We start from the raw sequence: 72,089 nt of genomic DNA on the forward strand, positions 1-72,089 counted from the left end.
TGAATTTGAAGAGCAATACTACTTACAAATAAAAGGAACTGCTATGGGGAAACGCTTTGCTCCGGCCTATGCTGACATCTATATGGCCCATTGGGAAGCCACAGTATTCCCAAAATGTACACACAAACCTACACACTACTTCAGGTACCTTGACGACATCTGGGGAACCTGGACGCACGGCCCACAGGCCTTTCAAGAATTCATTAACACCCTCAACACACACCACAGGTCCATTAAACTCAAATACACCAAGCATGAAAACCACATAGACTTCCTAGACACCACCACATACAAGGGTTCCTCCTTCAACAACACAGGCAAACTGGACATCAAGGTATATTTCAAAGACACGGACACACACGGCTTACTGCACAAAGACAGCTTCCACCCAAAACATACTTTCAAAGGACTGGTAAAATCACAACTCCTACGCTTCCACAAAATCTGCACACAACAACAAGACTTTGAGGAAGCCAAACACATACTCTTCCAAGCTCTACGCCTGAGAGGATACACACGAAGTTTCCTCAAAAATGTGGCACAAACATTTCTAAACAGAAAAACACCTGATGACAGCAAAATAATACCCCTCATCACAACATATTCTCAACTCAGCGTAATAACCAACCAAAAACTAAAGTCTACATTCACCACGATATTAGAAAACACAAACCTCCTGAGGGAACACAAAATCATATCTGCATATAGAAAACACAAAAACCTACAGGATTACTTAGTCCAAAGCAAACTAAAACCGATACAAAACAGATCAAATACACCAAAAGCCAAACACTTCAAACAAAAAACTACCATCCAAAACAACAAAACCAAAGAAATCTTCCAGTTGCAAAGGGCGCTCTCAGAAAACACCAGTAACGCTGTCTATGGCATCCAGTGCAAAACGTGTGGGGTGACCTATGTGGGGGAAACAGGTAACTCCATCCGAACCCGACTGGCACAACACAGGTACAACATCCGGAACCAGCGGGAAAGGAGGACTCACCTGGTGGCACACTTCCTACAGCACGGGCTGGAAGCACTGGAGGCCACAGGACTGGAGAGCAACCCCAACTGGACAGAGATGGAAAGAAAGAAAAAGGAAGCAGAGTGGATCAAAAGACTTCATACTACCTTTCCACAAGGCCTGAACATCAGAAAATAAACTGGGAGGGTTTCAGTCGTTGGAAGGAGAGTGCAACACTCCTTGTCCCAGATGGTCCCTTCTTAGGGAAAATCTGGGAGAAAGAGCTTTGTTCCCCTATCCTAACTAGCCAGATCCTACAGGGACTGGAACTCTTCACAGTCACTGTTCCAGCACTCAGGCAACAAACAAAAGAAGACCTAAAACCAATTGAAACTTGCACAGCCCACACACCAGTCGTACCAGGAAGGAAAACAAAAGACCCTAATGGCCTATTGAGAGGTTAACGGCCCATACATAATCCCCAGCAGGAAAGCAGAAACCCATTCACCCACTGAAACTGCACCTACTCACACAGAAACAAAAGAAATACAGACAATAGTATTCAAACCACCCCCCTGGGAGGAACTACACTCACCGCCCCTTTGAAAACAAGATAAGAACAGGCCAACAGGGACAGAGTGCCCCATAACAACGCCTGAAGAAGACCCAGGCAGGTCGAAACGTCGCGACACAGAGAAAAGCAAGATTGCCATTCCACGGAGCCACAGACTCTACAGAGGTAAAATTGCCTAACAGTGGAAACCTAACGGTGCCAACGAAGCTTTAGGCATTTTACTGGTAAGTATGGATCGTTATGGTATGCGTCAACCCAGAGTTGACAACGCACGCTACCGTACGGTCACCCTCCACACCGCCGCCACTTCCTACACACCAAACCACACCACATCAAACATATCAAATAGACAGGATACCTTCCAACTAGGAACCAGGATCATCTACAAAATGATCCAAACAGTCCACCACCTAAAAAACACAGCAGTTTCCGGAGGGGAGAACCAGGCACCCCGCCAGCCTACGACGGAAGACAGAGGAACTCAAGCACCTCATAAGACCGGCCAACCCAACCAAACTGACATGTTTAAAGCTAGTAAGCAATGCCAAAAACTGGCTCCACACCACATTGCAGATCCTCGAAGAGCACTACGAGGAAACTCTCACACATCTGTCCAGACGACTGGAGGACCTGGAGCTTCCCCGCTGGGAACAAGCTTTCGCGGTTGCCTCTAACTGGGCAAAGAAAAATTATGGGAGGAAAATACAGAAGGACACGTTGGACCATACACAAGCTATGGTTACTGCTACACTTAGCAACAAGGAATCCACTATCCCCACGTCTCCAAACAGATTCCAAATACTCGACACACTAACCAGGGAAGAGGTAAATGGCTCAGAAGAGACATACGTAACCCAGGCAGAATCCCATCCAGAAACAGTGAAGAGACACTGGGAAAGCAGACATCCAACCCAGAAATCTGGCCCCATGAGAGCCAGATCATATACTCCGGAAATAGATGACTTTCCTCCGATCCCCATGCCACAAAGGATCCGAAGAAAGCAGAGAAGACCAGAGGGAACCATGAGAAACACCCCAACTGGAATCTGTATCCCAAACAACACCACCAGGGTACACCTCTCCCAGGACTCTAGCTCTGACCCTAACCTCAGCCCTAACACTAACGCTTATACTGACCTTAACACCAACCCCGACCCCAACCCTAACCCTAACCTTATCCCCAACCCTAATCCTAACCCTGATCCTAACCCCGACCCTGATCCTAACCCTAACCCAAATACTAACCCTGACTTTAACCCTGATCCTAACCCCAACCCAAATACTAACCCTGACATTAACCCTGATCCTAACCCTAACCCGGACATTAACCCTGATCCTAACCCTAACCCTGACTCAGACCCCGACCTTTACCCCCCCACACCACCACCAGCCCAACCAAGATACCGACCACACCGACATGACAAGACCACAAGAAAGCTAACGGACTGGAAGCTGGAAACCCACAAACGCTGGCTCTTCATAGGGGACTCTAATTTATCAAGAATACCCCCCTATGAAAATCCAGATCTACAGATAGAAAGCTACCCAGGAGCATCATTTTACAACGCAGCAAACCTCCTACAACACACCCCCCGGAACTCAGGAGTGGAGAAAATCATTCTATCCTTTGGAATCAATAACAAGGCACAAAAAGCAAAGGAAACAGCTATCAAACAACTACAACAGATGATACGGGAAGCTAAGGGATCCTTCCCATCTGCAGAAATATACATCCCACTGATTAATTACTCCAGAGACCTGGAACCAGAATTCAGGAAAAATCTGGACACAATAAACAATCACATACAGCAAAACATGCCATACCTCCCCAAACTGGAAGAAACCCTTTTCAAGACAGAAAGAGATGGAATTCACTGGACCACCGCAACAGCTCAAAAAATGCTAGACCACTGGTCACAACATTTAAACTGGTAAGCCCCAAAGCCACAGAACAAGAGGGGGACAAGAACAACAAAAATATTGTAAATCTAAGCAACAACTTCCACCCCACAACTGAACAAATCAACCTCCTCAATAAGGGCTTATCATTTGTCCCCACAGTAGGGACAAAGAAAGGTCAGAAAACCAGACTGAAAAGCGAAATCCGACAATACCACCGTCGCCTTAAACTGACCGCCTTCTTTGAGGATAAAGACACAGACACAGAAAGGGTTCCCTTCCTGCCTAAATCCAGCTGGGAACCAGGGGAAAACCAACTGCCACCAGAAATCCAGGAAATCATTCAAGAGGACAACAGAATTCTACAAAAACTCCGACCATACAGGGACTCACACAACATAACAAAGGAGGAAACCATAGCCTTAAAACATTTAAAGGAAAACAAACATATAGTCATAAAACCAGCAGACAAAGGGAGTGCAATAGTTATCATGGATAGAGAACAATACATTGCAGAAGCACACAGACAATTAAATAATCAGGAACACTATACTACTTTGGAAGAACCGCTGTACAAACAAACAGCACTAGAAATAGGGCAAATCCTACAAACTCTGGTTGAACTAAAACACCTCACAAAAAAACAGGCATTCTACCTAAGAGGAGAGGAATCACCACGACCGAGGATTTTCTACCTCCTCCCAAAAATTCATAAAGCCCCAGAAACATGGCCACTCCCCTACGAAATTCCACCTGGGAGGCCCATAGTGTCCGACTGCAACAGTGAATCCTACAGAATAGCAGAATATCTAGACCATTTCCTCAACCCCATTTCTAAACACCACCCAAGTTACATCAAAGACACCTATGACTTTGTAGCCAAAGTCAAAAATGCTACAATACAACAGGAAGCCTTCCTGTTCACCATTGACATTGACAGTTTATACACCAACATTGAAACTACAGAGGGACTGAAAGCAGTCCGGGAGTGGTTTCTCAAATACCCTGACCGCAACAGACCAGAAACACAAATTCTGAAGCTATTGGAAATTAGTCTCAACAAAAATGATTTTGAATTTGAAGAGCAATACTACTTACAAATAAAAGGAACTGCTATGGGGCAACGCTTTGCTCCGGCCTATGCTGACATCTATATGGCCCATTGGGAAGCCACAGTATTCCCAAAATGTACACACAAACCTACACACTACTTCAGGTACCTTGACGACATCTGGGGAACCTGGACGCACGGCCCACAGGCCTTTCAAGAATTCATTAACACCCTCAACACACACCACAGGTCCATTAAACTCAAATACACCAAGCATGAAAACCACATAGACTTCCTAGACACCACCACATACAAGGGTTCCTCCTTCAACAACACAGGCAAACTGGACATCAAGGTATATTTCAAAGACACGGACACACACGGCTTACTGCACAAAGACAGCTTCCACCCAAAACATACTTTCAAAGGACTGGTAAAATCACAACTCCTACGCTTCCACAAAATCTGCACACAACAACAAGACTTTGAGGAAGCCAAACACATACTCTTCCAAGCTCTACGCCTGAGAGGATACACACGAAGTTTCCTCAAAAATGTGGCACAAACATTTCTAAACAGAAAAACACCTGATGACAGCAAAATAATACCCCTCATCACAACATATTCTCAACTCAGCGTAATAACCAACCAAAAACTAAAGTCTACATTCACCACGATATTAGAAAACACAAACCTCCTGAGGGAACACAAAATCATATCTGCATATAGAAAAAACAAAAACCTACAGGATTACTTAGTCCAAAGCAAACTAAAACCGATACAAAACAGATCAAATACACCAAAAGCCAAACACTTCAAACAAAAAACTACCATCCAAAACAACAAAACCAAAGAAATCTTCCAGTTGCAAAGGGCGCTCTCAGAAAACACCAGTAACGCTGTCTATGGCATCCAGTGCAAAACGTGTGGGGTGACCTATGTGGGGGAAACAGGTAACTCCATCCGAACCCGACTGGCACAACACAGGTACAACATCCGGAACCAGCGGGAAAGGAGGACTCACCTGGTGGCACACTTCCTACAGCACGGGCTGGAAGCACTGGAGGCCACAGGACTGGAGAGCAACCCCAACTGGACAGAGATGGAAAGAAAGAAAAAGGAAGCAGAGTGGATCAAAAGACTTCATACTACCTTTCCACAAGGCCTGAACATCAGAAAATAAACTGGGAGGGTTTCAGTCGTTGGAAGGAGAGTGCAACACTCCTTGTCCCAGATGGTCCCTTCTTAGGGAAAATCTGGGAGAAAGAGCTTTGTTCCCCTATCCTAACTAGCCAGATCCTACAGGGACTGGAACTCTTCACAGTCACTGTTCCAGCACTCAGGCAACAAACAAAAGAAGACCTAAAACCAATTGAAACTTGCACAGCCCACACACCAGTCGTACCAGGAAGGAAAACAAAAGACCCTAATGGCCTATTGAGAGGTTAACGGCCCATACATAATCCCCAGCAGGAAAGCAGAAACCCATTCACCCACTGAAACTGCACCTACTCACACAGAAACAAAAGAAATACAGACAATAGTATTCAAACCACCCCCCTGGGAGGAACTACACTCACCGCCCCTTTGAAAACAAGATAAGAACAGGCCAACAGGGACAGAGTGCCCCATAACAACGCCTGAAGAAGACCCAGGCAGGTCGAAACGTCGCGACACAGAGAAAAGCAAGATTGCCATTCCACGGAGCCACAGACTCTACAGAGGTAAAATTGCCTAACAGTGGAAACCTAACGGTGCCAACGAAGCTTTAGGCATTTTACTGGTAAGTATGGATCGTTATGGTATGCGTCAACCCAGAGTTGACAACGCACGCTACCGTACGGTCACCCTCCACACCGCCGCCACTTCCTACACACCAAACCACACCACATCAAACATATCAAATAGACAGGATACCTTCCAACTAGGAACCAGGATCATCTACAAAATGATCCAAACAGTCCACCACCTAAAAAACACAGCAGTTTCCGGAGGGGAGAACCAGGCACCCCGCCAGCCTACGACGGAAGACAGAGGAACTCAAGCACCTCATAAGACCGGCCAACCCAACCAAACTCACATGTTTAAAGCTAGTAAGCAATGCCAAAAACTGGCTCCACACCACATTGCAGATCCTCGAAGAGCACTACGAGGAAACTCTCACACATCTGTCCAGACGACTGGAGGACCTGGAGCTTCCCCGCTGGGAACAAGCTTTCGCGGTTGCCTCTAACTGGGCAAAGAAAAATTATGGGAGGAAAATACAGAAGGACACGTTGGACCATACACAAGCTATGGTTACTGCTACACTTAGCAACAAGGAATCCACTATCCCCACGTCTCCAAACAGATTCCAAATACTCGACACACTAACCAGGGAAGAGGTAAATGGCTCAGAAGAGACATACGTAACCCAGGCAGAATCCCATCCAGAAACAGTGAAGAGACACTGGGAAAGCAGACATCCAACCCAGAAATCTGGCCCCATGAGAGCCAGATCATATACTCCGGAAATAGATGACTTTCCTCCGATCCCCATGCCACAAAGGATCCGAAGAAAGCAGAGAAGACCAGAGGGAACCATGAGAAACACCCCAACTGGAATCTGTATCCCAAACAACACCACCAGGGTACACCTCTCCCAGGACTCTAGCTCTGACCCTAACCTCAGCCCTAACACTAACGCTTATACTGACCTTAACACCAACCCCGACCCCAACCCTAACCCTAACCTTATCCCCAACCCTAATCCTAACCCTGATCCTAACCCCGACCCTGATCCTAACCCTAACCCAAATACTAACCCTGACTTTAACCCTGATCCTAACCCCAACCCAAATACTAACCCTGACATTAACCCTGATCCTAACCCTAACCCGGACATTAACCCTGATCCTAACCCTAACCCTGACTCAGACCCCGACCTTTACCCCCCCACACCACCACCAGCCCAACCAAGATACCGACCACACCGACATGACAAGACCACAAGAAAGCTAACGGACTGGAAGCTGGAAACCCACAAACGCTGGCTCTTCATAGGGGACTCTAATTTATCAAGAATACCCCCCTATGAAAATCCAGATCTACAGATAGAAAGCTACCCAGGAGCATCATTTTACAACGCAGCAAACCTCCTACAACACACCCCCCGGAACTCAGGAGTGGAGAAAATCATTCTATCCTTTGGAATCAATAACAAGGCACAAAAAGCAAAGGAAACAGCTATCAAACAACTACAACAGATGATACGGGAAGCTAAGGGATCCTTCCCATCTGCAGAAATATACATCCCACTGATTAATTACTCCAGAGACCTGGAACCAGAATTCAGGAAAAATCTGGACACAATAAACAATCACATACAGCAAAACATGCCATACCTCCCCAAACTGGAAGAAACCCTTTTCAAGACAGAAAGAGATGGAATTCACTGGACCACCGCAACAGCTCAAAAAATGCTAGACCACTGGTCACAACATTTAAACTGGTAAGCCCCAAAGCCACAGAACAAGAGGGGGACAAGAACAACAAAAATATTGTAAATCTAAGCAACAACTTCCACCCCACAACTGAACAAATCAACCTCCTCAATAAGGGCTTATCATTTGTCCCCACAGTAGGGACAAAGAAAGGTCAGAAAACCAGACTGAAAAGCGAAATCCGACAATACCACCGTCGCCTTAAACTGACCGCCTTCTTTGAGGATAAAGACACAGACACAGAAAGGGTTCCCTTCCTGCCTAAATCCAGCTGGGAACCAGGGGAAAACCAACTGCCACCAGAAATCCAGGAAATCATTCAAGAGGACAACAGAATTCTACAAAAACTCCGACCATACAGGGACTCACACAACATAACAAAGGAGGAAACCATAGCCTTAAAACATTTAAAGGAAAACAAACATATAGTCATAAAACCAGCAGACAAAGGGAGTGCAATAGTTATCATGGATAGAGAACAATACATTGCAGAAGCACACAGACAATTAAATAATCAGGAACACTATACTACTTTGGAAGAACCGCTGTACAAACAAACAGCACTAGAAATAGGGCAAATCCTACAAACTCTGGTTGAACTAAAACACCTCACAAAAAAACAGGCATTCTACCTAAGAGGAGAGGAATCACCACGACCGAGGATTTTCTACCTCCTCCCAAAAATTCATAAAGCCCCAGAAACATGGCCACTCCCCTACGAAATTCCACCTGGGAGGCCCATAGTGTCCGACTGCAACAGTGAATCCTACAGAATAGCAGAATATCTAGACCATTTCCTCAACCCCATTTCTAAACACCACCCAAGTTACATCAAAGACACCTATGACTTTGTAGCCAAAGTCAAAAATGCTACAATACAACAGGAAGCCTTCCTGTTCACCATTGACATTGACAGTTTATACACCAACATTGAAACTACAGAGGGACTGAAAGCAGTCCGGGAGTGGTTTCTCAAATACCCTGACCGCAACAGACCAGAAACACAAATTCTGAAGCTATTGGAAATTAGTCTCAACAAAAATGATTTTGAATTTGAAGAGCAATACTACTTACAAATAAAAGGAACTGCTATGGGGCAACGCTTTGCTCCGGCCTATGCTGACATCTATATGGCCCATTGGGAAGCCACAGTATTCCCAAAATGTACACACAAACCTACACACTACTTCAGGTACCTTGACGACATCTGGGGAACCTGGACGCACGGCCCACAGGCCTTTCAAGAATTCATTAACACCCTCAACACACACCACAGGTCCATTAAACTCAAATACACCAAGCATGAAAACCACATAGACTTCCTAGACACCACCACATACAAGGGTTCCTCCTTCAACAACACAGGCAAACTGGACATCAAGGTATATTTCAAAGACACGGACACACACGGCTTACTGCACAAAGACAGCTTCCACCCAAAACATACTTTCAAAGGACTGGTAAAATCACAACTCCTACGCTTCCACAAAATCTGCACACAACAACAAGACTTTGAGGAAGCCAAACACATACTCTTCCAAGCTCTACGCCTGAGAGGATACACACGAAGTTTCCTCAAAAATGTGGCACAAACATTTCTAAACAGAAAAACACCTGATGACAGCAAAATAATACCCCTCATCACAACATATTCTCAACTCAGCGTAATAACCAACCAAAAACTAAAGTCTACATTCACCACGATATTAGAAAACACAAACCTCCTGAGGGAACACAAAATCATATCTGCATATAGAAAAAACAAAAACCTACAGGATTACTTAGTCCAAAGCAAACTAAAACCGATACAAAACAGATCAAATACACCAAAAGCCAAACACTTCAAACAAAAAACTACCATCCAAAACAACAAAACCAAAGAAATCTTCCAGTTGCAAAGGGCGCTCTCAGAAAACACCAGTAACGCTGTCTATGGCATCCAGTGCAAAACGTGTGGGGTGACCTATGTGGGGGAAACAGGTAACTCCATCCGAACCCGACTGGCACAACACAGGTACAACATCCGGAACCAGCGGGAAAGGAGGACTCACCTGGTGGCACACTTCCTACAGCACGGGCTGGAAGCACTGGAGGCCACAGGACTGGAGAGCAACCCCAACTGGACAGAGATGGAAAGAAAGAAAAAGGAAGCAGAGTGGATCAAAAGACTTCATACTACCTTTCCACAAGGCCTGAACATCAGAAAATAAACTGGGAGGGTTTCAGTCGTTGGAAGGAGAGTGCAACACTCCTTGTCCCAGATGGTCCCTTCTTAGGGAAAATCTGGGAGAAAGAGCTTTGTTCCCCTATCCTAACTAGCCAGATCCTACAGGGACTGGAACTCTTCACAGTCACTGTTCCAGCACTCAGGCAACAAACAAAAGAAGACCTAAAACCAATTGAAACTTGCACAGCCCACACACCAGTCGTACCAGGAAGGAAAACAAAAGACCCTAATGGCCTATTGAGAGGTTAACGGCCCATACATAATCCCCAGCAGGAAAGCAGAAACCCATTCACCCACTGAAACTGCACCTACTCACACAGAAACAAAAGAAATACAGACAATAGTATTCAAACCACCCCCCTGGGAGGAACTACACTCACCGCCCCTTTGAAAACAAGATAAGAACAGGCCAACAGGGACAGAGTGCCCCATAACAACGCCTGAAGAAGACCCAGGCAGGTCGAAACGTCGCGACACAGAGAAAAGCAAGATTGCCATTCCACGGAGCCACAGACTCTACAGAGGTAAAATTGCCTAACAGTGGAAACCTAACGGTGCCAACGAAGCTTTAGGCATTTTACTGGTAAGTATGGATCGTTATGGTATGCGTCAACCCAGAGTTGACAACGCACGCTACCGTACGGTCACCCTCCACACCGCCGCCACTTCCTACACACCAAACCACACCACATCAAACATATCAAATAGACAGGATACCTTCCAACTAGGAACCAGGATCATCTACAAAATGATCCAAACAGTCCACCACCTAAAAAACACAGCAGTTTCCGGAGGGGAGAACCAGGCACCCGCCAGCCTACGACGGAAGACAGAGGAACTCAAGCACCTCATAAGACCGGCCAACCCAACCAAACTCACATGTTTAAAGCTAGTAAGCAATGCCAAAAACTGGCTCCACACCACATTGCAGATCCTCGAAGAGCACTACGAGGAAACTCTCACACATCTGTCCAGACGACTGGAGGACCTGGAGCTTCCCCGCTGGGAACAAGCTTTCGCGGCTGCCTCTAACTGGGCAAAGAAAAATTATGGGAGGAAAATACAGAAGGACACGTTGGACCATACACAAGCTATGGTTACTGCTACACTTAGCAACAAGGAATCCACTATCCCCACGTCTCCAAACAGATTCCAAATACTCGACACACTAACCAGGGAAGAGGTAAATGGCTCAGAAGAGACATACGTAACCCAGGCAGAATCCCATCCAGAAACAGTGAAGAGACACTGGGAAAGCAGACATCCAACCCAGAAATCTGGCCCCATGAGAGCCAGATCATATACTCCGGAAATAGATGACTTTCCTCCGATCCCCATGCCACAAAGGATCCGAAGAAAGCAGAGAAGACCAGAGGGAACCATGAGAAACACCCCAACTGGAATCTGTATCCCAAACAACACCACCAGGGTACACCTCTCCCAGGACTCTAGCTCTGACCCTAACCTCAGCCCTAACACTAACGCTTATACTGACCTTAACACCAACCCCGACCCCAACCCTAACCCTAACCTTATCCCCAACCCTAATCCTAACCCTGATCCTAACCCCGACCCTGATCCTAACCCTAACCCAAATACTAACCCTGACTTTAACCCTGATCCTAACCCCAACCCAAATACTAACCCTGACATTAACCCTGATCCTAACCCTAACCCGGACATTAACCCTGATCCTAACCCTAACCCTGACTCAGACCCCGACCTTTACCCCCCCACACCACCACCAGCCCAACCAAGATACCGACCACACCGACATGACAAGACCACAAGAAAGCTAACGGACTGGAAGCTGGAAACCCACAAACGCTGGCTCTTCATAGGGGACTCTAATTTATCAAGAATACCCCCCTATGAAAATCCAGATCTACAGATAGAAAGCTACCCAGGAGCATCATTTTACAACGCAGCAAACCTCCTACAACACACCCCCCGGAACTCAGGAGTGGAGAAAATCATTCTATCCTTTGGAATCAATAACAAGGCACAAAAAGCAAAGGAAACAGCTATCAAACAACTACAACAGATGCTACGGGAAGCTAAGGGATCCTTCCCATCTGCAGAAATATACATCCCACTGATTAATTACTCCAGAGACCTGGAACCAGAATTCAGGAAAAATCTGGACACAATAAACAATCACATACAGCAAAACATGCCATACCTCCCCAAACTGGAAGAAACCCTTTTCAAGACAGAAAGAGATGGAATTCACTGGACCACCGCAACAGCTCAAAAAATGCTAGACCACTGGTCACAACATTTAAACTGGTAAGCCCCAAAGCCACAGAACAAGAGGGGGACAAGAACAACAAAAATATTGTAAATCTAAGCAACAACTTCCACCCCACAACTGAACAAATCAACCTCCTCAATAAGGGCTTATCATTTGTCCCCACAGTAGGGACAAAGAAAGGTCAGAAAACCAGACTGAAAAGCGAAATCCGACAATACCACCGTCGCCTTAAACTGACCGCCTTCTTTGAGGATAAAGACACAGACACAGAAAGGGTTCCCTTCCTGCCTAAATCCAGCTGGGAACCAGGGGAAAACCAACTGCCACCAGAAATCCAGGAAATCATTCAAGAGGACAACAGAATTCTACAAAAACTCCGACCATACAGGGACTCACACAACATAACAAAGGAGGAAACCATAGCCTTAAAACATTTAAAGGAAAACAAACATATAGTCATAAAACCAGCAGACAAAGGGAGTGCAATAGTTATCATGGATAGAGAACAATACATTGCAGAAGCACACAGACAATTAAATAATCAGGAACACTATACTACTTTGGAAGAACCGCTGTACAAACAAACAGCACTAGAAATAGGGCAAATCCTACAAACTCTGGTTGAACTAAAACACCTCACAAAAAAACAGGCATTCTACCTAAGAGGAGAGGAATCACCACGACCGAGGATTTTCTACCTCCTCCCAAAAATTCATAAAGCCCCAGAAACATGGCCACTCCCCTACGAAATTCCACCTGGGAGGCCCATAGTGTCCGACTGCAACAGTGAATCCTACAGAATAGCAGAATATCTAGACCATTTCCTCAACCCCATTTCTAAACACCACCCAAGTTACATCAAAGACACCTATGACTTTGTAGCCAAAGTCAAAAATGCTACAATACAACAGGAAGCCTTCCTGTTCACCATTGACATTGACAGTTTATACACCAACATTGAAACTACAGAGGGACTGAAAGCAGTCCGGGAGTGGTTTCTCAAATACCCTGACCGCAACAGACCAGAAACACAAATTCTGAAGCTATTGGAAATTAGTCTCAACAAAAATGATTTTGAATTTGAAGAGCAATACTACTTACAAATAAAAGGAACTGCTATGGGGAAACGCTTTGCTCCGGCATATGCTGACATCTATATGGCCCATTGGGAAGCCACAGTATTCCCAAAATGTACACACAAACCTACACACTACTTCAGGTACCTTGACGACATCTGGGGAACCTGGACGCACGGCCCACAGGCCTTTCAAGAATTCATTAACACCCTCAACACACACCACAGGTCCATTAAACTCAAATACACCAAGCATGAAAACCACATAGACTTCCTAGACACCACCACATACAAGGGTTCCTCCTTCAACAACACAGGCAAACTGGACATCAAGGTATATTTCAAAGACACGGACACACACGGCTTACTGCACAAAGACAGCTTCCACCCAAAACATACTTTCAAAGGACTGGTAAAATCACAACTCCTACGCTTCCACAAAATCTGCACACAACAACAAGACTTTGAGGAAGCCAAACACATACTCTTCCAAGCTCTACGCCTGAGAGGATACACACGAAGTTTCCTCAAAAATGTGGCACAAACATTTCTAAACAGAAAAACACCTGATGACAGCAAAATAATACCCCTCATCACAACATATTCTCAACTCAGCGTAATAACCAACCAAAAACTAAAGTCTACATTCACCACGATATTAGAAAACACAAACCTCCTGAGGGAACACAAAATCATATCTGCATATAGAAAAAACAAAAACCTACAGGATTACTTAGTCCAAAGCAAACTAAAACCGATACAAAACAGATCAAATACACCAAAAGCCAAACACTTCAAACAAAAAACTACCATCCAAAACAACAAAACCAAAGAAATCTTCCAGTTGCAAAGGGCGCTCTCAGAAAACACCAGTAACGCTGTCTATGGCATCCAGTGCAAAACGTGTGGGGTGACCTATGTGGGGGAAACAGGTAACTCCATCCGAACCCGACTGGCACAACACAGGTACAACATCCGGAACCAGCGGGAAAGGAGGACTCACCTGGTGGCACACTTCCTACAGCACGGGCTGGAAGCACTGGAGGCCACAGGACTGGAGAGCAACCCCAACTGGACAGAGATGGAAAGAAAGAAAAAGGAAGCAGAGTGGATCAAAAGACTTCATACTACCTTTCCACAAGGCCTGAACATCAGAAAATAAACTGGGAGGGTTTCAGTCGTTGGAAGGAGAGTGCAACACTCCTTGTCCCAGATGGTCCCTTCTTAGGGAAAATCTGGGAGAAAGAGCTTTGTTCCCCTATCCTAACTAGCCAGATCCTACAGGGACTGGAACTCTTCACAGTCACTGTTCCAGCACTCAGGCAACAAACAAAAGAAGACCTAAAACCAATTGAAACTTGCACAGCCCACACACCAGTCGTACCAGGAAGGAAAACAAAAGACCCTAATGGCCTATTGAGAGGTTAACGGCCCATACATAATCCCCAGCAGGAAAGCAGAAACCCATTCACCCACTGAAACTGCACCTACTCACACAGAAACAAAAGAAATACAGACAATAGTATTCAAACCACCCCCCTGGGAGGAACTACACTCACCGCCCCTTTGAAAACAAGATAAGAACAGGCCAACAGGGACAGAGTGCCCCATAACAACGCCTGAAGAAGACCCAGGCAGGTCGAAACGTCGCGACACAGAGAAAAGCAAGATTGCCATTCCACGGAGCCACAGACTCTACAGAGGTAAAATTGCCTAACAGTGGAAACCTAACGGTGCCAACGAAGCTTTAGGCATTTTACTGGTAAGTATGGATCGTTATGGTATGCGTCAACCCAGAGTTGACAACGCACGCTACCGTACGGTCACCCTCCACACCGCCGCCACTTCCTACACACCAAACCACACCACATCAAACATATCAAATAGACAGGATACCTTCCAACTAGGAACCAGGATCATCTACAAAATGATCCAAACAGTCCACCACCTAAAAAACACAGCAGTTTCCGGAGGGGAGAACCAGGCACCCGCCAGCCTACGACGGAAGACAGAGGAACTCAAGCACCTCATAAGACCGGCCAACCCAACCAAACTCACATGTTTAAAGCTAGTAAGCAATGCCAAAAACTGGCTCCACACCACATTGCAGATCCTCGAAGAGCACTACGAGGAAACTCTCACACATCTGTCCAGACGACTGGAGGACCTGGAGCTTCCCCGCTGGGAACAAGCTTTCGCGGTTGCCTCTAACTGGGCAAAGAAAAATTATGGGAGGAAAATACAGAAGGACACGTTGGACCATACACAAGCTATGGTTACTGCTACACTTAGCAACAAGGAATCCACTATCCCCACGTCTCCAAACAGATTCCAAATACTCGACACACTAACCAGGGAAGAGGTAAATGGCTCAGAAGAGACATACGTAACCCAGGCAGAATCCCATCCAGAAACAGTGAAGAGACACTGGGAAAGCAGACATCCAACCCAGAAATCTGGCCCCATGAGAGCCAGATCATATACTCCGGAAATAGATGACTTTCCTCCGATCCCCATGCCACAAAGGATCCGAAGAAAGCAGAGAAGACCAGAGGGAACCATGAGAAACACCCCAACTGGAATCTGTATCCCAAACAACACCACCAGGGTACACCTCTCCCAGGACTCTAGCTCTGACCCTAACCTCAGCCCTAACACTAACGCTTATACTGACCTTAACACCAACCCCGACCCCAACCCTAACCCTAACCTTATCCCCAACCCTAATCCTAACCCTGACATTAACCCTGATCCTAACCCTAACCAGGACGTTAACCCTGATCCTAACCCCGACCCTGATCCTAACCCTAACCCTAATCATAACTCTGACATTAACCCTGATCCTAACCCTAACTCGGACATTAACCCTGATCCTAACCCCGACCCTGATCCTAACCCTAACCCAAATACTAACCCTGACTTTAACCCTGATCCTAACCCTAACCCGGACATTAACCCTGATCCTAACCCCGACCCTGATCCTAACCCTAACCCAAATACTAACCCTGACTTTAACCCTGATCCTAACCCTAACCCGGACATTAACCCTGATACTAACCCCGACCCTGATCCTAACCCTAACCCTAATCATAACCCTGACATTAACCCTGACACTAACCCCAACCCTGATCCTAACCCTGACTCAGACCCCGACCTTTACCCCCCCACACCACCACCAGCCCAACCAAGATACCGACCACACCGACATGACAAGACCACAAGAAAGCTAACGGACTGGAAGCTGGAAACCCACAAACGCTGGCTCTTCATAGGGGACTCTAATTTATCAAGAATACCCCCCTATGAAAAGCCAGATCTACAGATAGAAAGCTACCCAGGAGCATCATTTTACAACGCAGCAAACCTCCTACAACACACCCCCCGGAACAAGGAGTGGAGAAAATCATTCTATCCTTTGGAATCAATAACAAGGCACAAAAAGCAAAGGAAACAGCTATCAAACAACTACAACAGATGCTACGGGAAGCTAAGGGATCCTTCCCATCTGCAGAAATATACATCCCACTGATTAATTACTCCAGAGACCTGGAACCAGAATTCAGGAAAAATCTGGACACAATAAACAATCACATACAGCAAAACATGCCATACCTCCCCAAACTGGAAGAAACCCTTTTCAAGACAGAAAGAGATGGAATTCACTGGACCACCGCAACAGCTCAAAAAATGCTAGACCACTGGTCACAACATTTAAACTGGTAAGCCCCAAAGCCACAGAACAAGAGGGGGACAAGAACAACAAAAATATTGTAAATCTAAGCAACAACTTCCACCCCACAACTGAACAAATCAACCTCCTCAATAAGGGCTTATCATTTGTCCCCACAGTAGGGACAAAGAAAGGTCAGAAAACCAGACTGAAAAGCGAAATCCGACAATACCACCGTCGCCTTAAACTGACCGCCTTCTTTGAGGATAAAGACACCGACACAGAAAGGGTTCCCTTCCTGCCTAAATCCAGCTGGGAACCAGGGGAAAACCAACTGCCACCAGAAATCCAGGAAATCATTCAAGAGGACAACAGAATTCTACAAAAACTCCGACCATACAGGGACTCACACAACATAACAAAGGAGGAAACCATAGCCTTAAAACATTTAAAGGAAAACAAACATATAGTCATAAAACCAGCAGACAAAGGGAGTGCAATACTTATCATGGATAGAGAACAATACATTGCAGAAGCACACAGACAATTAAATAATCAGGAACACTATACTACTTTGGAAGAACCGCTGTACAAACAAACAGCACTAGAAATAGGGCAAATCCTACAAACTCTGGTTGAACTAAAACACCTCACAAAAAAACAGGCATTCTACCTAAGAGGAGAGGAATCACCACGACCGAGGATTTTCTACCTCCTCCCAAAAATTCATAAAGCCCCAGAAACATGGCCACTCCCCTACGAAATTCCACCTGGGAGGCCCATAGTGTCCGACTGCAACAGTGAATCCTACAGAATAGCAGAATATCTAGACCATTTCCTCAACCCCATTTCTAAACACCACCCAAGTTACATCAAAGACACCTATGACTTTGTAGCCAAAGTCAAAAATGCTACAATACAACAGGAAGCCTTCCTGTTCACCATTGACATTGACAGTTTATACACCAACATTGAAACTACAGAGGGACTGAAAGCAGTCCGGGAGTGGTTTCTCAAATACCCTGACCGCAACAGACCAGAAACACAAATTCTGAAGCTATTGGAAATTAGTCTCAACAAAAATGATTTTGAATTTGAAGAGCAATACTACTTACAAATAAAAGGAACTGCTATGGGGAAACGCTTTGCTCCGGCCTATGCTGACATCTATATGGCCCATTGGGAAGCCACAGTATTCCCAAAATGTACACACAAACCTACACACTACTTCAGGTACCTTGACGACATCTGGGGAACCTGGACGCACGGCCCACAGGCCTTTCAAGAATTCATTAACACCCTCAACACACACCACAGGTCCATTAAACTCAAATACACCAAGCATGAAAACCACATAGACTTCCTAGACACCACCACATACAAGGGTTCCTCCTTCAACAACACAGGCAAACTGGACATCAAGGTATATTTCAAAGACACGGACACACACGGCTTACTGCACAAAGACAGCTTCCACCCAAAACATACTTTCAAAGGACTGGTAAAATCACAACTCCTACGCTTCCACAAAATCTGCACACAACAACAAGACTTTGAGGAAGCCAAACACATACTCTTCCAAGCTCTACGCCTGAGAGGATACACACGAAGTTTCCTCAAAAATGTGGCACAAACATTTCTAAACAGAAAAACACCTGATGACAGCAAAATAATACCCCTCATCACAACATATTCTCAACTCAGCGTAATAACCAACCAAAAACTAAAGTCTACATTCACCACGATATTAGAAAACACAAACCTCCTGAGGGAACACAAAATCATATCTGCATATAGAAAAAACAAAAACCTACAGGATTACTTAGTCCAAAGCAAACTAAAACCGATACAAAACAGATCAAATACACCAAAAGCCAAACACTTCAAACAAAAAACTACCATCCAAAACAACAAAACCAAAGAAATCTTCCAGTTGCAAAGGGCGCTCTCAGAAAACACCAGTAACGCTGTCTATGGCATCCAGTGCAAAACGTGCGGGGTGACCTATGTGGGGGAAACAGGTAACTCCATCCGAACCCGACTGGCACAACACAGGTACAACATCCGGAACCAGCGGGAAAGGAGGACTCACCTGGTGGCACACTTCCTACAGCACGGGCTGGAAGCGCTGGAGGCCACAGGACTGGAGAGCAACCCCAACTGGACAGAGATGGAAAGAAAGAAAAAGGAAACGGAGTGGATCAAAAGACTTCATACTACCTTTCCACAAGGCCTGAACATCAGAAAATAAACTGGGAGGGTTTCAGTCGTTGGAAGGAGAGTGCAACACTCCTTGTCCCAGATGGTCCCTTCTTAGAGAAAATCTGGGAGAAAGAGCTTTGTTCCCCTATCCTAACTAGCCAGATCCTACAGGGACTGGAACTCTTCACAGTCACTGTTCCAGCACTCAGGCAACAAACAAAAGAAGACCTGAAACCAATTGAAACTTGCACAGCCCACACACCAGTCCTACCAGGAAGGAAAACAAAAGACCCTAATGGCCCATTGAGAGGTTAACGGCCCATGCATAATCCCCAGCAGGAAAGCAGAAACCCATTCACCCACTGAAACTGCACCTACTAACACAGAAACAAAAGGAATACAGACAAAAGTATACAAACCACCCCCCTGGGAGGAACTACACTCACCGCCCCTTCGAAAACAAGATAAAAACAGGCCAGCAGGGACACAGTGCCCCATAACAACGCCTGAAGAAGACCCAGGCAGGTCGAAACGTCGCGACACAGAGAAAAGCAAGATTGCCTTTCCACGGAGCCACAGACTCTACAGAGGTAAAATTAACTAACAGTGGAAACCTAACGGTGCCAACGAAGCTTTAGGCATTTTACTGGTAAGTATGGATCGTTATGGTATGCGTCAACACAGAGTTGACAATGCACGCTACCGTACGGTCACCGTCCACACCGCCGCCACTTCCTACACACCAAATCACACCACATCAAACATATCAAATAGACAGGATACCTTCCAACTAGGAACCAGGATCATCTACAAAATGATCCAGACAGTCCACCACCTAAAAAACACAGCAGTTTCTGGAGGGGAGAACCAGGCACCCGCCAGCCTACGACGGAAGACAGAGGAACTCAAGCACCTCATAAGACCGGCCAACCCAACCGAACTCACATGTTTAAAGCTAGTAAGCAATGCCAAAAACTGGCTCCACACCACATTGCAGATCCTCGAAGAGCACTACGAGGAAACTCTCACACATCTGTCCAGACGACTGGAGGACCTGGAGCTTCCCCGCTGGGAACAAGCTTTCGCGGTTGCCTCTAACTGGGCAAAGAAAAATTATGGGAGGAAAATACAGAAGGACACGTTGGACCACACACAAGCTATGGTTACTGCTACACTTAGCAACAAGGAATCCACTATCCCCACGTCTCCAAACAGATTCCAAATACTCGACACACTAACCAGGGAAGAGGTAAATGGCTCAGAAGAGACATACGTAACCCAGGCAGAATCCCATCCAGAAACAGTGAAGAGACACTGGGAAAGCAGACATCCAACTCAGAGATCTGGCCCCATGAGAGCCAGATCATATACTCCGGAAATAGATGACTTTCCTCCGATCCCCATGCCACAAAGGATCCGAAGAAAGCAGAGAAGACCAGAGGGAACCATGAGAAACACCCTAACTGGAATCTGTATCCCAAACAGCACCACCAGGGTACGCCTCTCCCAGGACTCTAACTCTGACCCTAACCTCAGCCCTAACACTAACGCTTATACTGACCTTAACACCAACCCCGACCCCAACCCTAACCCTAACCTTATCCCCAACCCTAATCCTAACCCTGACATTAACCCTGATCCTAACCCTAACTCGGACATTAACCCTGATCCTAACCCCGACCCTGATCCTAACCCTAACCCAAATACTAACCCTGACTTTAACCCTGATCCTAACCCTAACCCGGACATTAACCCTGATCCTAACCCCGACCCTGATCCTAACCCTAACCCAAATACTAACCCTGACTTTAACCCTGATCCTAACCCTAACCCGGACATTAACCCTGATACTAACCCCGACCCTGATCCTAACCCTAACCCTAATCATAACCCTGACATTAACCCTGACACTAACCCCAACCCTGATCCTAACCCTGACTCAGACCCCGACCTTTACCCCCCCACACCACCACCAGCCCAACCAAGATACCGACCACACCGACATGATAAGACCACAAGAAAGCTAACGGACTGGAAGCTGGAAACCCACAAACGCTGGCTCTTCATAGGGGACTCTAATTTATCAAGAATACCCCCCTATGAAAAGCCAGATCTACAGATAGAAAGCTACCCAGGAGCATCATTTTACAACGCAGCAAACCTCCTACAACACACCCCCCGGAACAAGGAGTGGAGAAAATCATTCTATCCTTTGGAATCAATAACAAGGCACAAAAAGCAAAGGAAACAGCTATCAAACAACTACAACAGATGCTACGGGAAGCTAAGGGATCCTTCCCATCTGCAGAAATATACATCCCACTGATTAATTACTCCAGAGACCTGGAACCAGAATTCAGGAAAAATCTGGACACAATAAACAATCACATACAGCAAAACATGCCATACCTCCCCAAACTGGAAGAAACCCTTTTCAAGACAGAAAGAGATGGAATTCACTGGACCACCGCAACAGCTCAAAAAATGCTAGACCACTGGTCACAACATTTAAACTGGTAAGCCCCAAAGCCACAGAACAAGAGGGGGACAAGAACAACAAAAATATTGTAAATCTAAGCAACAACTTCCACCCCACAACTGAACAAATCAACCTCCTCAATAAGGGCTTATCATTTGTCCCCACAGTAGGGACAAAGAAAGGTCAGAAAACCAGACTGAAAAGCGAAATCCGACAATACCACCGTCGCCTTAAACTGACCGCCTTCTTTGAGGATAAAGACACCGACACAGAAAGGGTTCCCTTCCTGCCTAAATCCAGCTGGGAACCAGGGGAAAACCAACTGCCACCAGAAATCCAGGAAATCATTCAAGAGGACAACAGAATTCTACAAAAACTCCGACCATACAGGGACTCACACAACATAACAAAGGAGGAAACCATAGCCTTAAAACATTTAAAGGAAAACAAACATATAGTCATAAAACCAGCAGACAAAGGGAGTGCAATACTTATCATGGATAGAGAACAATACATTGCAGAAGCACACAGACAATTAAATAATCAGGAACACTATACTACTTTGGAAGAACCGCTGTACAAACAAACAGCACTAGAAACAGGGCAAATCCTACAAACTCTTGTTGAACTAAAACACCTAACAAAAAAACAGGCATTCTACCTAAGAGGAGAGGAATCACCACGACCGAGGATTTTCTACCTCCTCCCAAAACTTCATAAAGCCCCAGAAACATGGCCACTCCCCTACGAAATTCCACCAGGGAGGCCCATAGTGTCCGACTGCAACAGTGAATCCTACAGAATAGCAGAATATCTAGACCATTTCCTCAACCCCATTTCTAAACACCACCCAAGTTACATCAAAGACACCTATGACTTTGTAGCCAAAGTCAAAAATGCTACAATACACCAGGAAGCCTTCCTGTTCACCATTGACAATGACAGTTTATACACCAACGTTGAAACTACAGAGGGACTGAAAGCAGTCCGGGAGTGGTTTCTCAAATACCCTGACCGCAACAGACCAGAAACACAAATTCTGAAGCTATTGGAAATTAGCCTCAACAAAAATGATTTTGAATTTGAAGAGCAATACTACTTACAAATAAAAGGAACTGCTATGGGGAAACGCTTTGCTCCGGCCTATGCTGACATCTATATGGCCCATTGGGAAGCCACAGTATTCCCAAAATGTACACACAAACCTACACACTACTTCAGGTACCTTGACGACATCTGGGGAACCTGGACGCACGGCCCACAGGCCTTTCAAGAATTCATTAACACCCTCAACACACACCACAGGTCCATTAAACTCAAATACACCAAGCATGAAAACCACATAGACTTCCTAGACACCACCACATACAAGGGTTCCTCCTTCAACAACACAGGCAAACTGGACATCAAGGTATATTTCAAAGACACGGACACACGCGGCTTACTGCACAAAGAAAGCTTCCACCCAAAACATACTTTCAAAGGACTGGTAAAATCACAACTCCTACGCTTCCACAAAATCTGCACACAACAACAAGACTTTGAGGAAGCCAAACACATACTCTTCCAAGCTCTACGCCAGAGAGGATACACATGAAGTTTCCTCAAAAATGTGGCACAAACATTTCTAAACAGAAAAACACCTGATGACAGCAAAATAATACCCCTCATCACAACATACTCCCAACTCAGCGTAATAACCAACCAAAAACTAAAACCTGCAAAGGGCGCTCTCAGAAAACACCAATAACGCTGTCTATGGCATCCAGTGCAAAACGTGCGGGGTGACCTATGTGGGGGAGACAGGTAACTCCATCCGAACCCGACTGGCACAACACAGGTACAACATCCGGAACCAGCGGGAAAGTAGGTCTCACCTGGTGGCACACTTCCTACAGCATGGGCTGGAAGCGCTGGAGGCCACAGGACTGGAGAGCAACCCCAACTGGACAGAGATGGAAAGAAAGAAAAAGGAAATGGAGTGGGTCAAAAGACTTCATACAACCTTTCCACAAGGCCTGAACATCAGAAAATAAACTGGGAGGGTTTCAGTCGTTGGATGGAGAGTGCAGCACTCCTTGTCCCAGATGGTCCCTTCTTAGAGAAAATCTGGGAGAAAGAGCTTTGTTCCCCTATCCTAACCCTAACCCTAAAAGAATCAGCACGTCCCGGAGACAGCGTCCGATATCGTGAGCATTCTCTGGTGGTGTCCTGCAGGGCTCCAGCAACTGTGCGTTGGTGGTATAGTGGTGAGCATAGCTGCCTTCCAAGCAGTTGACCTGGGTTCGATTCCTGGCCAACGCAGCGCCTTGTGTCTGTAAATGCTGTTATGAACCTAGGAATGTGACTAGCAAAGCAAAGCCTTTTTTGAAAGAGGCTGCACAACGGAATTGGAGGAGAATCTTACAGGGGATTCTGAGCGATGTCTGCATACACGCAGTCCGATACGGGTGCTGAAAGCTTGAGCAACTCTCAATGTCATGCTGTCTTTCCCTGGAGTAAATCTGTTACTTTAAAAGAATGCTTCTCGCAGGTTCAAAAAGGCCCCCTGTTAATTGGAGAAATCAATGATTTTGAATGAATTCTGTATGCGTTAAAAGACAGCCATACACACAGAAAACATGCAGGATGTTTCCCGAGCCGAAACACAGTGCGTTTTTCAACGACTTTGAGAAAGCCCGCCCACTGAAAACTGTAGCAGATCTTGTAAAAATGTTCAACTTTGTAACTACTGCAAGCACAGGAAGCAGAATAAATTCCTCTTTTCAAACTGTCAAAGGTTTGCTTTGCGAACGCTGCAGGACATCGCACAATCTCTTTTGAACGTGGACAAATGATTTCTTATGGGGCGCAGTAAGTACAGACGTTTAAAAAGCTCCACTCATGCGACGATAAGCATGAAGAAGCGCAACCTAGCGTTTGACAGACAAAAGCCGGGCGCCGCTACGAGCAATATGAAATCAAATTGACAGAACATGGCGTTTCGCGCTGACTCAAAAGTGTTCTCGACAGATCTGTTCCCTGCATAACGCTGAAAGAGCTAAAGAGCGTTTCTGTCGAGAAGAAACAAGCTCGTTTCTTTCTATCATGATGTCACCATGACAAAATCTGTCTTTAAACACCTTGCTCAGTCTCTGACGAGACTGTCAAAAATTGCTTTCGCCGATTGTATTGCAAACCGGCGGAAGCGGGGTATTGGGAAAAGTTTTCAACTAGCAATAATCGCGCCTCGGCTAAACCTCACAGGCTACGATACTGCCACTGCGCAAAGTTGACGGTTGCCAGGCAACCGCGGGGATCCTATGGAAATCGTTATCAATCGTCTCATGGCATGTCGTTGCTGTAACGTTTCATAATTGTCGTCTTCTTCTTATAGCTCGAGGTTTTGAAGAATTTCATGACAGACAAGGTTTCCGTTGGGAACAAAGGGCGTTGTGAGAAAACCGTTGCTTATTTTCAGCAGCAGAAATACAACCCTTTAAATACAAGATGACAGAACAATGACGAAGGGCATGCCGGGAGGAAATCATGCACTACAGAGGAAAGGGGGCGGGCACGTACAGTTCACATTCAAGCCACAAGTACTCTTCTCGGATGTTGCACAAACAAATCATAACGCCCTGAAAGCATTGCAGCATGTCTGTGTCCCAGTTCCCGTAGCTGCAGGACGACTGACACGAACAGACAAACACAATCTGTGGCGTTTAGCGTGACATAGTCTTGCAGGTATCGTGCTGTCTCACTGCAATACTATATCGCTGCCGAGGCCACACCCCCAGCCACACCTGTGCCACAAGGTGGCCGCCAGGAAGATGGACAAAATGGCCGACCATAGGAAGGGCCCTGGATAACTCCCAGTAAGAAGGGAAAGCGAAAGCGGGAGAAGAGATGCAGGGCGGATCCACCTTCGGAAGGACAGAAGAAAAGAGTGGTAAGGGAGAACCATTTCTTCGTCCTAGAGGAAACGGAACTTTCTTCCCCCAAGGCCCAGGAACAACTGGAGGAGGTGGCCCTGGAAATGGAAACCCTCCCCCCCGAGGCCCAAAGATGACAGGAAGTGACAACCCAGGAAACGGAACCCCCCTCCCCCGAGTCCCACGGACAACAGGAGAAGGCAGCCCAGGAAATGGAGGCCCCCTCCCCCGAGGCCCAGGAGCAACTGGAGGTCCCCGAAACTTCTGGAGAAAGGGAAGAAAAGAGCCTTCCCGAAGCGGTGGCGGAGAGTATCCTCGAGGAAGACGAGGATTACTTTGAAGCCGCCCTGGAGCCGGGACTGATGGTAGGGCTGGACCTGTCCAGCATGTTTACCTTTCAGTCCCCAGTGAGACCTGGAGGGAGCCCAGCATATTCCCCCCAGGACCCGAACGAGAGGAGTTACATCTAGGCTAAACAGTGCCCAGATGTAGACTCCCAAGTTTCCACTGTAAGCACAGAGAGGAGGTTTAACTTTCACTTGTTCAATCATGACTGTGAAACTTACATTTTTCTAACAACTAACGTGAGAGGGCTGTGAGACCCATTGAAAAGACAGGGAATCTTTCATGATCTGGCCTCAAAGGCTTTCACAGTTTGTTTCTTACAGGAGGTCCACCTGAAGGATGAAAGCGACAAGCTGACATTAACCAGGGAATGGACGAAGGGAGAATCATGCTGGAGCGTAGGAGGGGTCCACTCTTCCGGAGTGGGAATCCTCCTCGGAAACCCAGAGATGACGCTGGTTTCCTCCTTCTCGGTGGTGCAGGGCCGGATCCTGGTCGCAGACATCGACTGGAGGGGGCAGAAGTTGAGAGCAATTAACGTCTATGCTCCGACGGAACCCTCTATCCGGAAGGAAGTGTTTGCTGACCTGGCCAGCTGATGCACCACCAACAGACAGGTGGTGCTCAGTGGGAACTTCAACGTCGACCGGGAGAAGGGGAGCGACGCTAGCTCGGCAGAGGCGACGAGACACGATCCTGTCATCGACGGCCTGGAGATACCGGGAGGCGCGGGGGAAACCCTGAAGATCTCCCAGTATGCCGACGACACGACGCGGTTCCTGAGGTCGGATAGGGGGTTGAGGAGGGCCCTGCAGGTCATGGAGCAATACTCCAGAGCCTCGGGGTCGAAGCTCAACCGCCGAAAGAGCAAACTGAAGTTCTTCGGGCCCTGGAAGCACAGGACGACGGCGCCGGAGGGTCTCGAGCTCTGCACGGAGCCCCTCAGAATACTGGGGGTTTCCTTCCAGAGCCAGGACAACCAGACAAACAACTGGGCCAGGGTGAACGCGAAGCTGGGTCTGTGGAAAACGCGGTCTCTGTCCTACACAGGGAAAGTGATGGTGTTGAAAGCAGATGTCCTGCCGGCTTTGGTTTACCTGGCGGTGGTGTACCCGCTGCCGGCCAGACTCAGACGAGCCCTGCAAGGGATGATCTTTGGCTTCGTCTGGGGCGGCAAGTACGAGTACATCACGAGAAACCGTCGAGGAAGTGATTTCCCCCTGAAACTCGACTGCATCTTCTACTGCATCCTCTGTCGGGCGCTGCAGGAGCCCATCGGCCACAAGTACCAGTACTTTGTCAGGCTGTGGCTCTCCACCCCGATGAGGCACTTGGTCCAGTGGTCAAACACTGGGCCCAAGGCAGAGAGGCGACCGAAGTTCTACACCCACGCTGTCAAGTGGAGCAGGAGGTACGAGGCCACGAGACAGCCAGAGCTCTGCACCAACCACAGAGCCCTGTACAAAGAGGTGAGGGGGCATCTGGTCGCCGACGAAAGGCTGCAAGTTCCCAGACAAGTCTGGGAAAGGACGCAGCCTAAAGAACTGGACAATCAACTGAAGGACCTCAACTGGATGGCCGTACACAAGAGACTGGCCACCAGAGAGGTCCTCTACAGACACTCGCTTACCAGGAACCCGCATTGCCCCCGGGACACGTGTTTCGTCGAGGAGACTCAGGAGCACGTGTTCTGGAGCTGCCCCTTCGCCAAGGCGGTGTGGGGCAGAATGGACAACACCATGCAACTCCTGGGGACGGGTGCGGTGCTCAGTTACCAGTACATTCTGCTGGGGCTGGCACCTACCGGATTGGACAAGGGGACGCAGCTCCTGATGTGGCTGCTGCTGTCCCTCACTAAAAAAGGCCTGTGGGACGCGAGGAACAATCTCATCCGGCACAACATCAAGAGCGGAGCGAAAGAGCTGGAGGAGAGGATCCTGGCGGACCTCAGGAGGAGGATGAAGCGCGACGTAGCCAAATGGCGTTTCCCCACGGCGAGGGAGCACTGGAAAGGACTATGGACCCTGTACAGGGATTAATGGTTTAACAGCAAGTAGTAGGGTTTGGAGGGACTCTCATAATAGCGCAAATCCGGCCACAATTGCAAAGGATTGATAACGGACAATCACTGCCGTTCCGCCGATGTTTTTATTACGTGGAGTGTTAATGTGTGAGATGTTTCCTTTTGAGACGTTTTTTTTTTCCGAATAAAGTATATTTTATAAGAAAAAAAAACAGCTGGAGGAAACAGTCCATCTGGCCATGAAACTCATTTGAACGTCTAGCTACAGTAACTAACAATATCATGATTTATTCACGATGTATGGAATCAGCATGTCCCGGAGACAGCGTCCGATATCGTGAGCATGCTCTGGTGGTGTTCTGCAGGGCTCCAGTGGGTGTGTGTTGGTGGTATAGTGGTGCGTATAGCTGCCTTCCGAGCAGTTTACCCGGGTTCGATTCCCGACCAACGCAGTGGCGAACGTTTTCAACTGCTGTCATGTGCCTAGGAATGTGACTAACACAGCCTTTTGAAAGAGGCTGCAAAACAGAATTGGGGGATAATCTCATAGGGGATTCTGAGCGATGTCTGCATACACGCAGTCCGATACGGGTGCTGAAAGCTTGAGCAACTCTCAATGTCATGCTGCCTTTCCCCGGGGTAAATCTGTTACATTGAAAGAATGCTTCTCGCAGGTTCAAAAAGGGCCCCCTGTTAATTGGAGAAATCAATGATTTGGAATAAATTCTGTATGCGTTAAAAGACAGCTATACACACAGAAAGCATGCAGGATGTTTCCCGAGCCGAAACACAGTACGTTTTTCCAAACCATTTGACAAAGTCCGCCCACTGAAAACTGCAGCAGATCGTGTAAAGACGTTCAACTTTGTAACTACTACAAGCACAGGAAGCAGAATAAATTCCTCTTTTCCAACTGTGAAAGGTTTGCTTTGCGAACGCTGCAGGACATCGCACAATCTCTTTTGAACGGGGACAAATGATTTCTTATGGGGCGCAGTAAGTACAGACGTTTAAAAAGCTCCACTCATGCGACGATGCAGCATGAAGAAGCGCAACCTAGCGTTTGACAGCCAAAAGCCGGGCGCCGCTACAAGCATTATGAAATCAAACTGACAGAACACGGCGTTTCGCGCTGAATCAAAAGTGATCTCGGCAGATCTGTTCCCTGCATAACGCTGAAAGAGCTAAGAGCGTTTCTGTTGAGAAGAAACAAGCTCGTTTCTTTCTATCATGATGTCACCATGACAAAATCTGTCTTTAAACACCTTGCTCAGTCTCTGACGAGACTGAGCGTTAAAGATGGCGTTCAGGTGGGAGGTAAAGTTTAGAGGTTGAGGAGTTTCTTGAGTTTTTCATGACCTGAATATCATTTGTTTGCTTTTTTGACTGCAGAAAAATAAGGACTTAAAACTAGTTGTTTAAACTTCGGTTATAATTGAAAAATAAAAAGTTATTTTTGAGGTTGAAGAATTTTGATATGAGTAGTACTGGGAAAAGAAAAGAGAGTGCTGGGTCTTCGAAGGAGAAGACTAAGATACCTCAGTCAAATATATATAGTACTACAAGAAAATCGATGGCAACGAAAGAGAAAAGTGAAGCAGCTGCAGGGGACGTGGAAAGAGTGCTGGAGATGCACTCGTACGCGAGTGCTCGCAGCCCGAGTGAGACTCATCTGCCGGAGGAAGAGCTGGAGTTCTTGCTCAGCACACCTGTGAAAACCCGGACAGCCAAGAGAGGAAGGGGCGAGCTGATGCTGAGGAGCTCCTGACCAACATCTTCAACATGATGGCACAGAACACGGGTGAGCTGAAGGAAATGATTCATTTTAATACAGTCGGAATTAAAGGTCTTAAGAAGTCCGTAGACTTTGTGTTCAAAGAGGTTGAAGACTTAAAGAGTGAAGTAAAAGACCTTAAACGAGTGAATACCGAACAGGAAAAACATATTAAAGAACTTGAAGTGAAAGTGAACGATGCAGAAAGATACCTTCGACGATGGAATTTAAAATTACTTGGAGTTAAGGAGGAACGCGATGAGGACATTGTTGCAACAGTGAAGGGTATCTGTAGAAGGACCCTGCCGGACCAGGAGGACGTGATATCGGCCATTGATGTTGTTCAGGCTCAGGAGAGCGAACATGTCTGGGCAAGTGCGCCCCAGAATGATTAAAATACAGTTCACCAAAAGGACGGCGAGGGACACGCTATGGCGAGCGGCGAGGAAGAATGAGTATTTGAATGAGAACAAACTGAGGTTTGCAGAGGACCTGTCCACCGCAGACAGGAGCACCAGGAACCAGCTGTGGCCCCAGGTTGAAGCTGCAAGAAGAGAGGGGAGGAGAGCCTACTTGGTGGGAGTGAGGGCCTTTGTGGACGGGAAGGAGATTCGCTCCCAGTGACTGCTTAGTTAATGATTATGTTTGGTTTTATTTGTTATAGCAGTATATACTAGTGTTTGTTTAGTGTTATCTTGGAACGTTGTAGTTATGTATTAAAGACTGTTATAGTTCTGGTTCTTGAAAAACTCAATAATTTAGACAATCTTAGAGTTATTTGCTTTTGTGTATGTCTTTTTCTATTTTCTCTTTTTATGCCAGAGGTATTCAAAATGTTGTGAAAAGAAAAGCAGTTTTTTTGTTTTGTAAAAAAGCGAATGCTGATTTTTATTTTATACAGGAAACACATGCATGTCAATCGGATTTGCAGTTTTGGAGGAATCAGTGGGTGGATGATATTTGGCTTTCCAATGGTACTAATCACTCAGCAGGTGTTGCTGTTTTGAAAGGAAACTTTAAAGGGAAAATTCTTCACAGTAGTATGCATCATTCTGGGAGATGGATCATTTTAACAGTTGATATTGGGGGGAAACAGTTTATACTTGTTAATGTATATGCCACCAATAATAAAATACAAAATAGACTTCTTTTTCAGGAACTAGAAGATAGTATAAAACAGGTTTTAAATAGATTTTCAGAAGCTAAAATAATTTTGGGTGGAGATTTTAATACAGTGTTTGATGAGAGTATGGATAGATGGCCTCAAAGGGTTAATCATAGAGGTGAGTCTGTTCATTTGGAAAATCTGTGCTTTGGCTTGGGTGTAATTGATATCTGGAGATGTTTGAACCCGGGATTAAGTCAGTTTTCATGGAGTAATCGAGATTTTTCGAAACAGTCTAGAATTGATATGTGGCTCATTTCAAAAGAATTGGAGAATCTCACTACTGATGTCTATATGAGTCCTGCAGTTTTGATGGATCATAAAGGTATCTTTTTGTTGATTAATACATCTGGATCTTTAAAAACCAAAAAATTTAGTTACTGGAAATTTAACAAAACTCTTTTGTAAGATGACCAATTTGTAAAGGATGCTAACTTAATTATTAAAGATTGTTATAGAAAGGCATTACAGAACAATTCTTTCGGCAGTTATTGGGAATTTATGAAGTATAAAATTAGGAAGTTAGCTATTAAAAGGAGCAAAACCCTAGTTATGTTAAAAAGAAATAAAGAAGATACTCTTATTAAAGATATAATCGAATTAACTCAGATTACTGATTACAGTCAGGAAGAAAAAGAAAAATTGAGTCTTTTGCAATTGCAATTAGATCAGACTTATGAAGAAAAAACTAAAGGTGCATTTATACGATCAAGAAGAATGTGGATGGAAGAAGGGGAAAAAATACTAAATATTTTTATAATTTAGAAAAAAGAAGTTTAGAATATAAATTGATTGACAAGTTAAAAATTAATGGCAGTATTACAGATAATCTCAAAGATATAGCTTTATATATTACGGATTTTTACAAAACTTTATACTCAGCAAGACAGAACAGGTCGGATATGGATGTATTTTTGCATTCCATAAGGAGAGACGCTAGATTTATAGATGAGGAATTCCGTATACAATGTGATCAACAAATTACTAAGAACGAAATAAAGATAAATATTGATAAGTTAAAAGACAATAAATCACGGTTTATGTAGTGAATTTTATAAATTTTTTCAAGATGTGTTAATTGATTTTTTATTTGGTGTTTTTGAAGAAGCTATACAAAAAAAGGAAATGCCACCTTCTCTGAAACAGGGATTGATTTCACTTATTCCCAAACCTGACAAGGATAAGCTAATATTAGAAAATTGGAGACCTATAACTCTGTTGAATAATGATGCAAAATTATTAGCTTTGATATTTACGAATAGATTAAAGAAAGGGTTGGCTCAGATTATTGATGAGACGCAATCTGGTTTTATGAAAGGCAGGCATATTTGCAATAAAATCAGTTTAATTCTGGATCTGATAGATTACAGTGATCTTATAGAAGATGATAATTAGATTTTATTTGTGGACTTTTATAAAGCTTTTGATACAGTAGAGCATACATTTATTTTTAAGTGTTTAGAATTTTTTGGTTTTGGTGAATATTTTCAGAATGTTGTTAAGACTCTTTATAATGGGTGTAATAGCTCAGTCAGATTACATAATGGTACATCTCCAAGATTTGAAATTGGAAGAGGTATTAGGCAGGGATGTCCAATATCTCCTTTTCTCTTTTTATTAGTAACTCAGACTTTGACTCTTCATATTAATAATAGCATTATGGAAGGCATTAGTATCTTGGGAAGGGAAATTAAGATTTATCAACTAGCAGACGATACCACTATTTTTCTTAAGAATAGTAAAGAGGTTTCTAAAGCAATTGAGGTTTTAAATGTGTTCTCATCAGTCTCAGGATTGTCTCTGAATATTGACAAGTGTGAACTGTTTTCTCTGAAGGATTCTAATTTAGATGCAATAGTGAATATACCTGTGAAGAAAGTGGTTTGTTATTTGGGTATTATAGTCTGTAAAGACCAAGATGAAAGATGTAAACTGAATTTTACGCCTATTTTATATAAAACTAAAAAAATATTTCAGTCTTGGTTAATGAGGGACCTCATTAACAGGTTCTACTGTCGAAAGCAGAGGGTATATCTCGCTTTGTGTACGCCTAGCTTTCACTGAATGTGCCTTCGCATCTTATTGATGAGTTTGACAAACTATTATACAACTTTATTTGGAAGAATAAACCTCATTATATTAGGAAACACCTTCTGAGTAAACCAAAAAACCAAGGTGGCTTGAATGTTATAGACTTTTATATGTCAAATATAACTTTTAAAATAAATTGGATTAGGAAATTTATTAATAATAAAAAAAGTATTTGGAATTTTATTCCAAACATAATTTTTCAGAATGTTGGGAATCTTGACTTTTTGTTAAAATGTAACTTTGATATAAAGAAAATCCCAGTTATCTAATTTTCATAAGCAAGTACTATTATAATGGACTTTATTATACAAACACAACTTCTCACCACACACATATTATATTTGGAATAATAAAGACATTAAGTTTAAAAATAAAAGTTTATTTTTACATAGTTGGTTTAATAACAAAATTTATTTAGTGGCTCAACTGTTGAATGAAGATGGTAGATTGCTTACTTATCCTGAATTCCTGGAGAGATTTCAGTTCCCTGTTACTCCCAAGGAATATGCAATAGTTTTTGATGCCATTCCGGAAGGTGTAGTGGGCTTATTAAAAGCAAATCAAAGTGTTAATAGGACTGACCTCCTTTTGGGTCCTACAACTGATTTATTCTTGGATGGCGTGGAAATAAAGGATAAGAAGTGTAACAATACTCCTATTAGAAATCTTTGTAAACCCCATCTTATCCCTTCCTGTTTGTCTTTTTGGAATGCAATGTTTGAAAATATAAACTGGACGTTAGTTTGGACAATTCCTGATAGATTTTGTATTACAAATAAAGTTAAAGAGATATCGTTTAAAATTATTCATAAGTTTTATCCAGTAAAATTAGTACTCTTTAAATTTAAGCATGAGCAGGATGATCTGTGTGTTTTTTGTCGGGCGGAAAAGGAATCTTTGGTGCATTTATTTGTTAGGCGTAGGTTTGTGAAGCTGTTTTGGACGGATTTACAGAGTTTTGTTTGCAGGCAGTTAAAGGTGTTTTTTAGATTGAAGGATTTTGACATTTTATTTTACTGTTTAGTAGAAAATTTGGAAAAAGAGCATTTATTTATAGTCAATTTATTAATTATTCTTGGTAAATTTCACATCCATAAATCCAAATGGTCTAATAATACCCCCCTTTTTAGTTCTTTTGAGGTGGAGCTGAAACACTATTTAAATTCTATTAAAAATATGAGAAATAATAAAGCACGGAAAACATATGATATATGTAAAAAATACAATTTAATCATATAACTTACTTATTACCTCTGGTGGTTAACTGTTTATTTTTCTGTTTGTGTTTGTTCTCTTGTACCTAATTTGATCCTTTGATTGTATTTGTATTTGTAAATTCTTTACACATTTAATAAAAAATTCTTTAAAAAAAAAGTCTCTGACGAGACTGTCAAAAATTGCTTTCGCCGATTGTATTGCAAACCGGCGGAAGCGGGGTATTGGGAAAAGTTTTCAACTAGCAATAATCGCGCCTTGGCTAAACCTCACAGGCTGCGATACTACCACTGCACAAAGCTGACGGTTACCAGGCAACCGCGGGGATCCTATGGAAATCGGTATCAATCGTCTCATGGCATGTCGTTGCTGTAACGCTTCATATTTGTCGTCTTCTTCTTATAGCTTGAGGTTTTGAAGAATTTCATGACAGACAAGGTCTCCGTCGGTAACAAAGGGCGTTGTGAGAAAACTGTTGCTTATTTTCAGCAGCAGAAATACAACCCTTTAAATACAAGATGACAGAACAATGAAGAAGGGCATGCCGGGAGGAACTCATGCACTACAGAGGAAAGGGGGCGGGCACGTACAGTTCACATTCAAGCCACAAGTACTCTTCTCGGATGTTGCACAAACAAATCCTAACGTCCTGAAAGCATTGCAGCATATTTGTGTCCCACTTCCCGTAGCTGCAGGACGACTGACACGAACGGACAAACACAATCTGTAGCGTTTAGCGTGACATAGTCTTGCAGGCATCATGCTGTCTCGCTGCAATACTATACCGCTGGAGGAAACAGTCCAACTGGCCATGAAACTCATTTGAACGTCTAGCTACAGTAACTATCAATATCATGATTTATTCACGATGTGTGGAATCAGCACGTCCCGGAGACAGCTTTCGATATCGTGATCATTCTCTGGTGGTGTCCTTCAGGGCTCCGGGGGGCATGCGTTGGTGGTATAGTGGTGAGCATAGCTGCCTTCCGAGCAGTTGAAGTGGGTTCAATTCCCGCCCAATGCAGTGGTGAACTTTTTCAAATGCTGTCATGAGCCTAGGAATGTGACTAGCAAAGCGAAGCCTTTTGAAAGAGGCTGCAAAACGGAATTGGGGGAGAATCTTACAGGGCATTCTGAGCGATGTCTGCATACACGCAGTCTGATACGGCTGCTGAAAGCTTGAGCAACTCTCAATGTCATGCTGCCTTTCCCAGGAATAAATCAGTTACATTGAAATACTGCTTCTCGCAGGCTCAAAAAGGGCCCCCTGTTAATTGGAGAAATCAATGATTTCGAATGAATTCTGTATGCGTTAAAAGACAGCTATACACACAGAAAACATACAGGATGTTTCCTGAGCCGAAACACAGTGTGTTTTTCCATGACTTTGACAAAGCCCGCCCACTGAAAACTGCAGCAGATCGTGTAAAGACGTTCAACTTTGTAACTACTGCAAGCACAGGAAGCAGAATAAATTCCTCTTTTCAAACTGTCAAAGGTTTGCTTTGCGAACGCTGCAGGACATCGCACAATCTCTTTTGAACGGGGACAAATGATTTCTTATGGGGCGCAGTAAGTACAGATGTTTAAAAAGCTCCACTCATGCGACGATGCAGCATGAAGAAGCGCAACCTAGCGTTTGACAGAGAAAAGCCGGGCGCCGCTACGAGCAATATGAAATCAAATTGACAGAACACGGCGTTTCGCGCTGACTCAAAAGTGTTCTCGACAGATCTGTTCCCTGCATAACGCTGAAAGACCTAAAGAGCGTTTCTGTCGAGAAGAAACAAGCTCGTTTCTTTCTACCATGATGTCACCATGTCAAAATCTGTCTTTAAACACCTTGCTCAGTCTCTGACGAGACTGTCAAAAATTGCTTTCTCCGATTGTATTGCAAACCGGCGGAAGCGGGGTATTGGGAAAAGTTTTCAACTAGCAATAACCACGCCTCGGCTAAGCCTCACAGGCTACGATACTGCCACTGCGCAAAGTTGACGGTTGCCAGGAAACCGCGGGGATCCTATGGAAATCGTTATCAATCGTCTGATGGCATGTCGTTGCTGTAACGCTTCATATTTGTCATCTTCTTCTTATAGCTCGAGGTTTTGAAGAATTTCATGACAGACAAGGTCTCCGTTGGGAACAAAGGGTGTTGTGAGAAAACCGTTGCTTATTTTCAGCAGCAGAAATACAACCCTTTAAATACAAGATGACAGAACAATGACGAAGGGCATGCCGGGAGGAAATCATGCACTACAGAAGAGAGGGGGCGGGCACGTACTGTTCACATTCAAGCCACAAGTACTCTTCTCGGATGTTGCACAAACAAATCATAACGTCCTGAAAGCATTGCAGCATGTTTGTGTCCCACTCCCCGTAGCTGCAGGACGACTGACACGAACGGACAAACACAATCTGTGGCGTTTAGCGTGACATAGTCTTGCAGGCATCTTGCTGTCTCACTGCAATACTATGCCGCTGGAGGAAACAGTAGTAGGAGTATAAAGTGACACCTTTCGTCAAAATTTTGACAGGTACCACGCCCCCCTTTTCCATCCAATGGGAGTCCGCTGTGGGTGGATGTCCCGCCCCCTTGCCAGCCAATGGCGTGTTGTTATGTGTGCATGTCCCGCCCCCTCAGGAGCCAATGGTGTGTCGTTAACGGTCGGAACTCCCGCCTTCCCCCCCCCCGGCTGGTCGGTCTGGAGCCTCAGGGTCCAAAAGCCCCAAGGCGGCGCATCCCTCGCTTTAGGTGTGTCAAAGTGTGTATTGGTTTGGAAGGGGACCATGTCTGCAGTGGGGTTGAGTGCGCTCTATTATAACCCTAGGGAATCGGGTAGTTACGGCAGCGCGGGGAGTCTGGTGAGGGCCGCGAGATCCAGGGGTGTGAGCGGCACCAGCCGCGGTCGGGTGGCCGGGGTGCTTATACACTGCACAAGCCGTGTCTTAGAAGCATCAGGGTTGTAAGCACACACACACACACTGACTGCGTAAAGTCTCACAAAAGAACTCGCAGGACAAACACCATGTGAAATATGAACCACTTTATTTCAACAGTGGATTTTCAAACACAGAAACAGCGCAGCACACTTTTTACACAAGTTACAGACTCCTGTTTGCAAGTATGTGAAATGTGAACCGCTTTATTTCAACAGTGGGTTTTCAAACACAGAAACAGCGCAGCACACTTTTTACACAAGTTACAGACTCCTGTTTGCAAGTATGTGAAATGTGAACCGCTTTATTTCAACAGTGGGTTTCAAACACAGAAACATCGCAGTAAAAACGCGTTACCGGCTCCTGTTTGCATTCAACAATTAAATGTTGGTGCGGAAAATTAGTTCGGTACGCGTAACCACCACCCCAACATTGCTTTGAGGCTTCTGAAAAAGCATTCATAACCCCCTTCCGCTCCCCATGTCTAAAGCCATGCGAACCACACTGGGCGATCCGATCTAGCAGAGCAAAAAAATTTGCCTGCGTAATCAGCGGGATGGTGTTACCACAGGTTCTGTGCAAAACACGCTGTATTTTGGAATACACACTGTAGAGCCCCCCAGGCTTCCATTTCTGATCTGAAAACATCAGATCCGCAATAATTTCATTCAAGTTCTTGACATACACATCTATCTCTTTAAGAAATTTAAGGACATTACCATTTGACTCTTTGTTTTGCATATCAAGCTTTGTAGAGAGAAGTGTGTAAAGCACTCTTAGTAAGAATTCAGACATATACATTCGATACAGTTCTTCAATATCTGGTATCCCATCTGAACTCACACGCCCGCCGCTGTCACACGTCGCAGAGGGCGGGGTCGGGTTTTTGCTAAAAAGAAGACCAAGTATTAAAATGACATACGCTAAGCGCCGATACAACAATTCCACGATCAGAAAAAATATTTTAGCCACCTACCTCTCCACTTTGTAGAGCAACGGACCCTGATGTTTCTCCACACAAAGAAGCCATCTTCGCAGCTCCCAACAATGGGCGGTGTCTGACAGCTCCAGGGGCGCGTTGTGAAAAGTATTCACTTATCAGTTTATACATTTTAAACTTAAACACACGTTTTAAAAGTATTAACACACAACACAAACACAAATGATGTGTTTGACCAGACAAGAAATTTTGAACACGCGGGGTTGGTCTTAAAGTTATAAAATAATGTAATAAGACACAGCTTATTTTTAATAACACATTCGCGACAGCTTTTTTCGAAACTTTGAAATAAATTTCCACACACCGCAAGCGTAAAAGTCTTTAAGGTATTAACAGGCAACAAATGATGGGTGTTGTTCTTTATACTTTAACGGATTGATCTTAAAGTTTTAAAATCACGTATTAGAGATATTTTGGAGACATGTGGTGGGGGGGGGGGGTCGGCGTCACGGTAGTTAAAAGCTCTGGAATGCAGAGTGGGGGGGAGGGGGGCTAAAATTGACCTCAGGGAAAGTTTATAAAATTTTTAAATTTTAAGCGGGTACAATAAACGGACGGATATAGGAGTTATAGTTTTTCATTTGTTTTAAATGCTGTTTTGTATATACATTTTATATTCATGTAAAGTTTTCTAATTTACAATCACCACATGTATTTCACGCAGAAATGTTCTTAACATCACATCCCGAAAAAATAAAACCTCAAAACGTCAAGCATGGTTTGTGAACACATCGCTATAAAGAATAGATACATTTTCTTATAGCGTTACCATTAATAAAAAACATTTTGCTTAATAATATTCTTAGTGGTCTGTTGATGAATCTTACACAGACACCGAGGCACATTTTCACCACGTTTTAACCGCTATGAAATTTAGACACTGTTGTTGTCTTAAAATAATATAGATTTTAACATTATAATGGTGTAAAACGTTTTCTAAAATGTTTCTTAAAATAAATTCTACAGACCAGTACGTGCATGCCCAATGATACCTAAGATTAATGGTTTTATGGGGGGGCCATGTGTGTTTCTTAGAAGAGAATGTTTATCCGTTTGGGGTATAAGTACCAGCGGTGTAACAGGCGAAGTTTTGGCTGGATTCCAATTCTTACAGTCTCGCGTTATCAACTAACTCGTCAGAATGGATCACACCGATCAATTACAACAGTCTGAAGATAGTCTATTTACAGACTTAACACTGTTCGATTTGATAGACGAAGACGAGGACTCCACGAATTTCAGCGGTATGTATATCTGGCTTATTGTGAGAAAATTACAACGTCACAGTGCATGTCTCATGTTAGCTATAGTTGCAAAACGTTGTATAATATTTGTATACTAGGCAATATTGAATTATTATAATGGAATTACCAGGGAGTTGTTCCGTAATGTGTTCGTGACTGTGTGTATCCATTCATTTCCATTAGCCCCGAAAACAACAGCTCTAAAAAGACCAGTTACGGCACAACCCAACACTGGTGAGTAATTACGACAATGTTTTAAATAACGCTTTACGACCATGTGAGTCTTAAAGACACAGGGGTACTTTCTCCACACCAATACACGTATGTGTCTATTCCACAGACGCGGGCGAAGGGACAAGTCACTACACGTTTAAAAAACTTCGTTTCAGTTTACAATACCACCGCAAAACCTTGTGGAGACACATGCAGATGTTCACGTTATACTAGAGGGTGCGGAGCATATTATCAGATCGCCTGGGAGAAGAGGTCGGTATTATATAAAACATTCTTTTAGCATGCCCATTTAAACGTGTCTATAATAAAAATTCCCACCGTTTTTCTAGTTTTTGGTAATTTGCGGTGTTGAGTTCTTTCACTAATGGTATTTTCCCTCTCCGTGCAGAACCTGAACCTTCAAAAAATAAACTGCGATGCCGCGCTAACACGTTAACAGGGTCAACGAGCTCAAAACATCTCAAATCAACAACCAAAGGTTAATATAATTTAAGCATGGTCAAGATGTGTTATGATCCACTTACGGCAACCGTTACTTCTTTTGTTAGAATGTTAATTCGTTGAAAGATCCTAGTTCACGTAGTTTTTTGTTTGGGGGTGTTAAAAAGCCTTATTTTAAAACTGCTTAGCCTTTAAAGTGCCATGGGTCTATATGCCGTTAACCATGCCGCTTGACCCAGTAGCGCCACCACAGTCTTAAAGGAAACCGGTGTAACAACATGTCTGGGTAACTTGTTCCATTCACCCGCAGCCCTTTGTGTAAGGATGTGCCACATGTGTGGCGTTTTTATCATAGTTATCGTAGTTTTCTGAATTTGAGATATGGAGCATTGGCGTGGTATTAAAAAGTCTTTTATTTATTCACTCAGCAGCTGTATTGACGAGCGGCGAAACAAATGTGGCAGAAACGTCGGACCCTAAGGTGGTGACCGCATCGAAGGTGGCTGTTAATACTCTGCCCAAAACCAAACGTGTCAAGCCTTTGGAGCGAAATAATAATGCAATTAGAGACTTGGTGTTTGGTGATGTGCGAGATTCAGTGCGGTATATTACACAGTTAGTATCAACGGTGGGCACTAATGAGGTGGATAAAAAGCGTGATTTAGAGAATCTAAGAGCCGCTTTAGCACGTGTACATTCCGTGTTTCCAAAGCCGATCCAGGTTTACGCTCCTAGCCTCTTAGATGTATTTTCTAAAGAGGATGCCACTCTAAACTTTGGATTTCATTACCTGATAATGCTATTTCATGGTTCATTGGCGAAGACCCACAGGGATAAATGACTAAACATGCGGTCTAAAAAGTGTTTAAAAGACCGACCGCTTGCCAACATCAAGCGTTTGTACATTAATAAAAGAATTAAACTGTCAAAAGCATGTTTGTTGCATCGCAAAAGATTCAGAGAGAGGCATCAGATTTCCCAAGGGCCGCCAGAACCACGCAATGAGAATGCAGTGGTAGAAAATAACTTAATGCCCGGGGGTGCTGTAGCAGAACAGGATGTCGGTAACTTTGAAAACCGAGAACCGGTTGTGCTGAACGATCTGAATCAGGTTGGTGGCAGTGCAGGGGCGAATAGAGACCCCTTAGTTTTCCTGGAGCGTATACGTAGTTATAACAGGTCTTATAATAATTTTAGCGCAACAGAGCAACATGAAGAATTTCGTTTTGTTAATCTTGACAGAATAGCCTCGTATGTACAGGCTATAGACGCTGTGCATGGTGCAGTCCAGAGAATATTGGATGAACTTTCTCCAAACATCGCGGCGAATGATTTTGTACAGCTGCGTTTGACTGCGGGTGGTTTTAACAAACCTTTGTTCTCACGCAGGAGACACCCCGGAGAATTAAATGCTGCCGATTTTTTAAGCCACATCTCAGACCTCTTAAAGAGCCACACAGAAGTTCTCACCGATGACAGCCTCCGATTAGTGGTGACGATAGTTAGGAATATGCAGGGGGGTGCCCGCCGAAGATTTAAATCTGTTCTGTACAGCAGGGTACTTGCTCGGAAAAAAGCGCACCTTATCGACTTACATTACACAGGGGGTAATCTGTGTTTCGCCAGGAGTGTGTACGGTTTGTTGAATGAAGGTTGTACCGATGGGGAAATGTTACAGGGCGCTAAACGAATGCACAAAGAGTTGGGTTTTCCAGAGAATCGGAAAATTAGTTTGTCAGACATTACCGCTTTTGAAAAACATTTAAAGGTGGTCATTAAAATTTTGTACCACGACCAGGGTGATTGGAAATATTTTACAAAGGGGCCCACACCACCAAATTCGAAAATACTTTTTGTTCTACTGCATGAAGAGCATTTTTACGGGGTTTTAAATATTAAAGCTTTTGTTGGGGCGGCGTATTTTTGCACTAACTGCCATGCGGCGTATAGCCACAAGAACGCACACGCCTGTGTTAAAGCTTGTAAAACCTGTTTAGATCCCCAGTGTTGCGAAATTGATGCAGAAATTCAGAACTGCCCGGCCTGTAAGGTCTTTTGTCGTAGCTCTCAGTGTTTGGCGAGACACTTTCAGAATGCGGCGACGGGTGTTAGTAAGTGTGAGCGCTGGGTCTTTTGTGAGAAATGTGGGGTTTATAACCTCGCAAGTCACAAATGTAAAGAGAAACTGTGCTCGCGTTGTAACAACGTGATCAACACCCCTGACTTTCAAACAAGTACATTTTTTTCGACTTTGAATGCATGCAAGAAACGGGGACACACATACCAAATTACGTCCTCGCCCTTCATATTGACAATAAACGAAGCTGGGAATTCTATGGTGAAACACTTTGTGTGTAAATTTATCGATAGACGTTTCAAAAACAATACGTTCATATCGCACAATGGCAAGGGATATGACAATTACCTAGTAATCAGACAGTTGTTAGATGAAAAGATGGACGTTGAACTAATTAATCAGGGTGGTAAGATAATGTGTATGACCATAAAAGCTCTGAACATCAGATTTATTGATTCTCTAAGCTTTCTACCTATGAAATTAAGCAAACTGCCGGCAGCCATGGGGTTCCCTGGGGGTAAGGGTCATTTTCCACACTTGATGAACACTTCCGAAAACCAAAATTATGTTGGCCCGATGCCTCCGCCAGAACGTTACGGTGTTAACTACATGCTGCCGAGCGAGAAAGCAGAGTTTTGGTTTGGTATGAAGAATGCAAGGGAAGTGTCTTTAACTTACAGAGAGAGTTGAAACGCTACTGCCAGTTGGATGTGGCAATTCTATGAGAAGGCTGTGTCAGGTATTTGGACAAGGTCATGAATATGACCAGACAGACACGCGTGACTGAGTCAGGGGCCGCCTGCGTTGTGTGCATCGACCCCTTTCAGTTTGTGGCCATCGCTAGTGTCTGCATGGCCATGTTCAGACTAATGTTCTTACAGGAAGAGACGATAGCGTTGCTACCCCATGACAATTACCACCGCCAGCAAAAACGATTTTCTACACCCAGCGTTCAGTGGCTTATGTACATCGAACACACAGAGCCCGTTAAAATCAAACACGCGTTAACCACGGCCGGTGAGTTCAAGGTTGGACCATATTTTCTGGATGGTTATGCTGTAATTGACGGAGTGCAGACAGCCTTTGAGTTCAACGGTTGCTTTTTTCACGGTTGTAGCGTTTGTTATTGTGAAAACAATTTTAATCCTCTGACAAACACTACTTTTGGTTGGTTGTACAGAAAGACGATGGTGAAAATTAATTTTCTCAAAATGAGAGGTTTTAACGTGCGTGTTTTGTGGGAGCACGAGTTCAGAGACATGCTTGTTGAAAATGGAGACTTGGTTAAATTTCTAACAGCTGCTCAGTTACCAGAGCCTCTGCAACCGCACGATTCTCTTTTTAGGGGGAGAACAAATGCTATTTGTTTGAATTACACAGCGCAGCCCGGTGAAAAAATTCATTACTATGATTTCAACAGTCTGTATCTGTTTGTGAACAAAACTAAAAAATACCCACTGGGGCACCCCAGATTCATATATAACAACTTTGGAGATTTAAAACAGTATTTCGGTTTAGCGAAGGTGAAAGTTTACTCACCCAGACGTTTGTATTTTCCAGTTCTTCCAACCAAAATTGACAAAAAACTGTTTTTCACACTGTGTCGTACGTGTGCTGAAACAAAACAGACCACTCCCTGAGAGCACAGTGATGAAGATCGCGCCTTGACTGGTGTCTGGTGCACCCCTGAATTACAGATGGCCTTAGATCTGGGGTATAGAGTGTGTAAAATTTACAAAATTTGGCATTTCGAAAAGGCCTCACACGATCTTTTTTCCGATTACATAAAACTGCATCTGAAAGGGAAACAGGAAGCTTCGGGGTTTCCAGAGTGGTGTACAGATGTCACGAAACAACAAAGATATATCAGCAAATATTATGAAAAAGAGGGTGTCCGGCTGGACCCCGGCAACATTAAAAAGAATCCGGCCAAAAGACAGCTTTGAAAACTTGCCTCGAACCGTTTGTGGGGCAAGTATGGGCAAAGAGACAATTTACCACAGACCACCATTGTGAGAAACCCCGATGAATTGTTCAGGTACTTATTTACGCCATATCATGAGGTGTCAGCCTGCGAGTTTATCAATGAAAACACAGCCTGTGTTACGTGGAAACACACTGAACACCACTATACAGGCCATTCAAACACTAACATTTTCATCGCTAGCTTTACAACCGCCTATGCCCACTTGGAGTTATACAACCTGCTAAATGCTTTGCAAGGCCGCTGTCTGTACCACGACACAGATTCCGTTATCTTTGTGAGCCGGGAGGTGAAAGGTGAAAGGCATTACGCTCAATGTGAACAATTGTGAAAAAGTTAACTTTGAGAGTCTGGACTTGGTTTTTGACTATGGCGTTAACCCTTATGCAGAGTGCCGGGAATTTAAACACATTTCTATTCAACAGCCGATGATCGTGCGTGTTAAAAAGGATTGGCGCATTGAGACCCAGACCTTAAAGAAAACCCAGAAGGTGGTGTACGACAAGCAGGTGCTGCAAGAAAATTTGACACCGTTGCCCTACGGATATTAACACGATGGATGTCAGGTTAAAACACTCTTTTTCATGCATTTTGTCCGGACCCTCGAATTGCGGTAAAAGTTATTTTATAAAACAACTCTTGGAGAATGGTGATACCGTTATGACTCGTAAACCCGAAAACATAGTCTGGTGTTACAGCTGCTGGCAACCTCTATACGCTGAGTTGCTTGTGAAATTTCCATACATTCAGTTTATAGAAGGACTACCGAAGTTGTTTTCCGACGACCAGCTACTGCCGCCGGGTAGAGTAAATTTGATTATAGTTGATGATTTGATGGAGTCTGCATGTGAAAATAATGAGATAGAAAAAGCTTTTACCAAATACGTACACCACCAAAACCTCAGCATCATGTACATCGTCCAAAATGTGTTTTGTCAAGGCCGGAAAAGTAGAACCATAGTGTTAAATACAAAGTACATGGTGCTGTTTAAAAACCCTAGAGATAAACTACAGATTACAACCCTGTCCCGGCAGATGTACCCCGGTAAAGCCAAATTTTTTTTGGAAGCGTTCTATGACGCTACTAAAAAACCTTTCAGTTACTGGTTGGTGGATTTAAATGCTGACACCCCAGATGACTATTGCTTGCGAACAAGTCTTTTCCCCCCAGATGTACCCACGGCTTATGTTTTTAAATAATCTAAAAGTCGGTGATCTCGCAACCACAGACTCAGTCGAAAGATACGTTCGGGGCGTCGTCATGTCTTCACGCGTTCGGAGAAACCTGACTCTCTTACATTTTCTGGTAAAAGCCGCACCCAATCAGCGGAAAGCTATTCTCTGCGGGGCTACAAATGATCTTGTACAGGCCATAGCTGAAATCGCCTTGAATACCTTGAAAGGGAACATACCGTTATCTGCTAAGCAGTTTGGGACCCTGAAGAGAAAGCGTAAGCTTATAAAGACTTTGAGTCGAAAGGGTCATTCTCTTAAAAGAAAGAGATTCTTGGTGAACCAGTCCGGCGGTTTTATCTGGACCCTATTGAGTATTGCAGTACAATTGATTACGGGGCTTCTACAACGTCAATAATGGAGCACGCTGAAAAAATGTACCTGGTACCTCAGAAACAGCTCGATCGACTCCGAGAGCAGTCTGGGCTCGAAAGCGATGTGAGAAAAATAACAACCCGCCGGTTGGATGATGAAATGAGAGACATTCTTCAGAACTCACATCTGGCTGAATATGAAAAAGTGAAATTGTACAGTCAGGTGTTACAATGGTATTTGACATTAGTACGCCAGGAGACTTCCGAAAAGGGGACTTTAACTGTTGTACTACCGGAAAATGCACCCGCCGAGCTATCACGCACGTTAGCACAACCGCCGTCATCGAGCGACGCTGACTTTGGGTATATTTTGGACAGCGTGTCTCAGCGGTTCCGGAGAAATGCAGAGATATTGTTAAAGACCATGGTCCGCAATGAACCATTAATAGCCTGGAATGAAAAAGGGAAATTTGTGTACAAGGGGGCACCTGTTGAGGGCTCTCACATGATTGATCTTGTCAGGGCTCTCACACAGCAGCAACCAGTTGCGGTCGGTAAGAAACCAAAAGGTTGGGATGTGTTCATGGAGGCTATGGCAGAAATCAACGTGCCGGGCACCCTGCTAGCCAATGATGGTAACCGAGAGCTACTTGAAAAGCTCAAGGCTACCCCGCTGGGGTGTGCAGCGTCGGTCAAAACTTTAAAACAACCGGTAGAGCTGTCGACAGTCGACCCGGTCTCTAAGATAACCGCTGAAAGGAGACAATCATTAATACCTAGACCCACATGGTTGTCTTTGTAACATTTTTTCTCTGGGTATGTGTGTTTGTGATAAATGACTTGAAATGTATATTAAAAAGCGTGAGCAATATAGTTAAAAATGTTTGTAATAAAATGGCTTGGATGTAACATGTATTAAAAAAAGCTTGAGCGCTATAACCACGAATGTATAATAACAATATTGTATTGATTTTAATTAATGTTTTGTGTTCTTTTTTAAACAATAACCAGACAGACAATGAAATGGTTCGATTTCATTTTTATTTTAGACGGTCGATTAACATTTATGACATGTTTTAAATTGTCGTAAACACCCGCATAATTGAACATTCATATTTTCAAATGGTTTAAAAGGGTACAGGGGGTCTCCTTCTCACACGGCGTCTGTTTTTCAGAAACATTTCCACCATGCGGTCATTCTGGATTGCATTCGTAGAATAAAGTTCTAAAATGTTTCTAAAAGATAAGCCTTTACATCTATGGTATAGAAAAAAGACGCAATGTAGACCGCAGGTCACCGCAAAGGAATCTTGCAATTGTCTGTTGTTGTAAAATATGGAATTAGCATTTCTGTTTAAGAAATCAATAATGTTCTTGGGAAAGAAAAAAGGCTTCGGGTGAAAATCCGTAGGAGTCGAAAAATTCTGCTCCCCCGTCATCGGGTAAGTAAATAGCAAGCCAGTGTTCACCGGGGCGGTCGTGTGGGTGAGTATTAACTATTAAACTCAGAGGGCGCCGCGCCAGTCTCTTGCGCGGTAGGGCATCACTGGGGAACACGCCTAGAAAACTGTCTCAGGTGTAGCGGTCTCGGGTTAGAATGTCTTCCAGCTGTTTGGTGTTCATCTTTATGTGCAGGTTGTGTGGCCTCCCGTGCTTTTTAGCTGAAGTCGTAAATGACTTGACGTCTCATATCAAGCTCTATCACTTTGTCGAACAGTGCGTACACAACCATGTTAACTGTAGTGGGTAGCGGTTGCGCGAAGCGTATTTCAGCTCTCAGATTACCTGTTTTGATAAGTGAATAATGACCTGTGCACTCGTCGTCAGGGCTGAGATTGAAAGCGAACAAAGTGTAACCGCGCGCTTACTCCTCGCGATCCACCAGAAGTGGTTTGTCTTTCAGACGCTTCCCGGATGTTTCCACCAGATTAAAATATTCACGGACGCAATGTCTGGAAGTCTGGTTGAAGCGGTTTAGTGGGGATTTGTTCACCATCAGCGTAGAGAGCCAGAAAGTTAACGTTGTAGTGTTTAAAATTGAAGGGGTTTTGTGTAAAACTGCCGCTGAATGCCGCGTTGTCCACAAACCCCAAAATTACCACTTTGGGTAACTGCCCGAGAAAGAGGTTTTCTTGGTCACACACACGGCTCCCTGCAGGCAGACTGAAGACTTTCATCTGCACGCGGTCTATGGGATATTTAGCGTTGGCCGTCAGGAGTGCTTCGGCGTGTCCCAGTCTGACCCCGGGTGACACTCTGACTCTTTTCACAAACAAAGATGCAGAGAGTACGCTCAATTTGTGTTCTCCGACATTGTTCATTAAGCAGGAAGCATCTCTGTTTTCAGGTCTATGCCATTCAGTAGTAGTTTGTCCTGAAAAAACAGGTCTGCGTGAATGTGACCCAGGAGCTCCAGTTTTCGGCTATGCGTTGTGTATGATGCTCTTTTTCGGAACCCCTGATTGGGGCCATCCAAAATTGTGGACTCGTGTTGCCCGGCTGTGTCTTTGTAAAAGAGCCCTGTTGAATACTGCGTCTTCAGCGTCTCTTCACTGTAGTTCAGGACAGACTCTATAAAGGCTCTGTAAGGATAGCAGTTGTTGCTGTGGCTGATCAATCGGTCTCCTACGGTGATGTCAACCTGGCTGAAGATGGCAGCGATGGGGTAATTCACCAGACTCACACGGGCTGCCGCATCAATGTCCCGACCGTCTGCTTCCGTTATTTTACAGGTCAAATAGAGCAGCATGTTGTTTAAATCTAAATAATCTTCTCCGTTGCCTGCGATGTAGAACTCCAGAGGTGCGTTTTCCGTTAGGGCCGTGAGGGGTGGAACTATGTAAAATGTAATGTAAAAGCTTTTCTCGATGCTTGTTTGGGTAGGCGCTAATTGAAATATGTCCAGCTCTGACTTGGCGCATTCTGCAGACCCGCTGTGAACAAAAGCCATATTTAAAATATGTCTCGTTTCGTATCTCATTGATTGCGGTGTGTCACGCCCTTCTTGGTCGACCTGAAGCTTTTATGAGTTTAGAAGAGCCGTTCTTTTATCAGGTTTCGGAGGACCCCGACGGTGAGATGATGACGTCTGTCTTTTTCTCTTGACACCCCTGCGGATGTATGCTAGACCCGAACCTTCCTGCTGATATACAGCCACCTTAGACATGACCGTGCTTGTAACGTTGCTGACCACGTTTTTGGTGATGTTTTTAGCCGCCGATGCCATGTGCGGCTTAGCTATTTCAAACCCTCGTTTCAGAAAAGGCACAGCTTTTCTAAATAGCGCTCTGAAAATACCCCCGATACCCGCGCCATACTGAAAATCCTGGTAATCCATAACCAGCCTGTTGTTTGTAGTAGTGTGTATACAAAGAAGGATCCCCGTAGCTCTTGATGACCGTCATCCTTTTAGATGTTTGTCGCTTTCACAGGTCTGAAATGCAGCTTGACAATGACCTTTCCAAATGCAAATGACATGTGCTCGTTTTGATCCGTCTTTATTTCAATAGTGATGTTGTGAAAATGATCGATGCTCACCGGCATGTAATGGGGTTTGTTGTACAATACTGTGACGAATTCACCATCCACACCTCTGAAGGGCACACAACGCAAAAGCGGTGCGTAGACGTCGCCTATTAACTGGTGTTCTATGATATCGGTGTATATATACATGGTGTTAAATCCGCCAGTCATATTGACGGGGTGCAGTGATTTTACACTTCCGACACCCAATTTGAAACCCAACATCCTCTCCAGGCGGTTATGCATCTGTATAACAAACCGTTTATCACTAACAATCCTTACCGACCGGCTAATGGGGTTGTATTTAAGACTTACGGCCGTTAACTTGGATTTTTCCACAGCCCGTTTCATTTCATGCAAGAGCTGCTCGATGTTGCTGTAGTACCCTCTCGGTAAGGTACATGTCCATATAGTTTTGTGCTCATCGTTGACGAACAGAAAAACTTCGTCTTCATCAAAAGTGTTTAGTGTATGCGAATAGTGCAGCTTGACCAGGCCCACTTCCCAGCTCCCGTCCAGGTCAATCGCCTTTGTCAGATGCTCTGTGAAGCACGCTTTGGTGTTCTTTGGAAACATCTTTGAGGATGAATTACTGGCCAGCGTCACATAGAAACCATTGGGGTTCATTTTTCACCACCTCTATATGTCTCGGACCTCGGAAGCCTTTACCCAACCTTTGAATTTATCGCTCCAGCCGCGCTATTTTACCAAAAGCTGTTTGTTTTTGCCACGACCCCTGGCTGCTAAAATCTTTTGGATGCAGTAGACGTTCTCAACAGCGGGGTTTGTCCTCTGTAGCTCTTCTGCATAGAAGGAGCCCTTAATGTCGTCGCCTGCGTAGTCCTGCAGTTTGTAATAGGGTCTCAGAGCCGAGGTCTGCTCTTTGACAATGAAAATTTCATCAGTGAAGGTCTGTTCATATCACTTCTCAAACACTCTCTTTATTTTGGACACCCGCACGCGATCACCCACATTAAATGAAAACTTTGACATGGTGTTCGTCCCGCTGGAGCTCGGCAGGACACCACCAGAGAATGCTCACGATATCGGACGCTGTCTCCGGGACGTGCTGATTCCACACATCGTGAACAAATCAGGATATTGTTAGTTACTGTAGCTAGACGTTCAAATGAGTTTCATGGCCAGATGGACTGTTTCCTCCAGCGGTATAGTATTGCAGTGAGACAGCACGATGCCTGCAAGACTATGTCACGCTAAACGCCACAGATTGTGTTTGTCCGTTCGTGTCAGTCGTCCTGCAGCTACGGGAAGTTGGACACAGACATGCTGCAATGCTTTCAGGGCGTTATGATTTGTTTGTGCAACATCCGAGAAGAGTACTTGTGGCTTGAATGTGAACAGTACGTGCCCGCCCCCTTTCCTCTGTAGTGCATGATTTCCTCCCGGCATGCCCTTCGTCATTGTTCTGTCATCTTGTATTTAAAGGGTTGTATTTCTGCTGCTGAAAATAAGCAACGGTTTCTCACAACGCCCTTTGTTCCCAACGGAGACCTTGTCTGTCATGAAATTCTTCAAAACCTCGAGCTATAAGAAGAAGACGACAAATATGAAGCGTTACAGCAACGACATGCCATGAGACGATTGATAACGATTTCCATAGGATCCCCGCGGTTGCCTGGCAACCGTCAACTTTGCGCAGTGGCAGTATCGTAGACTGTGAGGTTTAGCCGAGGCGCGATTATTGCTAGTTGAAAACTTTTCCCAATACCCCGCTTCCGCTGGTTTGCAATACAATCGGCGAAAGCAATTTTTGACAGTCTCGTCAGAGACTGAGCAAGGTGTTTAAAGACAGATTTTGTCATGGTGACATCATGGTAGAAAGAAACGAGCTTGTTTCTTCTCGACAGAAACGCTCTTTAGCTCTTTCAGCGTTATGCAGGGAACAGATCTGTCGAGAACACCTTTGAGTCAACGCGAAACGCCGTGTTCTGTCAATTTGATTTCATATTGCTCGTAGTGGCGCCCGGCTTTTGTCTGTCAAATGCTAGGTTCCGCTTCTTCGTCCTGCATCGCTGGCATGAGTGGAGCTTTTAAAACGTCTGTTCTTACTGCGCCCCATAAGAAATCATTTGTCCACGTTCAAAAGAGATTGTGCGCTGTCCTGCAGCGTTAGCAAGGCAAACCTTTGACAGTTTGAAAAGAGGAATTTATTCTGCTTCCTGTGCTTGCAGTAGTTACAAAGTCGAACGTCTTTACACGATCTGCTGCAGTTTTCATTGGGCGGGCTTTGTCAAATGGCTTGGAAAAAGGCACTGTGTTCCGTTTCGGGAAACATCCTGCATGTTTTCTGTGTGTATAGCTGTCGTTTAACGCATACAGAATTCATTCGAAATCATTGATTTCTCCAATTAACAGGGGGCCTTTTTGAACCTGCGAGAAGCATTCGTTTAAAGTAACAGATTTACTCCGGGTAAAAGCAGCATGACATTGAGAGCTGCTCAAGCTTTCAGCACCCGTATCAGACTGCGTTTAAGCAGACATCGCTCAGAATGCCCTTTAAGATTCTCGTAGCGGCGCCCGGCTTCTGTCTGTCAAATGCTAAGTTGCGCTTCATCGTGCTGCATCGCCGGCATGAGTGGAGCTTTTAAAACGTCTGTTCTTACTGCGCCCCATAAGAAATCATTTGTCCCCGTTCAAAAGAGATTGTGCGATGTCCCGCAGCGTTCGCAAGGCAAACCTTTGACAGTTTGAAAAGAGGAATTTATTCTGCTTCCTGTGCTTGCAGTAGTTACAAAGTCGAACGTCTTTACACGATCTGCTGCAGTTTTCAGTGGGCGGGCTTTGTCAAATGGCTTGGAAAAAGGCACTGTGTTTCGGCTCGGGAAACATCCTGCATGTTTTCTGTGTATATAGCTGTCGTTTAACGCATACAGAATTCATTCGAAATCATTGATTTCTCCAATTAACAGGGGCCCTTTTGAACCTGCGAGAAACTGTCTTTCAATGTAACAGATTTACTCCGGGGAAAGGCAGCATGATATTGAAAGTTTCTCAAGCTTTCAGCACCCATATCGGACTGCGTGTATGCAGACATCGCTCAGAATCCCCTGTAAGATTCTCCCCCAATTCCGTTGTGCAGCCTCTTTCAAAAAATGCTTTGCTTTGCTGGTCACATTCCTAGGATCATAACAGCATTTACAGACACTCGGCGCTGCGTTGGCCAGGAATCAAACCTGGGTCAACTGCTTGGAAGGCAGCTATGCTCACCACTATACCACCAACGCACAGCTGCTGGAGCCCTGCAGGACACCACCAGAGAATGCTCACGATATCGGACGCTGTCTCCGGGACGTGCTGATAACACACATCGTGAACAAATCATGATATTGTTAGTTACTGTAGCTAGACGTTCAAATGAGTTTCATGGCCAGAAGGACTGTTTCCTCCAGCGGTATAGTATTGCAGTGAGACAGCACGATGCCTGTATGTCAGGCTGCATGATATTGAGAGTTTCTCAAGCTTTCAGCACCCATATCGGACTGCGTGTATGCAGACATCGCTCAGAATACCCTGTAAGATTCTCCCCCAATTCCGTTGTGCAGCCTCTTTCAAAAAAGGATTTGCTGGTCACATTACTAGGTTCATAACAACATTTACAGACACTCGGCGCTGCGTTGGCCAAGAATGGAACCCGGGTCAACTGCTTGGAAGGTAGCTATGCTCACCACTATACCACCAACGCACAGCTGCTGGAGCCCTGCAGGACACCACCAGAGAATGCTCACGATATCGGACGCTGTCTCCGGGACGTGCTGATTCCACACATCGTGAACAAATCATGATATAGTTAGTTACGGTAGCTAGACGTTCAAATGAGTTTCATGGCCAGATGGACTGTTTCCTCCAGCGGTATAGTATTGCAGTGAGACAGCACGATGCCTGCAAGACTATGTCACGCTAAACGCCACAGATTGTGTTTGTCCGTTCGTGTCAGTCGTCCTGCAGCTACGGGAAGTGGGACACAGACATGCTGCAATGCTTTCAGGGCGTTATGATTTGTTTGTGCAACATCCGAGAAGAGTACTTGTGGCTTGAATGTGAACAGTACGTGCCCGCCCCCTTTCCTCTGTAGTGCATGATTTCCTCCCGGCATGCCCTTCGTCATTGTTCTGTCATCTTGTATTTAAAGGGTTGTATTTCTGCTGCTGAAAATAAGCAACGGTTTCTCACAACGCCCTTTGTTCCCAACGGAGACCTTGTCTGTCATGAAATTCTTCAAAACCTCGAGCTATAAGAAGAAGACGACAAATATGAAGCGTTACAGCAACGACATGCCATGAGACGATTGATAACGATTTCCATAGGATCCCCGCGGTTGCCTGGCAACCGTCAACTTTGCGCAGTGGCAGTATCGTAGCCTGTGAGGTTTAGCCGAGGCGCGATTATTGCTAGTTGAAAACTTTTCCCAATACCCCGCTTCCGCCGGTTTGCAATACAATCGGCGAAAGCAATTTTTGACAGTCTCGTCAGAGACTGAGCAAGGTGTTTAAAGACAGATTTTGTCATGGTGAAATCATGGTAGAAATAAACGAGCTTGTTTCTTCTCGACAGAAACGCTCTTTAGCTCTTTCAGCGTTATGCAGGGAACAGATCTGTCGAGAACACTTTTGAGTCAGCGCGAAACGCCGTTTTCTGTCAATTTGATTTCATATTGCTCGTAGCAGCGCCCGGCTTTTATCTGTCAAACGCTAGGTTGCGCTTCTTCATGCTGCATCGTCGCATGAGTGGAGCTTTTTAAACGTCTGTACTTACTGCGCCCCATAAGAAATCATTTGTCCCCGTTCAAAAGAGATTGTGCGATGTCCTGCAGAGTTCGCAAAGCAAACCTTTGACAGTTTGAAAAGAGGAATTTATTCTGCTTCCTGTGCTTGCAGTAGTTACAAAGTTGAATGTCTTTACACGATCTGCTGCAGTTTTCAGTGGGCGGGCTTTGTCAAAGTCGTGGAAAAACGCACTGTGTTTCGGCTCGGGAAACATCCTGCATGTTTTCTGTGTGTATAGCTGTCTTTTAACGCAAACAGTATTCATTCGAAATCATTGATTTCTCCAATTAACAGGGGGCCTTTTGGAACCTGCGAGAAGCATTCCTTTAAAGTAACAGATTTACTCCGGGTAAAGGCAGCATGACATTGAGAGCTGCTCAAGCTTTCAGCACCCGTATCGGACTGCGTGTAAGCAGACATCGCTCAGAATGCCCTTTAAGATTCTCGTAGCGGCGCCCGGCTTTTGTCTGTCAAATGCTAGGTTGCGCTTCTTCGTGCTGCATCGCCGGCATGAGTGGAGCTTTTAAAACGTCTGTTCTTACTGCGCCCCATAAGAAATCATTTGTCCCCGTTCAAAAGAGATTGTGCGATGTCCTGCAGCGTTCGCAAGGCAAACCTTTGACAGTTTGAAAAGAGGAATTTATTCTGCTTCCTGTTCTTGCAGTAGTTACAAAGTCGAACGTCTTTACACGATCTGCTGCAGTTTTCAGTGGGCGGGCTTTGTCAAATGGCTTGGATAAAGGCACTGTGTTTCGGCTCGGGAAACATCCTGCATGTTTTCTGTGTGTATAGCTGTCGTTTAACGCATATAGAATTCATTCGAAATCATTGATTTCTCCAATTAACAGGGGCCCTTTTTGAACCTGCGAGAAGCTGTCTTTCAATGTAACAGATTTACTCCGGGGAAAGGCAGCATGATATTGAGAGTTTCTCAAGCTTTCAGCACCCATATCGGACTGCGTGTATGCAGACATCGCTCAGAATCCCCTGTAAGATTCTCCCCGAATTCCGTTGTGCAGCCTCTTTCAAAAAAGGATTTGCTGGTCACATTACTAGGTTCATAACAACATTTACAGACACTCGGCGCTGCGTTGGCCAAGAATGGAACCCGGGTCAACTGCTTGGAAGGTAGCTATGCTCACCACTATACCACCAACGCACAGCTGCTGGAGCCCTGCAGGACACCACCAGAGAATGCTCACGATATCGGACGCTGTCTCCGGGACGTGCTGATTCCACACATCGTGAACAAATCATGATATAGTTAGTTACGGTAGCTAGACGTTCAAATGAGTTTCATGGCCAGATGGACTGTTTCCTCCAGCGGTATAGTATTGCAGTGTGACAGCACGATGCCTGCAAGACTATGTCACGCTAAACGCCACAGATTGTGTTTGTCCGTTCGTGTCAGTCGTCCTGCAGCTACGGGAAGTGGGACACAGACATGCTGCAATGTTTTCAGGGCGTTATGATTTGTTTGTGCAACATCCGAGAAGAGTACTTGTGGCTTGAATGTGAACAGTACGTGCCCGCCCCCTCTCTTCTGTAGTGCATGATTTCCTCCCGGCATGCCCTTCGTCATTGTTCTGTCATCTTGTATTTAAAGGGTTGTATTTCTGCTGCTGAAAATAAGCAACGGTTTCTCACAACGCCCTTTGTTCCCAACGGAGACCTTGTCTGTCATGAAATTCTTCAAAACCTCGAGCTATAAGAAGAAGACGACAAATATGAAGCGTTACAGCAACGACATGCCATCAGACGATTGATAACGATTTCCATAGGATCCCCGCGGTTGCCTGGCAACCGTCAACTTTGCGCAGAGGCAGTATCGTAGCCTGTGAGGTTTAGCCGAGGCGCGATTATTGCTAGTTGAAAACTTTTCCCAATACCCCGCTTCCGCCGGTTTGCAATACAATCGGCGAAAGCACTTTTTGACAGTCTCGTCAGAGACTGAGCAAGGTGTTTAAAGACAGATTTTGTCATGGTGACATCATGGTAGAAAGAAACGCTCTTTAGCTCTTTCAGCGTTATGCAGGGAACAGATCTGTCAAGAACACTTTTGAGTCAGCGCGAAACGCCGTGTTCTGTCAATTTGATTTCATATTGCTCGTAGCGGCGCCCGGCTTTTGACCGGGGTTCAATTCCCGACCAACGCAGCGCCGAGTGTCTGTAAATGCTGTTATGAACCTAGGAATGTGACCAGCAAAGCAAAGCCTTATTTGAAAGAGGCTGCCAACGGAATTGGGGGAGAATCTTACAGGGGATTCTGAGCGATGTCTGCATACACGCAGTCCGATAGGGGTGCTGAAAGCTTGAGAAACTCTTAATATCATGCTGCCTTTCCCCGGAGTAAATCTGTTACATTGAAAGACAGCTTCTCGCAGGTTCAAAAAGGGCCCCTGTTAATTGGAGAAATCAATGATTTCGAATGAATTCTGTATGCCTTAAAAGACAGCTATACACACAAAAAACATGCAGGATGTTTCCCGAGCCGAAACACAGTGCGTTTTTCCACGACTTTCCACGTTTTTACAAGCCATTTGACAAAGCCCGCCCACTGAAAACTGCAGCAGATCGTGTAAAGACGTTCGACTTTGTAACTACTGCAAGAACAGGAAGCAGAATAAATTCCTCTTTTCAAACTGTCAAAGGTTTGCCTTGCGAACGCTGCAGGACATCGCACAATCTCTTTTGAACGGGGACAAATGATTTCTTATGGGGCGCAGTAAGAACAAACGTTTTAAAAGCTCCACTCATGCCGGCGATACAGCACGAAGAACCGCAACCTAGCATTTGACAGACAAAAGCCGGGCGCCGCTACGAGAATCTTAAAGGGCATTCTGAGCGATGTCTGCTTACACGCAGTCCGATACGGGTGCTGAAAGCTTGAGCAACTCTCAATGTCATGCTGCCTTTCCCCGGACTAAATCAGTTACTTTAAAAGAATGCTTCTCGCAGTTTCAAAAATGCCCCCTGTTAATTGGAGAAATCAATGATTTCGAATGAATTCTGTATGCGTTAAAAGACAGCTATACACACAGAAAACATGCAGGATGTTTCCCGAGCCGAAACACAGTGCCTTTTTCCAAGCCATTTGACAAAGCCCGCCCACTGAAAACTGCAGCAGATCTTGTAAAGACGTTCGACTTTGTAACTACTGCAAGAACAGGAAGCAGAATAAATTCCTCTTTTCAAACTGTCAAAGGTTTGCCTTGCGAACGCTGCAGGACATCGCACAATCTCTTTTCAACGGGGACAAATGATTTCTTATGGGGCGCGGTAAGAACAGACGTTTTAAAAGCTCCACTCATGGAGCTCAAACTCAAACGCAACCTATTGTTTGACAGTCAAAAGCCGGGCGCCGCTACGAGCAATATGAAATCAAACTGACAGAACACGGCGTTTCGCGCTGACTCAAAAGTATTCTCGACAGATCTGTTCCCTGCATAACGCTGAAAGAGCTAAAGAGCGTTTCTGTCGAGAAGAAACAAGCTCGTTTCTTTCTACCATGTTGTCACCATGACAAAATCTGTCTTTAAACACCTTGCTCAGTCTCTGACGAGACTGTCAAAAATTGCTTTCGCCGATTGTATTGCAAACCGGCGGAAGCGGGGTATTGGGTATTGGGAAAAGTTTTCAACTAGCAATAATCGCGCCTCGGCTAAACCTCACAGGCTACCATACTGCCACTGCGCAAAGTTGACGGTTGCCAGGCAACCGCGGGGATCCTATGGAAATCGTTATCAATCGTCTCATGGCATGTCGTTGCTGTAAAGCTTCATAATTGTCGTCTTCTTCTTATAGCTCGAGGTTTTGAAGAATTTCATGACAGACAAGGTCTCCGTTGGGAACAAAGGGCGTTGTGAGAAAACCGTTGCTTATTTTCAGCAGCAGAAATACAACCCTTTAAATACAAGATGACAGAACAATGACGAAGGGCATGCCGGGAGGAAATCATGCACAACAGAGGAAAGGGGGCGGGCACGTACAGTTCACATTCAAGCCACAAGTACTCTTCTCGGATGTTGCACAAACAAATCATAACGCCCTGAAAGCATTGCAGCATGTCTGTGTCCCACTTCCCTTAGCTGGAGGACGACTGACACAGACGGACAAACACAATCTGTGGCGTTTAGTGTGACATAGTCTTGCAGGTATCGTGCTGTCTCACTGCAATACTATACCGCTGCTGAGGCCACACCCCCAGCCGCACCTGTGCCACAAGATGGCCGCCAGGAAGATGGACAAAATGGCCGACCGGGGGAAGGGCCCTGGATAACTCCGAGCAAGAAGGGAAAGCGAAAGCGGGAGAAGAGATGCAGGGCGGATCCACCTTCGGAAGGTCAGAAGAAAAGAGTAGTAAGGGAGAACCATTTCTTTGTCCTAGAGGAAACGGAACTTTCTTCCCCCAAGGCCCAGGAACAACCGGAGGAGGTGGCCCAGGAAATGGAAACCCTCCCCCCCGAGGCCCAAAGACGACAGGAAGTGACAACCCAGGAAACGGAACCCCCCTCCCCCGAGTCCCACGGACAACAGGAGGAGGCAGCCCAGGAAATGGAGGCCCCCTCCCCCGAGGCCCAGGAGCAACTGGAGGTCCCCGAAACTCCTGGAGAAAGGGAAGAAAAGAGCCTTCCCGTAGTGGCGGAGAGTATCCTCAAGGAAGACGAGGATTACTTTGAAGCCGCCCTGAAGCCGGGACTGATGGTAGGGCTGGACCTTTCCAGCATGTTTACCTTTCAGTCCCCAGTGAGACCTGGAGGGAGCCCAGCATATTCCCCCAAGGACCCGAACGAGAGGAGTTACATCTAGGCTAAACAGTGCCCAGATGTAGACTCCCAAGTTTCCACTGTAAGCACAGAGAGGAGAATTAACTTTCACTTGTTCAATCATGACTGTGAAACTTACATTTTTCTAACAACTAACGTGAGAGGGCTGTGAGACCCATTGAAAAGACAGGGAGTCTTTCATGATCTGGCCTCAAAGGCTTTCACAGTTTGTTTCTTACAGGAGGTCCACCTGAAGAATGAAAGCGACAAGCTGACATTAACCAGGGAATGGACGAAGGGAGAATCATGCTGGAGCGTAGGAGGGGTCCACTCTTCCGGAGTGGGAATCCTCCTCGGAAACCCAGAGATGACGCTGGTTTCCTCCTTCTCGGTGGTGCAGGGCCAGATCCTGGTCGCAGACATCGACTGGAGGGAGCAGAAGTTGAGAGCAATTAACGTCTATGCTCCGACGGAACCCTCTATCCGGAAGGAAGTGTTTGCTGACCTGGCCAGCTGATGCACCACCAACAGACAGGTGGTGCTCGGTGGGGACTTCAACGTCGACCGGGAGAAGGGGAGCAACGCTAGCTCGGCAGAGCTCAGCAGAGGCGATGAGACGGGACCCTGTCATCGACGGCCTGGAGATACCAGGAGGCGTGGGGGAAACCCTGAAGATCTCCCAGTACGCCGACGACACGATGCTGTGTCGTGATGATCTTTGGCTTCGTTTGGGGCGGCAAGTACGAGTACATCACGAGAAACCGGATGTGTCAGCCGGTAGAGGAAGTGATTTCCCCCTGAAACTCGACTGCATCTTCTACTGCAACCTCTGTCGGGCGCTGCAGGAGCCCATCGGCCACAAGTACCAGTACTTTGTCAGGCTGTGGCTCTCCACCCCGATGAGGCACTTGGTCCAGTGGTCAAACACTGGGCCCAAGGCAGAGAGGCGACCGAAGTTCTACACCCACGCTGTCAAGTGGAGCAGGAGGTACGAGGCCACGAGACAGCCAGAGCTCTGCACCAACCACAGAGCCCTGTACAAAGAGGTGAGGGGGCATCTGGTCGCCGACGAAAGGCTGCAAGTTCCCAGACAAGTCTGGGAAAGGACGCAGCCTAAAGAACTGGACAATCAACTGAAGGACCTCAACTGGATGGCCGTACACAAGAGACTGGCCACCAGAGAGGTCCTCTACAGACACTCGCTTACCAGGAACCCGCATTGCCCCCGGGACACGTGTTTCGTCGAGGAGACTCAGGAGCACGTGTTCTGGAGCTGCCCCTTCGCCAAGGCGGTGTGGGGCAGAATGGACAACACCATGCAACTCCTGGGGAAGGGTGCGGTGCTCAGTTACCAGTACATTCTGCTGGGGCTGGCACCTACCGGATTGGACAAGGGGACGCAGCTCCTGATGTGGCTGCTGCTGTCCCTCACTAAAAAAGGCCTGTGGGACGCGAGGAACAATCTCATCCGGCACAACATCAAGAGCGGAGCGAAAGAGCTGGAGGAGAGGATCCTGGCGGACCTCAGGAGGAGGATGAAGCGCGACGTAGCCAAATGGCGTTTCCCCACGGCGAGGGAGCGCTGGAAAGGACTATGGACCCTGTACAGGGATTAATGGTTTAACAGCAAGTAGTAGGGATTGGAGGGACTCTCATAATAGCGCAAATCCGCCCACAATTGCAAAGGATTGATAACAGACAATCACTGCCGTTCCGCCGATGTTTTTATTACGTGGAGTGTTAATGTGTGAGATGTTTTTTTTTCGGAATAAAGTATATTTTATAAGAAAAAAAAACCGCTGGAGGAAACAGTCCATCTGGCCATGAAACTCATTTGAACGTCTAGCTACAGTAACTAACAATATCATGATTTATTCACGATGTGTGGAATCAGCACGTCCTGGAGACAGCGTCCGATATCGTGAGCATGCTCTGGTGGTGTTCTGCAGGGCTCCAGTGGGTGTGTGTTGGTGGTATAGTGGTGCGCATAGCTGCCTTCCGAGCAGTTTACCCGGGTTCGATTCCTGACCAACGCAGTGGCGAACGTTTTCAACTGCTGTCATGAGCCTAGGAATGTGACTAACACAGCCTTTTGAAAGAGGCTGCAAAACAGAATTGGGGGATAATCTCATAGGGGATTCTGAGCGATGTCTGCATACACGCAGTCCGATACGGGTGCTGAAAGCTTGAGCAACTCTCAATGTCATGCTGCCTTTCCCCAGGGTAAATCTGTTACATTGAAAGACTGCTTCTCGCAGGCTCAAAAAGGGCCACCTGTTAATTGGAGAAATCAATGATTTCGAATGAATTCTGTATGCGTTAGAAGACAGCTATACACACAGAAAACATGCAGGATGTTTCCCGAGCCGAAACACAGTACGTTTTTCCACGACTTTGACAAAGCCCGCGCACTGAAAACTGCAGCAGATCGTGTAAAGACGTTAAACTTTGTAACTACTGCAAGCACAGGAAGCAGAATAATTTCCTCTTTTCAAACTGTCAAAGGTTTGCTTTGCGAACGCTGCAGGACATTGCACAATCTCTTTTGAACGGGGACAAATGATTTCTTATGGGGCGCAGTAAGTACAGACAGTAAGTACAGTTTAAAAAGCTCCACTCATGCGACGATGCAGCATGAAGAAGCGCAACCTAGCGTTTGACAGACAAAAGCCGGGCGCCGCTACGAGCAATATGAAATCAAATTGACAGAACACGGCGTTTCGCGCTGACTCAAAAGTGTTCTCGACAGATCTGTTCCCTGCATAACGCTGAAAGAGCTAAAGAGCGTTTCTGTCGAGAAGAATCAAGCTCGTTTCTTTCTACCATGATGTCACCATGACAAAATCTGTCTTTAAACACCTTGCTCAGTCTCTGACGAGACTGTCAAAAATTGCTTTCGCTGATTGTATTGCAAACCGGCGGAAGCGGGGTATTGGGAAAAGTTTTCAACTAGCAATAACCGCGCCTCGGCTAAGCCTCACAGGCTACGATACTGCCACTGCGCAAAGTTGACGGTTGCCAGGCAACCGCGGGGATCCTATGGAAATCGTTATCAATCGTCTCATGGCATGTCGTTGCTGTAACGCTTCATATTTGTCGTCTTCTTCTTATAGCTCGAGGTTTTGAAGAATTTCATGACAGACAAGGTCTCCGTTGGGAACAAAGGGCGTTGTGAGAAAACCGTTGCTTATTTTCAGCAGCAGAAATACAACCCTTTAAATACAAGATGACAGAACAATGACGAAGGGCATGCCGGGAGGAAATCATGCACTACAGAGGAAAGGGGGCGGGCACGTACTGTTCACATTCAAGCCACAAGTACTCTTCTCGGATGTTGCACAAACAAATCATAACGTCCTGAAAGCATTGCAGCATGTTTGTGTCCCACTGCCCGTAGTTGCAGGACGACTGACACGAACGGACAAACACAATCTGTGGCGTTTAGCGTGACATAGTCTTGCAGGCATCGTGCTGTCTCACTGCAATACTATGCCGCTGGAGGAAACAGTAGTAGGAGTAGAAAGCGACACCTTTCGTCAAACTTTTGACAGGTACCACACCCCCTTTTCCATCCAATGGGAGTCCGCTGTGGGTGGATGTCCCGCCCCTTTGCCAGCCAATGGCGTGTTGTTATGTGTGCATGTCCCGCCCCCTCAGGAGCCAATGGTGTGTCGTTAACGGTCGGAACTCCAGCCTTCCCCCCCCCGGCTGGTCGGTCTGGAGCCTCAGGGTCCAAAAGCCCCAAGGCGGCGCATCCCTCGCTTTAGGTGTGTCAAAGTGTGTATTGGTTTGGAAGGGGACCATGTCTGCAGTGGGGTTGAGTGCGCTCTATTATAACCCTAGGGAATCGGGTAGTTACGGCGGCGCGGGAAGTCTGGTGAGGGCCACGAGATCCAGGGGTGTGAGCGGCACCAGCCGCGGTCGGGTGGCCGGGGTGCTTATACACTGCACAAGCCGTGTCTTAGAAGCATCAGGGTTGTAAGCACACACACACACACTGACTGCGTAAAGTCTCACAAAAGAACTCGCAGGACAAACACCATGTGAAATGTGAACCGCTGTATTTCAACAGTGGATTTTCAAACACAGAAACAGCGCAGCACACTTTTTACACAAGTTACAGACTCCTGTTTGCAAGTATGTGAAATGTGAACCGCTTTATTTCAACAGTGGGTTTTCAAACACAGAAACAGCACAGCACACTTTTTACACAAGTTACAGACTCCTGTTTGCAAGTATGTGAAATGTGAACCGCTTTATTTCAACAGTGGGTTTCAAACACAGAAACATCGCAGTACAAATGCGTTACCGGCTCCTGTTTGCATTCAACAATTAAATGTTGGTGCGGAAAATTAGTTCGGTACGCGTAACCACCACCCCAACATTGCTTTGAGGCTTCTGAAAAAGCATTCATAACCCCCTTCCGCTCCCCATGTCTAAAGCCATGCGAACCACACTGGGCGATCCGATCTAGCAGAGCAAAAAAAACATGCCTGCGTAATCAGCGGGATGGTGTTACCACAGGTTCTGTGCAAAACACGCTGTATTTTGGAATACACACTGTAGAGCCCCCCAGGCTTCCATTTCTGATCTGAAAACATCAGATCCGCAATAATTTCATTCAAGTTCTTGACATACACATCTATCTCTTTAAGAAATTTAAGGACATTACCATTTGACTCTTTGTTTTGCATATCAAGCTTTGTAGAGAGACGTGTGTAAAGCACTCTTAGTAAGAATTCAGACGTATACATTCGATACAGTTCTTCAATATCTGGTACCCCATCTGAACTCACACGCCCGCCGCTGTCACACGTCGCAGAGGGCGGGGTCGGGTTTTTGCTAAAAAGAAGACCAAGTATTAAAATGACATACGCTAAGCGCCGATACAACAATTCCACGATCAGAAAAAATATTTTAGCCATCTACCTCTCCACTTTGTAGAGCAACGGACCCCGATGTTTCTCCACACAAAGAAGCCATCTTCGCAGCTCCCAACAACGGGCGGTGTCTGACAGCTCCAGGGGCGCGTTGTGAAAAGTATTCACTTATCAGTTTATACGTTTTAAACTTTAAAAGTATTAACACACAACACAAACACAAATGATGTGTTTGACCAGACAAGAAATTTTGAACACGCGGGGTTGGTCTTAAAGTTATAAAATAATGTAATAATACACAGCTTATTTTTAATAACACATTCGCGACAGCTTTTTTCGAAACTTTGAAATAAATTTCCACACACCACAAGCGTAAAAGTCTTTAAGGTATTAACAGGCAACAAATGATGGGTGTTGTTCTTTATACTTTAACGGATTGATCTTAAAGTTTTAAAATCACGTATTAGAGATATTTTGGAGACGTGCGGTGGGGGGGGGGGGGTCGGCGTCACGGTAGTTAAAAGCTCTGGAATGCAGAGTGGGGGGGAGGGGGGCTAAAATTGACCTCGGGGAAAGTTTATAAAATTTTTAAATTTTAAGCGGGTACAATAAACGGACGGATATAGGAGTTATAGTTTTTCATTTGTTTTAAATGCTGTTTTGTATATACATTTTATATTCAGGTAAAGTTTTCTAATTTATAATCACCACATGTATTTCACGCAAAAATGTTCTTAACATCGCATCGCGAAAAAAATAAAACCTCAAAACGTCAAGCTTGGTTTGTGAACACGTCGCTATAAAGAATAGATACATTTTCTTATAGCTATACCGTTAATAAAAACATTTTGCTTAATAATATTCTTAGTGGTTTGTTGGTGAATCAAACACAGACACCGAGGCACATTTACACCACGTTTTAACCGCTATGAAATTTAGACACCGTTATATGTCTTAAAATAATATAGATTTTAACATAATAATGGTCTATATTCACTTATCAGTTTATAAGTTTTAAACTTTAAAAGTATTAACACACAACACAAACACAAATGATGTGTTTGCCCAGAAAAGAAATTTTAAACACGCGGGGTTGGTCTTAAAGTTTTTAAAATAATGTAATAAGACACAACTTATTTTTAATAACACATTCACGACAGCTTTTTTCGAAAGTTTGAAATAAATTTCCACACACCGCAAGCGTAAAAGTCTTTAAGGTATTAACAGGTAACAAATGATGGGGTGTTGTTCTTTATACTTTAACGGATTGATCTTAAAGTTTTAAAATCACGTATAAGAGATATTTTTGGTGGGGGGTCGGCGTCACGGTAGTTAAAGGCTCTGGAATGCAGAGTGGGGGTGGGGGGGTTAAAATTGACCTCAGCGTGAAAGTTTATAAAATTATTAAATTTTAAGTGGGTACAATTAACAGTGACAATAAAAGGACGGATATAGGAGTTATAGTTTTTCATTTGTTTTAAATGCTGTTTTGTATATACATTTTATATTCATGTAAAGTTTTCTAATTTACAATCACCACATGTATTTCACGCAGAAATGTTCTTAACATCACATCCCGAAAAAATAAAACCTCAAAACGTCAAGCTTGGTTTGTGAACACATCGCTATAAAGAATAGATACATTTTCTTATAGCGTTACCATTAATAAAAAACATTTTGCTTAATAATATTTTTAGTGGTCTGTTGATGAATCAAACACAGACACCGAGGCACATTTTCACCACGTTTTAACCGCTATGAAATTTAGACACTGTTGTTGTCTTAAAATAATATAGATTTTAACATTATAATGGTGTAAAACGTTTTCTAAAATGTTTCTTAAAATAAATTCTACAGACCAGTACGTGCACGCCCAATGATACCTAAGATTAATGGTTTTATGGGGGGGCCATGTGTGTTTCTTAGAAGAGAATGTTTATCCGTTTGGGGTATAAGTACCAGCGGTGTAACAGGCGAAGTTTTGGCTGGATTCCAATTCTTACAGTCTCGCGTTATCAACTAACTCGTCAGAATGGATCACACCGATCAATTACAACAGTCTGAAGATAGTCTATTTACAGACTTAACACTGTTCGATTTGATAGACGAAGACGAGGACTCCACGAATTTCAGCGGTATGTATATCTGGCTTATTGTGAGAAAATTACAACGTCACGGTGCATGTCTCATGTTAGCTATAGTTGCAAAACGTTGTATAATATTTGTATACTAGGCAATATTGAATTATTATAATGGAATTACCAGGGAGTTGTTCCGTAATGTGTTCGTGACTGTGTGTATCCATTCATTTCCATTAGCCCCGAAAACAACAGCTCTAAAAAGACCAGTTACGGCACAACCCAACACTGGTGAGTAATTACGACAATGTTTTAAATAACGCTTTACGACCATGTGAGTCTTAAAGACACAGGGGTACTTTCTCCACACCAATACACGTATGTGTCTATTCCACAGACGCGGGCAAAGGGACAAGTCGCTACACGTTTAAAAAACTTCGTTTCGGTTTACAATACCACTGCAAAACCTTGTGGAGACACATGCAGATGTTCACGTTATACTAGAGGGTGCGGAGCATATTATCAGATCGCCTGGGAGAAGAGGTCGGTATTATATAAAACATTCTTTTAGCATGCCCATTTAAACGTGTCTATAATAAAAATTCCCACCGTTTTTCTAGTTTTTGGTAATTTGCGGTGTTGAGTTCTTTCACTAATGGTATTTTCCCTCTCCGTGCAGAACCCGAACCTTCAAAAAATAATCTGCGATGCCGCGCTAACACGTTAACGGGGTCAACGAGCTCAAAACATCTCAAATCAACAACCAAAGGTTAATATAATTTAAGCATGGTCAAGATGTGTTATGATCCACTTACGGCAACCGTTACTTCTTTTGTTAGAATGTTAATTCGTTGAAAGATCCTAGTTCACGTAGTTTTTTGTTTGGGGGTGTTAAAAAGCCTTATTTTAAAACTGCTTAGCCTTTAAAGTGCCATGGGTCTATATGCCGTTAACCATGCCGCTTGACCCAGTAGCGCCACCACAGTCTTAAAGGAAACCGGTGTAACAACATGTCTGGGTAACTTATTCCATTCACCCGCAGCCCTTTGTGTAAGGATGTGCCACATGTGTGGCGTTTTTATCATAGTTATCGTAGTTTTCTGAATTTGACCGTTTAGAACGCATTGATTGTTGTGTTGAAAAGTCTTTTATTTTTATCACAGTGAAGTTTTCTGATTTTGAGATATGGAGCATTGGCGTGGTATTAAAAAGTCTTTTATTTATTCACTCAGCAGCTGTATTGACGAGCGGCGAAACAAATGTGGCAGAACCGTAGACCCTAAGGTGGTGACCACATCGAAGGTGGCTGTTAATACTCTGCCCAAAACCAAACGTGTCAAGCCGAAATAATAATGCAATTAGAGACTTGGTGTTTGGTGATGTGCGAGATTCAGTGCGGTATATTACACAGTTAGTATCAACGGTGGGCACTAATGAGGTGGATAAAAAGCGTGATTTAGAGAATTTAAGAGCCGCTTTAGCACGTGTACATTCCGTGTTTCCAAAGCCGATCCAGGTTTACGCTCCTAGCCTCTTAGACGTATTTTCTAAAGAGGATGCCACTCTAAACTCTGGATTTCATTACCTGATAATGCTATTTCATGGCTCATTGGCGAAGACCCACAGGGATAAATGACTAAACATGCGGTCTTAAAAGTGTTTAAAAGACCGACCGCTTGCCAACATCAAGCGTTTGTACATTAATAAAAGAATTAAACTGTCAAAAGCATGTTTGTTGCATCGCAAAAGATTCAGAGAGAGGCATCAGATTTCCCAAGGGCCGCCAGAACCACGCAATGAGAATGCAGTGGTAGAAAATAACTTAATGCCCGGGGGTGCTGTAGCAGAACAGGATGTCGGTAACTTTGAAAACCGAGAACCGGTTGTGCTGAACGATCTGAATCAGGTTGGTGGCGGTGCAGGGGCGAATAGAGACCCCTTAGTTTTCCTGGAGCGTATACGTAGTTATAACAGGTCTTATAATAATTTTAGAGCAACAGAGCACCATGAAGAATTTCGTTTTGTTAATCTTGACAGAATAGCCTCGTATGTACAGGCTATAGACGCTGTGCATGGTGCAGTCCAGAGAATATTGGATGAACTTTCTCCAAACATCGCGGCGAATGATTTTGTACAGCTGCGTTTGACTGCGGGTGGTTTTAACAAACCTTTGTTCTCACGCAGGAGACACCCCGGAGAATTAAATGCTGCCGATTTTTTAAGCCACATCTCAGACCTCTTAAAGAGCCACACAGAAGTTCTCACCGATGACAGCCTCCGATTAGTGGTAACGATAGTTAGGAATATGCAGGGGGGTGCCCGCCGAAGATTTAAATCTGTTCTGTACAGCAGGGTACTTGCTCAGAAAAAAGCGCACCTTTCGACTTACATTACACAGGGGGTAATCTGTGTTTCGCCAGGAGTGTGTACGGTTTGTTGAATGAAGGTTGTACCGATGGGGAAATGTTACAGGGCGCTAAACGAATGCACAAAGAGTTGGGTTTTCCAGAGAATCGGAAAATCAGTTTGTCAGACATTACCGCTTTTGAAAAACATTTAAAGGTGGTCATTAAAATTTTGTACCACGACCAGGGTGATTGGAAATATTTTACAACGGGGCCCACACCACCAAATTCGAAAATACTTTTTGTTCTACTGCATGAAGAGCATTTTTACGGGGTTTTAAATATTAAAGCTTTTGTGGGGGCGGCGTATTTTTGCACTAACTGCCATGCGGCGTATAGCCGCAAGAACACACACGCCTGTGTTAAAGCTTGTAAAACCTGTTTAGATCCCCAGTGTTGCGAAATTGATGCAGAAATTCAGAATTGCCCGGCCTGTAAGGTCTTTTGTTGTAGCTCTCAGTGTTTGGCGAGACACTTTCAGAATGCGGCGACGGGTGTTAGTAAGTGTGAGCGCTGGGTCTTTTGTGAGAAATGTGGGGTTTATAACTTTGCAAGTCACAAATGTGAAAAGAGAAACTGTGCTCGCGTTGTAACAACGTGATCGACACCCCTGACTTTCAAACAAGTACATTTTTTTCGACTTTGAATGCATGCAAGAAACGGGGACACACATACCAAATTACGTCCACGCCCTTCATATTGACAATAAACGAAGCTGGGAATTCTATGGTGAAACACTTTGTGTGTAAATTTATCGATAGACGTTTCAAAAACAATACGTTCATATCGCACAATGGCAAGGGATATGACAATTACCTAGTAATCAGACAGTTGTTAGATGAAAAGATGGACGTTGAACTAATTAATCAGGGTGGTAAGATAATGTGTATGACCATAAAAGCTCTGAACATCAGATTTATTGATTCTCTAAGCTTTCTACCTATGAAATTAAGCAAACTGCCGGCAGCCATGGGGTTCCCTGGGGGTAAGGGTCATTTTCCACACTTGATGAACACTTCCGAAAACCAAAATTATGTTGGCCCGATGCCTCCGCCAGAACGTTACGGTGTTAACTACATGCTGCCGAGCGAGAAAGCAGAGTTTTTGGTTTGGTATGAAGAATGCAAGGGAAGTGTCTTTAACTTACAGAGAGAGTTGAAACGCTACTGCAATTCTAAGAGAAGGCTGTGTCAGGTATTGGGACAAGGTCATGAATATGACCAGACAGACACGCGTGACTGAGTCAGGGGCCGCCTGCGTTGTGTGCATCGACCCCTTTCAGTTTGTGGCCATCGCTAGTGTCTGCATGGCCATGTTCAGACTAATGTTCTTACAGGAAGAGACGATAGCGTTGCTACCCCATGACAATTACCACCGCCAGCAAAAACGATTTTCTACACCCAGCATTCAGTGGCTTATGTACATCGAACACACAGAGCCCGTTAAAATCAAACACGCGCTAACCACGGCCGGTGAGTTCAAGGTTGGACCATATTTTCTGGATGGTTATGCTGTAATTGACGGAGTGCAGACAGCCTTTGAGTTCTTTAGTGGTTTGATGGGTTTACTGAGACAATTATCAATTGTAGCAGTAATCACGAGGTTGTTTGTTGGGGCTTTTAGAAAATCAATCGTCAGAACAACTAACAACGCACACACACGGGTTCAATACACGAGATACATTTATTAATATATACTGTGCACCAAACATATACTAGTCTGCCTGGATACGAGCGGCAGACCTTACCGTGAGGGTTATCAATATACAAGGTATATAATCTCGAAGAGATGCAAACAAAGAGATACACAACAGAGAATATATGTCAATATATATCGTTCGGTTACCAAATCGCTAATCAGTGTTATTACCCACTGTTACTCTAAACTCGGAAGTAAATACATTACTCATGAATGAAATTGACAACAACTTGTGTTGAGGTACAATTAAATTCTCGAGACGCAATGTAGAACATGGGGTTTACTTATCCACTGTGTTTGGATTTGGAATTTCCCGGCACGAACACCAAACCAGCTGACAGGCTCTGTTGCAGCCTCTGTTGCAGCGGTTGTCTAATGGGCATTGTGTCGGCGTCCTCTGGCTACCGGCCAACCAGTTGAGGTGCAGCTCGGAGTAGGACGGGCGGAGGAATCTGACTGCGGCGGGCAGGGCAGTCGTTGCTCCGAGGGGATCTACCAGCAGTCCGGCTGGCTAGTAGAAAGTCTCTATGCACAGAGTGTGACCGCGAGTCCTCACAAGTCACTCTTTTGCCTGGGAAGAAACCGGTTCGTTCCCGGTCCAGCACTGCTTCTGAATAAGCTATTCAGGTTGTCGACGAGGGTCCAACTGTAGGCTGCCGTTGATCAAGCGGAGCATTCACGTTGGTAGAATTCTGAGTACGTACGGGATCCTCGGCCTCGCGCTTAGAACAAAGTCCAAGTCCTTTTGCAGACAACAGCAGTTGTCACGTGATTGTCTCTGAGGATGCGCGAAAATGGCCAAGGAGAGCCCAGAACTGAGCTTGCGCTCCCTTTTTGATCAAGACTCAGATGTGTGCTGATTGGTTGAGAGTTTTGCGGGCATTGGAGACCCACGTGGTATTACCAGTCCCTGATTGGTTGGTCAAGGTGAGATATAAGTCACTTACTCTTGACACTTAGGAATGCAGTCCAGATGTCCATTCGGCACTCCCTAGACTGATAGGCACCAGTGGATGACCATTGATCATGATAGCCAGCCTTAGCTACTTGCATCCCCGTCTGGGAGCTTGCTTTTTATCAAAAGAAAAACATCTTAAATCAACTTGCATGCATTCTTTCTCTGTGGCTGCACCACAGAGATGGAGGGTGAGATGGGGTCTCCTTTAGGAGCATACCAACGCTTAATTCTGTCTTATTAACAAGTATTGCCGCTACAGTTCAACGGTTACTTTTTTCACGGTTGTAGCGTTTGTTATTGTGAAAATAATTTTAATCCGCTGACAAACACTACTTTTGGTTGATTGTACAGAAAGACGATAGTGAAAATTAATTTTCTCAAAATGAGAGGTTTTAACGTGCGTGTTTTGTGGGAGCACGAGTTCAGAGACATGCTTGTTGAAAATGGAGACTTGGGTAAATTTCTAACAGCTGCTCAGTTACCAGAGCCTCTGCAACCACGCGATTCGCTTTTTAGGGGGAGAACAAATGCTATTTGTTTGCATTACACAGCGCAGCCCGGTGAAAAAATTCATTACTATGATTTCACCAGTCTGTATCCATTTGTGAACAAAACTAAAAAATACCCACTGGGTCACCCCAGAATAATTTATAACAACTTTGGAGATTTAAAACAGTATTTCGGTTTAGCGAAGGTGAAAGTTTACCCACCCAGATGTTTGTACTTTCCAGTTCTTCCAACCAAAATTGACAAAAAACTGTTTTTCACACTGTGTCGTACGTGTGCTGAAACAAAACAGACCACTCCCTGAGAGCACACTGATGAAGATCGCGCTTTGACTGGTGTCTGGTGCACCCCTGAATTACAGATGGCCTTAGATCTGGGGTATAGAGTGTGTAAAATTTACGAAATTTGGCATTTCGAAAAGGCCTCACACGATCTTTTTTCCGATTACATCAGACTGCATCTGAAAGGGAAACAGGAAGCTTCGGGGTTTCCAGAGTGGTGTACAGATGTCACGAAACAACAAAGATATATCAGCAAATATTATGAAAAAGAGGGTGTCCGGCTGGACCCCGGCAACATTAAAAAGAATCCGGCCAAAAGACAGCTTTGAAAACTTGCCTCGA

General features: G+C 44.8%; 10 non-coding genes and 1 pseudogene across 10 annotated transcripts; 5 read left to right on the plus strand and 6 right to left on the minus strand.

Annotated features, from left to right (window-relative positions):
• Positions 1-24,109: 24,109 nt before the first annotated feature.
• Positions 24,110-24,181, plus strand: trnag-ucc (transfer RNA glycine (anticodon UCC)). The gene has a single exon. It is a non-coding gene; the product is annotated as a tRNA-Gly (tRNA).
• Positions 24,182-25,008: 827 nt separating this feature from the next.
• On the minus strand, positions 25,009-25,150 carry LOC148813665 (U4 spliceosomal RNA). Its single transcript, XR_016086191.1, has one exon. It is a non-coding gene; the product is annotated as a U4 spliceosomal RNA (small nuclear RNA).
• Positions 25,151-34,564: 9,414 nt separating this feature from the next.
• On the minus strand, positions 34,565-34,706 carry LOC148813666 (U4 spliceosomal RNA). The gene has a single exon (XR_016086193.1). It is a non-coding gene; the product is annotated as a U4 spliceosomal RNA (small nuclear RNA).
• Positions 34,707-35,356: 650 nt separating this feature from the next.
• On the plus strand, positions 35,357-35,428 carry trnag-ucc (transfer RNA glycine (anticodon UCC)). The gene has a single exon. It is a non-coding gene; the product is annotated as a tRNA-Gly (tRNA).
• Positions 35,429-36,255: 827 nt separating this feature from the next.
• On the minus strand, positions 36,256-36,397 carry LOC148813668 (U4 spliceosomal RNA). Its single transcript, XR_016086196.1, has one exon. It is a non-coding gene; the product is annotated as a U4 spliceosomal RNA (small nuclear RNA).
• A 14,641-nt stretch (positions 36,398-51,038) lies between these two features.
• Positions 51,039-51,180, plus strand: LOC148813669 (U4 spliceosomal RNA). The gene has a single exon (XR_016086197.1). It is a non-coding gene; the product is annotated as a U4 spliceosomal RNA (small nuclear RNA).
• A 1,383-nt stretch (positions 51,181-52,563) lies between these two features.
• trnag-ucc (transfer RNA glycine (anticodon UCC)) lies at positions 52,564-52,635 on the minus strand. Its single transcript has one exon. It is a non-coding gene; the product is annotated as a tRNA-Gly (tRNA).
• A 1,107-nt stretch (positions 52,636-53,742) lies between these two features.
• LOC148813671 (U4 spliceosomal RNA) lies at positions 53,743-53,884 on the plus strand. The gene has a single exon (XR_016086192.1). It is a non-coding gene; the product is annotated as a U4 spliceosomal RNA (small nuclear RNA).
• Positions 53,885-55,982: 2,098 nt separating this feature from the next.
• Positions 55,983-56,124, plus strand: LOC148813672 (U4 spliceosomal RNA). Its single transcript, XR_016086195.1, has one exon. It is a non-coding gene; the product is annotated as a U4 spliceosomal RNA (small nuclear RNA).
• A 1,602-nt stretch (positions 56,125-57,726) lies between these two features.
• LOC148813673 (U4 spliceosomal RNA) lies at positions 57,727-57,875 on the minus strand (annotated as a pseudogene).
• A 3,933-nt stretch (positions 57,876-61,808) lies between these two features.
• LOC148813674 (U4 spliceosomal RNA) lies at positions 61,809-61,950 on the minus strand. Its single transcript, XR_016086194.1, has one exon. It is a non-coding gene; the product is annotated as a U4 spliceosomal RNA (small nuclear RNA).
• Positions 61,951-72,089: the final 10,139 nt, after the last annotated feature.

Source organism: Atractosteus spatula, chromosome 28 (genome assembly GCF_055471065.1).
Source record: "Atractosteus spatula isolate fAtrSpa1 chromosome 28, fAtrSpa1.hap1, whole genome shotgun sequence".
NCBI lineage: Eukaryota > Metazoa > Chordata > Actinopteri > Semionotiformes > Lepisosteidae > Atractosteus > Atractosteus spatula.